Here is a 72089-nt window from a genome sequence, read left to right on the forward strand (position 1 = left end):
ATTCACATCGTAAATCGAATTATTTAGAGTCAAATCGTAAATCGATGTATTTCTGTCGTCAGTTATCAAAACGAAAGTACGGTTGATATTCAAATGCATTCTTTTTCGCTTTCCGTGATATTGTTTAAGTATGTTAATGCTGCATTAAGAAATTTAAGTGTATATGAAGCGAAAAGTTGATAACACCAACAATAAACAACTGTTGCGATAGACGCCTATCAACTGATAGATGCCCATAATATCACTTTAACGTCATGACGCGTGTGCGTTTAATCCATATAATATGAAAAGTGAAACTTCGGAAACATAATCAGGAGAGACATTTTTATTTAAGATAGTATTTGATATAATGGCAATTTATAGCAATTCATATAACAGGACATGAACATTAAAATTATTAAATCTTACATCACCGCTTTTAAACGGAATTTCGATGATATGGTATCATTTCGTTACGCTTCACTCATTATTTACACGATTAAACAATCGCTGTATGTCCTCATTGTGTTGCACTCGATTGGATGTATGCATTCCTCACTTTTGTAAAACTTTCGACTTACCTCTAAAACAAGAACAAAAATTGACAAATATGTGAATGCCCTTGAAAATAAAAATGAGTAACTTGTACATGTTCATATCCTCGCGATTATGGCTGGCTAGTTTGATTTATGATCCAACTTACTGATGAACATCTTTACTTCCGAGAGCTTGGCAGGAACATCTTTACTTCCGGCCGCTTGATTTAATTGACTGTTAGGTCGGTTAACGGCCGTGTCAGCGGGTGCCTGGTGTGGCCCTTACCCTTATGCCCATTAGGTAAATATAGCCTTTTCAAATTGTGTCTCATGATGGGAGCGATACTCCGATTTTCCACTCAGAACTCCCAACTATTAGGCCATGGGGAGAGAGCATTGTCTGCGTTCTATTGGGTAGTTTTTCAAAGATGCTTTTGCTTATTTCATAGAAAAATATCCGAGTTTGATGTAAGATAATTTTTTCTTGCAGATACGGTATCCATGTAGGGGCGTTTGCCACAATACCAGGATATAAAATTACATCCGAGGAGGACGGATACACGATGAGACTCGTGCGAGTTGACGACGAGGCCAAAACCTGCTGAATTTGAAAAACTGAAAAATGTAAATAAACATATTTATTCTCCACTAAATGATTGTTCAGAACGGAACTTTGGGTGTCATGTAAATGTGTACTTTAAATGGCAGGTAGGTTTATATGACACCATCGTGTACATTTTTACGAAGGATTTACTTTTTTCCAAGTAAGTCAATCTTTGGTGGAATTAAGACAAAACTAATTTAATTTGAATATATGCATGCATAGAAACATTTAAATAAATTTACAGAACAAGAATCAAAAGAGCGGGCCAATTAAGAGTTCCTTTAACACAATCTTACTGAATTCGAAAACAAATCGCCAAACTGCAAGTGCGCCTCAAGTTGATTGCATATTTACTCTCCAAGTCGCGAGTGGGTGGTGCGGTGGTCGAGTGGTAACACTCTGGTCTACCATTCCAGATGTCCCCGGTTCAAATCCCGGCCGGGGCACTGGAAATTTCAGAAATGCTTCAAGTGTTTCCCACCCAACTAGAGATGTACTGGTATGATACCCAGGTAATTCTCGCGTGTATCGGTGCTATACACTGAGCACGTAAAAGAACCAAGGTATCTATTCGCAAAGAGCTAGGGTATCGCACCCGGATTCCTTGTATCCCAATACTGTCTCTTCTGCTTGCTGTCTCTTCAGCAAAACCAAAGGACCCCATTGGAAATAAGTGCTTGCACTTTCATGGGTTATCCTTGACCGCAAGGTCAAAATAAATACATACATACAGTGCTTTGAAATGCAATCGTATAAAACTATGGAGTTTATGTGTACACACGCACACACACGCACGTGTCCCCCCCGCCCTGCCAGCACGACTTGCCTGCGCACATGTGTGCGCTTGCGTGCAAACAGTGTACAAATTAAGAATCTTACACTTTAACGCTTGAGAACAACAATACATATAGAGTCCACAAGCTTTTTCTTCAATTGGTTCTAATAACCTACCTTGTGATCCCACATAACATAGTTTCGAAATCAACCAATTTATCATTAGGAAATGTGTTATGTGCAAGTGTCATGAAGATTTGGCAATACATGTGGACTCTATTCTATTTACAATGTTTTCACTGTAGCCATATAAGGAAAACTGCCATCTTGCGGCCATGTTTTTAAACGGACCGTACTTACTTTTGAGGTTGGCATAGACATCATTATAAAAAAAAATGTTCTGAGCATGTAAAATGATACTGGGACAAAAACTGTTACTTCTACAAGAGTGTTCACAATGTTTAACTTTCACCATATTAAGAAAACTGGCCAGCTTTTGTCAACGGACCAAAATCAATTATGCAGAGTAAGTTGGTTCCTTTTTCCTAGTTTCTTATTCCTTATTCGAATAAGGAATAAGGAACAGTTCCTCATTCCTTATTCAAGCTAAGCATATTGGCTATAGGTTTTTAAAGAAAAATAATACATATAATTATTTAATAAATCAAAACAAAATAACTCGAATACATTTACTTTATGTATTACGTTACATATTCATGTTTCTTCTTCGCGCTTGCATAGAATTTCTTGTTTAAGGTTCATGGGGGGAATAAAATTCATTAAAACTTCGCTTAGGTTTTTCTTCACTGAATGTGGTACAATATGGTCAAACTATATATCATTTTAAAGCTAAAGACGGATAGAATAACATAAACACATTTTTGACATTCAATATGTGTGTGCTTTATGCATATTTTGGTTTAAAACCAATACTTTTTTACACTAATTTAAAAAATGTCAATCTAAAGTTAGGAAGGATATGCACTACCTTAAGTTGAATAAATACAAAGCTATATGCATATACAAGGTCAAGTTAGCAACATTTCACAGAAAATTATTGTCATAAAACAACAAATGAGTTTTTATTCAACTGCCTTTTTGGATAAATATCCTAAACATAGTTCTAAAAATAACTAAAACGTAACTACTTTTTAAAAATCCAGGTATGGTGGATAATAAGAGTCACAATTCTATTTCAAAGGCTTAACAATTTTGTTATTTACCTCTTAACCAAATTGCAAATTTTAAACCATCTTAAATTGAAATAGATTGCAGACGACATATAAAATTGTAAAGGAATATAAAGAAATTGGCAAAACGATTGATTTTATATTTCGATTACTTCTACCCATTTGAAAGCGTGGCCATCGCTGTGATCCGTAGAAAAACGTGCAAAACAAATCGGTCGAAACCACGTGCAGTGGTGAGAAAACCGGGTATGTGTATACACATACTTGAGATAACACATACTTATTTTGACAGTTGGGTGGCAACTAGTAAAACAACTATTAACATTAATCAGCAAGAGATCGCACTAAATAACAGAAATGACCACGTAGAGATATCATCACTTACCCTATTTCAAATATTTTCCAGCTGAAATTTGTCCCCCACACGTCTTTTTTAGTTAATTTGTATTGTTTTTCTGGAGCCGAAGTGCATCTCACAGAATATCCATCCAACTTCCGATGTTTTCACTTTCGTTATTAAACACTCCGTTTAAAAGAATTATTTCTACTTTTAGATTGTTAAAGCGATGTATAATTATATATTAGCAATAGAATAGTATACCGTGATGAATTGAATTGTAACGTATCGATCTTTCTGTCAGTCTGTAAGCGTACTATTTTATGCGCAATAATAAAGTACATGTGATTCGACAACGATTGTAAACATTGGTGAAATGCTTCTTACATAGTTATTCTTTTGAGTGTTTATGAGGTCTGATCGTGCAGTTTGCAAATATCAACGGAAAGATTACAATCCAATGCATTTGTCATCGTCAACCGTTTGGAATGTCAATTAGGCGATGAGTGAGTTTTTAGCATGTTACTTTCTATTTATTAATTTAAAAATGGCTGCCCCCATGGTGATGAAATGACATGTGTTCGAGTTTTGATATTTCTAGATATGCAAACTTTTTTTACTATTTAAGCGTAACTTGCCCTCGTCAATGTCGATATTATTCACTAGTTATATAATTTTTCGCCGAAATACGTGGAATAAACATGATTCAGGTTTTTGAAAATAATGTATATTTTAGTGTTAAAATCGCTGTGTATTTTGATTGATTTTGTGGATGTTATAATACGTTGATGTACAAAATTGGTAGCAGTTTGAAGTAAAAACATCCATTAAAGCATATATGTATACATTATCAATGTGGCACACTTCCTTTAGTCAAATTTGAGTTCAATGCTAGGGGTCCCACATTTTTCAAAATGAAGCCTCTACGTGAACCTTAAACCGAACCGGCAAGTACATGCTTTTGACGCTAATACTGGGTAAAAACTAGCGCGCCACGACTAAAAATAAATGTTTCTTGTGATGTTTGACAGACAATGCTAACGTACAGTACAAATCTTTTTTTTTTAAATAAATGGGTCTGAGAACATACATATTCAATTGAAATAATTAATCGCTTTGCCTCTATGTGTAATTTCGTACAATTATGAATCAATAATTACAATCACAGGATGCAGTATTCGCCGACTTATAGAAAACATCTGTTCATGACCAAAACAAGCGTGAAAACAAACATTATTTGAGATATCATATTAGTGATATTACAAATGTTTAATATCAAGTTCAGTGTATATGAAACGTAATTCCATATTGGAAATTCGCGCGACGCTGACATCGTTCATGACACACATTACACAGTACAAGACATGTTCTCGTTTTTATTTATTCAATTGGCGTTATGAGAACGGAATAATTGGCATTGTTCAATTCTGCGGATGCATAAAGTGTTGAATTGTTTTCACTAGACCTCATTCGGAACCCAACTACTTCCTAGGTACAAACAACTATTTAATTGTATATGCATGTGTTCTATATAAATATATGTATACATATATGGTAACACAATTTAAGGACGCTCAAGAATGTCAAAATAAAATCTTATTTTATGTCATTAATATTTTTGTCTCGTGTAAATTAATGTAAAAAGGGTTTACTAAGTTCCAAAGAACCGCTACTGATCTGCATTACAGATGATAAATTAAATACTCTATATGTTGACTTTGTTGATAACAATTTCGATCCTCCCCTGTAATCAGGTGGGCGCAGTTCACGCCACGTCCCTGGAAGTGGTCACCGTTGTAGGGACCTGTTTATCCATTGCAGCCCTCTCTACTACTGCGGTGCCATTCTATGACTGAGGTATAATATTGATGTGTTGTGTACAGGATATTATTTCCTTTGTACATGAACAAATGCTGTCAACGTATTCGCATATATTTCCATTGCGGTGGCATAGTAATGGTGTGTTTCGTATGACTTTTTGCGATAAAATATTGTATAACCAGAGATTTGTACTTCAACAAAGCTGTCAACGTATTCACATATATTTCCATTTAGGTGGCATAGTAATGGTGCGTTTCGTATGACTTTTTGCAATAAAATATGGTGTAATCAGAGATTTGTGATGAATCCTTTTCATTAAGAACAGTGTCGATGAACTGTTGTTTAAATACACGCTATGACTTTTTTGTAACTTTGGATCATTTATCTATATTAAACCCATTTATGCATAGAGCGTCTAGAAAAAGGCCTTGGCAAACAGCGTAGACCCAGATGAGACGCCGCATGACGCGGCGTCTCATCAGAGTCTGCGCTGTTTGCTTGAAGGAATTTCTGTAAGAAATATTATAAATATAGAAATAAATATACTAGACATCCCTAATTTTAGAAATAAATTGATCCAATTTAGAAGGATGGGAGAATCCACTAGGCATAAATGGGTTAAGCAGCCTGAACATATAAATCGCTGCTCCCTTTATCAGTTGCCTAGTGGTAAGCGCAGTTGATGTTTGTACCAGGAGTCGATGCAGTCTATGTGTTAGTTAATGGTCAATGTGATCTCCGAAATACTCAGTTGTCGGGGAAAATCTTGTTTCAGCAACCATCATATGGCTTGTTTATTGTTTATTAAGGACATAGCCTTTCTTGGCTGCTACTGCTATACATATTTACAAGTGTTCATTCCATCTTATTCAAAATTCAGCCAAAACTCATGTTTGCGAATGTGATGTGTTAGCCAAGTTTAATGATAAACCAAAGAAACCATGCTTTTAAAGGTTATGTCTGTAGATAAAGCGTCAAGTTTTAACCAAGACAATTACTTTGATATTAGTGTCCCCCTAAGGTTATTATCAATAGAATGTCATAGAAATATCGCTGACGATGTACAAGTATATCTAAAGGCAATATATTATATAGAAAACAAAATATACAAACAATAAAAACATATAATTTTCCTCAAACTACCTGACTTTATAATTAAAATTGTTAACATGCAAATTATAAATTTATTGTTTGGAACAGTAAATAAAGCAATAAATTAATAAATTAAATCTTATAAAAAATATTACCTTAGTCACTATTTATAACAGTATGCACTATACGCTGTGATCACGAATTTACATACATGACCTTCAAGCTTTAAAAACATTATATGTAATTCTATAAACAATGACGCTGTCGATTTACATGTATCAATCCTTGTGACCTTTTTTTCTAGTTTGTTATTTACAACTGTTTAAAGTGTTTGCAACGTTTATACTATACACCATATTGCGTTATTTTTACATTCCAGCAACTAAATGTTTCTTTACATTGGTTTTTTTAGGCATGCGCTTTTCAAAATGGTATTCACCAGGCAGTCTGCAGAACAAAAAAACGGTTTCTCAGAAATACAAAAACATGCAAACGTTGAAAGTTTATTCGTTTATAAATTTTATTAAATGAGTTCAGTGTTTCAAGCGTGCTTTTTTGCTTAGAGACGGTCATTATTCTTGCAAAAATCTGTAAAACAAACTATTTGTTAATTTCAATGCATGCTGCGAAACGTGAAATTTGATTTCTTATGCATATTTTATTTTTCTTGCTACGTTGTATCACGTGTTGATCCCCGTGAAATAACGTGCAGTAAGTGTAGGCCTCTAGGAATAAAATACATCGTATCGTTGGCTTACAAACCGGCAAACCGCGAACATAAACTGACATTAGTGTTTTTTTTACATGTTTTTTTGTATCGGAATTATAACTTTGTTAGAATGTAAATATGTTACTTCTTGTAATTATTATATATATATTGAAGAAAATTAATGCATAGAAAATAAATTGTATGTTCGTTGGTTCTGATAGGGGTGGTAAGCATTGCAAGTTTGCGGAGTATTGCTTGTCGGCAGTAAGTAATAGGGAATGTAACCATTGTGATAAGTTTGCTGTAATGTCTTGAGAGGAAACCTCTGTGATTCAAACTTGGGAGCACATTTTTACTGATAACAGCTGGCTTAACAAAACTGAATTATTAAATTAAATAATGCATTATCATCTAAAAGCTTATTAGTGTTGTTAACGAATCATTATCACAGAAAGTCATTGTTACATAGATGTCTTACCGAATCAGACACAGAAGTGACATGTCGTTTCTCTCGTGAACACAACTAAATAAGTCGTTACCCCGAGTCGGTATCTCGTAGTGACTTCTCCATACATCGTTATTACGAGTAAGTTAATTACAATAACGACATATTATAAACATTTAATTATCTGTTAATTAGTATCAACCATTAACCATAGACCTTGAGGACCAACAGGTTTTGACTTATGAGAGACCTTTACTGACGATCATCTTTACTCACGCCGCCTATCCTTAAAGCCGGCACTTGGTACTGATGCAGTCGGATACCCTTGATTTAAATAGCAGCTTGCTATGCCATCGGCCATCAGAACGTGCCACAGGTGCTACTCGAATTTTCGACATCAATATTATATCTCTTTATTTAGAGAACTGTTTTAACACGCCGGGCTAAACAAGTCGTACCCATGAGTTATAAAACAGTACCTCTTTTAGTACCGGCATAAGTCTTGCATACTCTTGTTTGCAAGAGCTAGTTGTCTCGTTCAAATGAATTAGCCATGGCGCTGTTTCATATGAATGCGTACATTACGCAATATACACGACGAGTTTAAAGGTCGAATCAAGGAAACTCTGCGCGGAAGCATGCGCGAGTGTTGTGCTAATAAAATGTTATTATTGTAAGTTCTAAAATCTTGAACATAAGCTATGTTTGGGTTACGCTATACTTTTGATTTGGCTTTAAATATTGAGAGGTATGTTATTTGCATTAATTTATATGCAAACATTGCAGCACTTCAACTTTCTGCCGGTCGATTATTTCCGTAAAGCTCTATTTAAATTTGTATACAGTGTACAGTTCGAATTAAGTTAAAATAAATAAAATACGTAGTTGTTAACAACGCTAACGCAATATGTTTACGACGTAAGAGATACGTTTAAAAATTATCTAGAAATTAAAGCGTGATGCGTGTATACAGGAATTAAAGCGTGATGCGTGTTAAGAGGAATTAAAGCAAAGCGTGTATAGAGGAATTAAAGCGTGATGCGTGTATAGGGGAATTAAAGCGTGATGCGTGTATATATATTTTAAGTTCAATTACAAATGGTTATACCTCCAAATCCTTCGAAAATACGTTTTCATGCAGCTCAAACGTAATCTTCAAAGACAGAAGCGCAACTCGCTTTTCGTTTACCGTTTAAGCAAAATTGTGGTAAACGTTCACACGCACTATTTAAATTTTCAAATATTAGTTATCTTAATATTGTCATTGAAACGGAAAATTAATAATGAAATACTTTTCTAGTTTATTTGTATACTAGTAATCAGTACAGCGAAAGACGCCATAAAGGCATCAGTTTGGATCCCAGTATTTTTGTCTTTGTTCAAAAATTCGAAAACATTCTATTAAATGTGGACTTTTGTGTTTCGTTTAGTCGAATGTAAAGCGACAAACGAAAAGACGGTATATACAAGGACCTCTGAAGCCTGTGGAGACGATGATTTTAACTTTCAAGGGAAGCTAGTTTTGCATTGTATGGCATGAAACATGCCAACAATTAGTTCCCTTGCCTGTACTTTGTCATACTGATAAAACCGTGTCTTCCACAAGCAATTTGGTTGAATAACTATCCACTGCCAAATACATTTTGGTAATTGATGGGTGCAAATTCCGTGATTTATGGTAGAATTCTAATAAAATAAGGCATATTTTGTATTAAAAAAATGAGACATTCGACATCATTTGGTGACCTAGGGACCTGAGTATTTCTTTTGACACACAGCCAGATAAATGGAAACACTTGTAGACAGTTATAGAATACGTCGATGCATAGTGAAATAGTGGATAAATTATGACTAATTCGTAAAATGTGTCATTTGTGACTACAGTGTGTGACCTTGAGCTCACCTCTAGGATTACGGGAATCGGTTGTGACTCTGTCCCAAATGATTGAGAACCTCCATGTATGATTGTATCCTAACAAATGACGGCATATTTAATAAGAATTTGAAACATTTGACCTGAATGTAATATCTTGACCTTGGCCCTAGAGACCTGTGTATTATATGTGACACACAACCAGATAAAAGAGATTATTTGTATTAATAGAGAATCTTTATATGCAAGGTGAAGAAATAGCAAAATAATTAATAATTCATCAAATTTGTTATATTTGACCTCAATATGTGACATTGACCTTGCCTCTATGGTAATGGGTCTTAAGATGGACTCAGCCTAATATGATTTAGAACAACTCTCGTAAGTTTCATGACTGTGGCTAATATGTTGGAGAAAAAGCTCAAGCCAGAAAATATCCTATAAAAAGGGTATTTCGAGGTCAAAAACGGCCATAACTCCGCTTTTGACAAATTTGACTCAATTTGACGTGCATCTTCTTCTTATCCATATACACACTCATACCACGTTTAATGAAATCTGCCGAAGCAGGTCCAATATTAGGGTGCGGACACAAAAGGGTCTTATCTTTCAAGTCGAAATTGAAAATGACTCCTTTATTTGTATCAAGATTGCGATGGAATTTTACATCCATCATCCTCTAATAAATGTATACACTCACACTAGGTTAAGATAAAATCGGTCCAATCAATGCCAAGATATGGCTTCAAGCACAAAAGTGTTCCGAGCGGACAGACGGACGTACAACTCAAAACCAATAACTAAGCGATTACAACATAACCTATTTCACTAATCATTTGACACCTGAAAGAGCATGTATTTGCCCCGAAGTAATAAATAAATACTTTTTAACTCCTGCTTTTCACGTATCTGAGTGAATGGGATTTTCACATAAGGAGTATCATATGGTTGAAGAATTACAGCAAATAAAGTATGTTTGGTCCTCGTTTCTCAAAATAAGGTTGTTTTTTTTTGGTGATTAACTCTTTAATTAATACAGATTGTATCTGATTGCTTCCAAGTTTTCTTTAAATGTTAACAAGCATAAAATGGACACAAAGAAAAATAGCAAATCGATTCCGAACAGCCACTCCGGAGGTATTGTCGTATGTGTCTACACAATATGGCTCCGAGAAAATTCCCGCTCTCCTGCTCAACCCCTTATCATTGGTATATTATCACACTTTCTTAAGATGTTTATTAGCATAAAACGAAGGCCAAGTTCAACAACCATTCAAATCCCACTTCGTAGTTATTGCCCTTGAATGTATCAAAATAGTGCCCCTTGATTATTTCCACTCCCTTACTCAACAAATTTTCATCGGATCGTCATCAAAATTTATGAAAATGGTAATTATCATACAATAAAAGTAAAGTTCGATAACCATCCAAATATCGCTGGGGTTATGACCATTCAATATCTAAACGTATGGCTCTTTGATTATTTATGTTCTTTTACTAAACCAGTTTTCATCCGATTATCATCCAATGTTCTAAAATTTAAAACGGGTGAAATTGAGACCAAGTTCATAAACAGCCTAATTCCAAAAGAAACTTTTAAGTTATTTCCCTTGAAATTCTCAAAATAGGGCTTCACAATGATTTCCGCAATATTAACAAACCAATTTTCACAGGATGATCACCTAACTGAAAAATATTTTCTTATCCAAAAGAGAGAGAGAGAGAGATCAAATTAAGCCATATAGCAGTTTTTCCGGACAGTAACTGTGTCATTAATCATGCAATCATTCTTCAAAGGTCACGGGCTCGATCCCCACTGTGGGAGCGTTTTTTAGATTTCCCCTAGAGACACAAAGTACTGGTTCTATGCCCATGAAACGGATTCGAGCGCGTTTCAAATAAGTCGTAAGTACTTTCAATGCAATCGAGCTTAACCCATTTATGCCTAGCGTCTAGAAAAAAGGCCTTGGCAAACAGCGTAGACCCAGATGAGACGCCGCATGATGCGGCGTCTCATCAGGGTCTGCGCTGTTTGCTTTAAGGAATTTCTGTAAGAAATATTCCTAATATAGAAATAAATATACTAGACATCTCTAATATTGGAAATAAATTGATCCAATTTAGGATGGGAGAGTCCACTAGGCATAAATGGGTTAAATAACTATAATGGTCAATATAGCAATAAAACAGCTTGTGTTTTTTTTTAATAAAAGTTGACGTATGAGACGAAGGTGAATGTGGGTGCCCTATTGACTCAAGTCTTGTTGCTAAATTCTGCAAGGTTGTTTTTGCAAATGTCATGCCCATATAGGATTGCAAAATAACTGCGGCAATAGCATACATTAATTAACCTTATTTCTAGTGGGGAATCCTATATTTGTATATATCCATCAAACAAATACACATTTGAGCTCAAAAAAGTTATTGTTGTGACGTTACTTCAAGTATTTCTCCGTTAAGTAAACAATGAATACGCCAAACGCTCTGCTTTCAAAATAACAACTTATTCATCGCAACCGATTTCAAGAGCCAAGTCGCTACTAAAACATCTACAATATTTGATGAATCCGGGCCTTAAAATTAAATAAGAATTTAAAAGTATATGAACTTATGAGTGATCATTTACTTACAATTGGCTTAACCCATGTATGCCTAGCGTCTATAAAAAGGCCTTGGCGAACAGCGTAGACTCAGATGAGACGCAGCATGATGCGGCGTCTCATCTGGGTCTGTGCTGTTTGCTTAAAGGAATTTCTGTAAGAAATATTCTAAATATAGAAATAAATATACTAGAAATCCCTAATTTTTGGGGGAAAATGATCCAATTTAGAAGGATGGGAGAGTCCACTAGGCATATATGGGTTAAAAACGAAACATTTTGGTTAATGAATGCATTCACTGCAAACAAGTATCACCCAGTTGAAATAGCAGCATAGTATACTTACTAGTTATTGAACATGCGAAGCTTATTTTGAAGTTTTTCTATATAATTATTACCACTATTTGTAACACGCTACCTCTTAGCAGGCGTTGATTAGTTTATTTAAAAATTCAATCAATGGTTGCTTCTTTAAAGTTAACTTATTAATCAATTAAATTAAGGATACACAGCAAATCATGGGCACGATGTTAATGACTAACAAAATAAGAAGAAGTGTTTTTGTATTTATTAGTGCATAGGCATATTAAACCACTTACAATACTTACAAGTGTAAACATCCTTAAACAATTGCATACACGAAACTATTTACTATCATGAAGAAGTAAATATATATATACAACAAATGAGAAAATGTATAAATCTATGTAGTAAAAACAAGATCAAAACAAGGAAATACGAATCCTACTCAAATGCTAGTAACACGCACAAACGACTAACGTTCAGCAGCTCAAGTTGTTAGTGATACATTTGCATTACTGAACAGAAATGCAAAGTGTAAAACAAACCAGGGCCTATTATGACGAACATACTTAAGTCAATATCCTGACTTGACTTTGGGTAAGTTTTCTCATTGAGAGATGAGGTTACTTTGGTGTTCACAGACGTGTTTTGTGTTATCGAGTCTGGCTCAACCATAACTCTGAGGGAAAATAAGTGAAAATTAGTAAAGCTGCGATTTGTTCTTAAGCTAAAAGACATTCTCAAGTCTCAGCTGATTTAAAACTCAATTATCCTCTGAGTTAAGCTGAAACGTTGAGAATGTTCTCGATTTTTGGCAAAGACGTGAAACAAGTTTATTGCTATACATAATTTCAGCTTATTAATGTGCCACTCGCCTCATTCAGACGCTCAATTTCTAAATCATTTAATACCACGATGCAGTGAATTATTGCTTTTAACTTACAGAATACGGCTCTGTATATTTCAAAGCGCGGCATTTCACAAAACAACAAAAAGCTGAAATAATATTAACAGGTTCATGTTCATGAGCACTGTACATTATATAGCATTTATATAAAACGAACGGTTCCAGTGTTTTCCATCAACAAGAATTGTATATAATTTATATTATGTAAATTATCTAAAAGCTTCACTTTTTACGTATCACCATCACATAAATCCACTTGAACCGCCGTGTCATCTACAATATCTTCAGTATGGGCTTCAACGTCGGCTTGAACGTTTGTGATCTCGCCGTTCGCAATTTCGGGTTCTTCCGGTTCATCCGTATGGGAAATATGTTTACCAACTTCCTGTTGAATAAACTGGTACAGGAGAGTGAAGCTCCCTTCCGTGGCTTCCGTAAACCGGTCTGAACCCAACACTATCCGCAGTGTTTCAATAAAAGGTTTCCGATATTCCTGCAATGAAAACACAGCATTGGCATCAATGTTTGCTTGTTTTAAAGTTCCATCGCGGCGAAATGTAAACGACTGATAGATAGATAGATTCTGATATTACTATGAAACTTTTCAACAAGGTTCTTGCCCGATATCACGCTGTAACAAACCCCTGAGACACTAAAACATTAGCCCATTATGTAGAAGTAGTTTACTTTTATGGGAGATTAAGACGATGCATGACTCTTTCCCTTTATTGCATAAACAGCTACTAGTCTATCAGCCAGATGGGTTGGGGTGTACCACTCAGGGGGGGGGGGGGGGGGGGCAAAACAACACCTATCTTACTTGATTGTATACTTAATATAAAGAAACAAAATGTGTGATAACAATCTCAGTTGGGCAGCTATAAGTTATTATTGAGCTGTTTCTATGGCAACCGTCAGGCTTTGACTAAATAGATAGTTTAGCTAGTATAATTCTCAAATATTTCTTCCAAATTTGTTCTAGAAAAAAAAGTTTGGTGTTAAAATGAAGTTTATGATGATTACCTAGTATGATCTTCAGTTAAATATGCAAATGAGTACATTTGCATATCTATGAATATTAATGAGATTGCAAGAAAAGTTCTTAAAATATATCGAGCCTCAAAAATAGTAGGATCAATATATGAAAAAAAACACCTTCAACTACCAAAAAATTGCTACAAAAGGTATTTTAACTGAACCTGGTCGGGCAGAAGCTTCTTTAAAACATATCAAAAGTTTACCACAATCGGACCTCCGGAAAGTTTTTTTCAAGATGGCCGCCAATACCTATTAATGGTCATAACTATGTAACTATACAATCAAATTTGATGAATTTGGTGTATATTCCTAAGTTTCAAGGGGCAAATAACACATAAAGATCATCAGTCATTGTTTAAGTGTACAATAGTACTCACAAATCAAACATGGCATCGAAAATGGCCGCCAAGATGGCCGCCAAAACCTATAAATGATCATAACTATGTAAATATCCACTCAAATTTGATTATTTTGATGGCTATATATGGGTTTCAAGGGGCAAAGAAAACATTTAGATCATCATACATTGTATAGGTTTATTATATTACGTCCAAATCCAAACTCAACTTTAATGGATTTGGTGTCTATACCTGCGTTTCAAGGAGCAAAGAACACATACAGATAATCAGACATTCTTTAAGTTAACAATAGTACACACAAAAATCCAAAATGTCTAAAATGGCCGCCAAGATGGCCGCCAAAACCTATTAATGATCATAACTATGTAAATATCCACACAAATTTGATTTTTTTGGTCGATATACATAGGTTTCAAGGGGCAAAGAACACATTAAGATTATCAGACATTGTTTAAGTTTACTATATTACACACAAATCCAACATTTTGACCACCAAAACCTACTAATGATCATAACTATGTAACTATCCACTCAGATTGGATGATTTTGTTGTCTATACCGAGGTTTCGATGGGTCAAGAACACATATCGATTGTCAGACATAGTTTAAGTTTATTATGTTACACAGAAATCTCACCAGGCGTCCAATGACACAAGACGAAGGACCGCAAGTCCATTACTTTTGATGTGATGCTTGTTATGTGAAACGCCATAGTTTGGACCTGCCGCAATTTCTGGATTTTGACAAGAGGGTCAATATTTTTACAGGCAACACTGAATTGGCAGGAAATGATGCGTATCTTGCAAAAGTATCAGCAAAGCCAGTTCCCTGGGCCATTGTAAGTCAAACTCTTGCCTATGATTAATATGTACAATGGGGACAAAGCGTGCATTCTGTAAACATAAGTCTTAGTTTGCAACCTTGCCACAGCTTTCACACCTTTGTAACGTTTGACTAACCCTTGTATTGGAAAGCTGTCAAAATCATCATTGATGCGCCACAAAGTAGTTGAAAATGTTGTTCAGAATTTGGGATGTTTCATAAACGTATGAACTTGCGGGGGGAGGGGGGAGGGGGGGGGGCAAAGGATCCCTCATGGAAGAAACCGCTCTCAAAAACATACTTGAGGCTGTCTATTGAGAAATGCAATTGTGCAAATTGTGACACGAAAAGCTGTCAAGAGGGCTTCACGGCGCCATCTTCTTGTTGAAAAGTGCATACACAGCCAACTTTCAGCCGAAATGACCAAGGAAGATCCAGACATTCAGATGCTGCTGGATCATGCCAGGGATTGGTACTCTTCCCTTTTCATGGGCAAAACGACGCTAACAGATGATATGTTATGCGATTTTGATCAAGCTCGAGATGGCTACAGAGAAGTAGAAACATGAAATTGCCCAGACCTTAAAGACAAGCATAGTATGGCTGAATAATTAGCTTATGATTAACAATTCAAGGGTGTTGATTAAAGCATATCGTACTGGGTGTTGGTCGATGCAATAGGCAGTGCCCAATATGCTATCCATCTTTGCTGCTGCTGGATACATTACCTGCAATCTGCGTATTGCTACATATATATGCAGCAAATAAGCAACCTAGAGGAAACGCACCCGGACGTTTATCGAAAGTTCGGTATTGGTTTTCACGTTGTTTGTAGGAGCCATCAGTGCTGGGCTGGGCTAGGACTTGATCATGTTATTGAGCAAACATTGATGATAGAGCACATGTGTCCAACTCGCGGCAGTGGAATGACTGAGGAAATGCAATCCCCTTGGACCCTATCCGCAACATCCGAGCACAACAGTGCGATGCAGGATTACACAGACCTGACCTATACTACAAGTCCACAACATAAAGACTCAACTGAAGCGTGCATCAAAGGGGATTTTTCTGATCTAGAGAAAATGCAGACACAGATTACAACCTGATCACCAAACACAGCTGACCCTACTCTCAGAAACATGGTCAATGGGATAGTGGCTGGATCACATGTGAATGTTCATGCAATTGAGGCGGTTGGGAAAACGATCATAAGAGATATCATAGGAAAGTCAGTCTTTGCTTATAAATTCACGAGTAAATACAGGGCCAAATCTCTTTGGAATAGCTTGGCTGTTAAGATCGCTTCTAACAGTGCTTTTTATCCTGCTCTTCTGTTCCAGCGTTTTCTGGTGGTGTCAAACTATGGAGATCCCTCCCTTGCATTCGTATTGTCTTATGAACTGAGCTCCCATCCTGCTGCCTTCTTTGAAGCCAAGAACATACTTTGCACAGCAGATAAGCCTTAGATCGCTCAGGCAATATGAGAGTATGCTGTAGACACATCATGTGAGGCTGTTATGAACTGTATTTATGAAACAGATGCAAGATGGTGGCACTTTGCTGCATCGTTAACCATGTAGAAGGGCGACTCATATAACGCAATAGCCGAGTCTTATGTAGATTCAGTGAAAGGCATTACGGACAAGCGACAGCGGGGTTCGATGGCTACGAAGACGGTGATTATAACAAAGACAAAGCGCACCGGAAACGTGAATCATATTGTGAGTTTCAGCAAAGAAACAGGATGCTCATGTAAAAAAGGAAGACTTTTTGTCTCGTGACAGAAACAAGGCCGGCATGATTGCTCTGATCAGCACAACTTTGACTAAAATGGGATGCTATGTTGTTCTGTCTTCAGGGGATGCAGACGTTCAAATTGTTTAATACAATATAACGATCCCGTCGTAGCACCACAACGTTGGTGGGCGAGGATACAGATTTGCTCACCTTGATCCTGCATTACTCCGAAAGGGACAATAAGACCATCTTCTTCCGCTTGTATGTAAATAAATAGTCAAAGGAGCGCAAAGTGTATAATATTAACCTTTTGAAAGAACTCGTGCTTATTCAGGCTGTAATTAATCTTCAATGATTTTCAGCAACGGTAAACAATCAAGTCTACAGAAGTTTGTAAAACCTGATCCTATCGCGAAGTCATGTTCTGGTTCATTCTCTCTTCCAAATGTCGTAAATTGGATTTTATGATTATTCAACTCCTTAGCGATAACCTCATTTCGATTAAAGTGTCTCTTGTCTCCTAAACTGTGGCATTTTACATAACAACCATAACGTTTGAGTAACAAGTTATGGACCTTCGTATTGTGTTGATGGCCATTTTGGACGCCGTGTTGGATTTCTGTGCAACATAATTAGCTTACATTTTGTCTGATGATATAAATGTGATATTAATCTGTTGTTTGCTCTCTGAAACCTGTGTATATACACCAAATCCATCAACATTTGAGTGGATGGTTACATAGTTATAGTTTATAATCATAACTTTGTTTTGGCGGCCATCTTGGCGGCCATTTTGGACGCTGTGTTGGATTTGTGTGTAATATAATAAACTTAAACAATTTCTGATGCTCTTAATGTGTTCTTTCCCCCTGAAACCTATGTATAGACACCAAAATCGTCAAGTTTGAGTGGATAGTAACTTTATGATCATTCTGATAGGTTTTGGCGACCATCTTTGCGGCCATCTTGGCGGCCATTTAGGACGCCATGTTAAATTTCTGTGTAACATAATTTACTTACACTTTGTCTGATGATATTAATGTGTTCTTTGCCCCCTGAAACCTGGGTATAGATACAAATTCATCAAATTTAAGTTGATAGTTACATAGTTATGATCATAAATAGGTTTTGGCGGCCATGTTCGATGCCATGTTGAATTTGTGTGTACTTAATTAAACTTAAACAATTTTTGATGATCATTAGGTGTTCTTTGCCCCTTGAAACCTGAGTATAGACACCAAATTCATCAAATTCGATTTGATAGTTACATAGTTATGATCCATTATAGGTCTTGGCGGCCATCTTTGCGGCCATCTTGAAAAAAAAAAACTTTCCGGAGGTCCGATTGTGGTAAACTTTTAATATGTTTTAAGGACCTTCTACCCTACCAGTTAAAATACGTTTTGTAGCAATTTTTTTTTTTTGGGGGGGGGGGGGGTCAACGTGTATATTGACCCTTCTTCGGTTCAATTTCTCCCAGACAATTTATGAAAATTAAGCTGATTGAGGCCCCATCTTCAAAGGAGAAAAAAATACTAAAAGCTGCCACTACCAGACTGTTTTCAACCATTTTCATATGCTACTAGCATGCATCTTCCAAGATATATAGGTGTAGTTTTCCCCCATTACTGGTACACCCCACCTCAATTTTGGGTACTTGGCTGAAGGACTATACAGCGATTTGTCTTTGTCCCATTGGGCAAATACCGGTACAAGCCCTATTTGGTAAAATTAGCGGGAAAAAAATGGGACAATGCGCGTCGTGAAATTTTCAGATTTGGATATTGGTGCATTTGATTTTTTTGCTAACAATTACTTTAAAACTGACAACTCAGTGTTGTCAATTTGTCAATATTATATAAATGAAGGTTCAAGCCATATCGATGCATTGGGAATTTTACTAAGTTGCATTTTATTTACAAAAAAGTGTCGTTTTCCGGTACTTTATAAAGAAGCAAAAAATCGCTGCATTTAAGACAGTTTAATTTGATATACATCGGTGACAGAAAAACCCATTGTTTGTCAGCATATACACATATCAAATATGTGTTAGTGTCACTGCTGTTCATGTTCTTTTCTCACGCTTCAGATATATGTTGTAACATTCAGTGTAATGATAACGATTTCAAAGCATAATATTTATGGTGTCAGTATTAACAGAAAACAATACGAACAATCCGTACAATACTATGTACCGATTGCAGATACGTTACCTTAGATGTATACATATAAACATAAATTACATTTTTTAGTTAAATCTTTTAAATAAACCGTCAGGTGTGTACATGATATTATTTATATAAAGTATATTGTTTTGTTCTCGAAGAGTAAGCGTTTAAACACGGAGGGATAAATTTCAATCGCATTAAGGAAATTCGCGGAGGTTAAGCATATTTGACATTACATGGTATAATCGTTGAAATGCTGTATACAGTATTCACTGCACAGTATAAGTTCAAAAACAAACTTAAATTCAGTGGTTCATAGTGATTAACGAGTGTTTGCTGTTCAAGTTTCTTAACCCATTTATGCCTATAGTGGACTCTCCCATCCTTCTGAATTGGATCAATTTATTTCCAAAATTAGGGATGTATAGTATATTTATTTCTATATTAAGAATTTTTCTTACAGAAATTCCATTTAGCAAACAGCGCAGACCCTGATGAGACGCCGCATCATTCGGCGTCTCATCTGGGTCTACGCTGTTTGCAAAGGCCTTTTCTTCTAGACGCTAGGCATAAATGGGTTAAACTGTTTTGATCATAATGCGCCATCGATTTATAACCACCATACCTCGAATGTTGTTCAATGAATTTGTTCAAAACTATTTAATTTAAATTGAAAAGAAAACGGTGCAAAGTATAACGTCTTGAAACCTTTTATATTATTAGCAAAAATGTTTTCAGTTAACGAAATGTGTGAGCATTAAGACTGATGTATTCAGCTCATAGAAAAGATTTACAGCGATACACCTTTCGCACTTTACGAAACACTTGATCGAGTCAATAACGTGGCTGGGTTCTTTGAATCATAGTGGCGTATATGAATACAAGTTCATTATTAGGGAATCAGACACGAGTTATCATTCATACCATATCTCATCCAGCACGTTCACGTTCGGGAACTTTGTTAACACATTTCCTGAACATTTGATAAATTATGGCGTGAACTGACAGCGAAAATGCTAACATTTTCATTATGTGATTTTAAATAAGCACAGAAAATTAAAAAAAAAATAAGCTGTAGCATGTGATTAATTTGTGCAAGACACATTTAGTATGGTATGTTCATTTTCTTTCAGACCATACAATGACTGGGTATAATAGTAATATTTTTATGAGCATGATTTAAAGATGGGACTGAATTCCATGCACTGTAAACCTATGTACTTTAATATCGTGTTTTCAATATCAACGTGACTTACACTTAAATTTCACAGTTGTCATGCGAAAATGGATCTTAAGCTACATGCGGCCAGCGCAGCTCCAGACCAGCCTGCGCAGTCGCATGACGCGGCTCATGTAACCAATCAGGATATATCGATTTTAATTGACTTGTTGCACAGTTTTGCTCCGCCCCTCAGTTAATCTGCGTCTTTTGGTCCAAGGGTTAAAGTAATTTGAGTAGGGTAAGACATAGTGTGAAATTATTTACCACTGAAAATAGGTCAATTACACGAAATTGGTCACCTAGATAGGTGCAGAGGATGTTTATGATAATTTGCTGCAAGCAATTACGCGACAATCATCCGGAGATTTCAATAATGACCAAAGTCCCAACAGAAGTCCTGGGTACCTTCTTAGAAGTTACGATCATTTTTCGCGCATTTCCCCGCCAATAATACCTAACGGCCGAGTTCGAGGTGGTCGAAATGGCGCGATGCGTTTTGAACCACCAGTTATGTTACTACATACATTTATAATAATTTAGAGACAATCTAATTTACGATCAGCAGCAAGCGGCCAATACAGGGTGTAGGGTCTAGTGACTGTGTGGAGTACACAATTTAACGTTAATGCATGTTAACACACCGGTACGTAGTGCTCTCCGTCAAATAACTTTTTAAAACAGTATTTCTTAAGAATAACTAGTGCGTAGAAGACAGTTGTTATGCTGCTTATGGCAATGTTCAATAAATCAGAATTACTTCATTTCATAAGCCTGTGTCATTGGCCAAACAAATCGATGTGCAACGCATTCCTGTTCACGGTTTTGCTGCATGCAACGTGAATTTTTGGCACCGATTTATGACATATTCAATGATTAATTCTTAAATGTAAACATTTCGGCACAAAATGAACTGAAGCTTTTTGCAAATGTATTTTAATAACCTGACATATTGCCATAATGTTCTTAACGGTGTGTTTACATTCTGTTCAGCCCATTTATAAACTCATGTGAACCCCGTTGATCCTGCACCCTGAATACTTGTGAACCCCGTTGATCCTGCACCCTAAATACTTGTGAACCCCGTTGATCCTGTACCCTGAATACTTGTGAACCCCGTTGATCCTGTACCCTGAATACTTGTGAACCCCGTTGATCCTGCACCCTGAATACTTGTGAACCCCGTTGATCCTGTACCCTGAATACTTGTGAACCCCGTTGATCCTGTACCCTGAATACTTGTGAACCCCGTTGATCCTGCACCCTGAATACTTGTGAACCCCGTTGATCCTGCACCCTGAATACTTGTGAACCCCGTTGATCCTGCACCCTGAATACTTGTGAACCCCGTTGATCCTGCACCCTGAATACTTGTGAACCCCGTTGATCCTGCACCCTGAATACTTGTGAACCCCGTTGATCCTGCACCCTGAATACTTGTGAACCCCGTTGATCCTGCACCCTGAATACTTGTGAACCCCGTTAATCCTGCACCCTGAATACTTGTGAACCCCGTTGATCCTGCACCCTGAATACTTACTTCGAGCATTCTGTGAGTGAATGGAAGGTTCGGGGCATCGTAGCTAATCTCGTCTAACGCCTTGTCTACCTCCTCGAGGTTGGTTATTACACTTTCAAAGATGTTGTACATGTCCATCGCGTGCTCTTTGAACGGTTCAGATGATCTAAGCTGCTCGTCGTCCGCGAGTTTTTCAAGGTCAGGGTACTTCTTCTTGAATTGTGGATGGTAGCGGAAGAATCTGAAACGAAAGCAACGTTCGTGATGTTAATGTAGTGCATTTTACATTTATTTGTGAACAATGTGAATAGCCTAAACGTTTATTTTATACGCGAAAGAAATTAATTTATTTGTGCATATACTGCCGAGTCTTCTATAAGAACTTTCCTAATGCCTTTAGAAAAGCGTTACTGAATTAATGTATTTTATAATGTGTACTGTTGCTTTTTGTAACAACTAACTCTTCACGAAGCATCAACGCATGTTAAGTTATATGACTGTATAAGTAAAAGTTATACATTATATATGTGTATCACATGTTCACGTAGACATACACTAACTGATACATTTTGATATCCAGAGTTTGTTTGGGTTATCATTAGTTCGTAATTAAATCGCATCTCAATAATCAGACAACCGCATTAAGTGCCACATAGCATAGGAACACTTTCAATGAAAATGCTCGGCTATGCATTAAGGTTAATATGGTATTAAAATAAACGAGGCAACGGTATCCAAATTATCGGTAATATATGTATACTATATACTTATTTGTAAAAAAACAACATTTCAATAGTTTAAAAATCGGGAACTTGACTCTTAAAACAAAAACAGAACCATAAGTGAACCCTGAAGTGAAATAGAAACAGTACTAAGAAGCTAGGATTTAAATCTTTTTTTTCTAATCTACCATATACCTGCATGTGCGCAACTGTATGATAACTGTTTGTACGCATATGTATGATAACTGTTTGTACGAATCTGTATGATAAATGTTTGTACGGATCTGTATGATAACTGTTTGTACGAATCTGTATGATAACTGTTTGTACGAATCTATATGATAACTGTTTATACCCATCTGTATGATAACTGTTTGTACGCATCTGTATGATAACTGTTTTTACGCATATGTATGATAACTGTTTGTACGCATCTGTATGATAACTGTTTATACGCATCTGTATGATAACTGTTTGTACGCATGTTTATGATAACTGTTTGTACGCATCTGTTTGATAACCGTTTATACGCATCTGTATGATAACTGTTTGTACGCATCTGTATGATAACTGTTAATGCGCATCTGTATGATAACTGTTTGTACGCATATTTATGATTACTGTTTGTACGAATATGTATGATAACTGTTTATACGCATCTGTATGATAACTGTTTATACGCAACTGTATGATAACTGTTTATACGCATCTGTATGATAACTGTTTGTACGCATCTGTATGATAACTGTTTGTACGCATCTGTATGATCACTATTTGTACGCATCTGTATGATAACTGTTTGTACGCATATTTATGATTACTGTTTGTACGAATATGTATGATAACTGTTTATACGCATCTGTATGATAACTGTTTATACGCAACTGTATGATAACTGTTTATACGCATCTTTATGATAACTGTTTGTATGCATCTGTATGATAACTATTTGTACGCATCTGTATGAATACTGTATGATGACTTTGTGTGCGCTTATGTAAGATAACTGTTTGTACGCATATGAATGATAACTGTTTGTACGTATATGTATAATAACAGTTTGTATGCATTTGTATGATAACTGTTTACACGCATCTCTATGATAACTATTTTTACGCATCTGTATGATAACTGTATGTACGCATCTGTATGATAACTGTGAGTGCGAATCTGAACAATACCGGTAACTGTTTGTATGCATCAGTATGATAAATATTTGTACGCATCTGTATGATAACTGTTTGTACGCATCTGTATGATAACTTTGTGTGCGCATATGTAAGATAACTGTTTGTACGCGTATGAAAGATAACTGTTTGTAAGAATCTGTATGATAACTGTTTGTACGCATCTGTATGATAACTGTTTATACGCATCTGTATGATAACTGTTAGTATGCATCTGTATGATAACTGTTTATACGCATATGTATGATAACTGTTTGTACGCACCTGTATAATAACTGTTTATACACATCTGTATGATAACTGTTTGTACGCATATGCAAGATAACAGTTTCTACGCATCTGTATGATAACTGTTTGTACGTATCTATGTGAAAACTGTTTCTATGCATCTGTATGATAACTGTGTGTTCGCATCTGTATGATAAGTGTTTGTACGCATCTGTATGATAACTGTTTAAACGCATCTGTATGAAAACTGTTTGTACGCATATGTATGATAACTGTCAGTACGCATCTGTATGATAACTATTTATACGCATCTGTATGAGATTTGTTTTTACGCATCTGTATTATAACTGTTTGTACGCATCTGCATGATAACTGTTTTCACGCATCTGTATGATAACTGTTTGTACGCATATTATGATAACTGTTATACCGCAACTGTATTATAACTGTTTGTACAAATATGTATGAGATTTGTTTTTACGCATCTGTATTTTAACTGTTTATACGCATTTGTGTGATCACTGTTTTAACGCATCTGTATGATAACTGTTTGAACGCATCTTATGATAACTGTTTAAACGCAACTGTATTATAACTGTTTGTACGCATATGTATGCTAACTGTTTGTAAGCATATGTATGCTAACTGTCTGTACGCATCTGTATGATAACTGTTTGTACGCATCTGTATGATAACTGTTTGACGCATCTGTATGATAACTGTTTGTACGCATCTGTATGGTATCTGTTTGTATGCATCTGTATGATAAATGTGTACACATTTGTATGATAACTGTTTGTACACATATGTATAATAACTGTTTGTACGCATCTGTATAAAAACTGTTTGTACGCATCTGTATGAAAACTGTTTGTACGCATATGATTAATAACTTTTTGTACGCATATGTATGCTAACTGTTTGGTACGCATATGTATCTGTATAATAACTGTTTCTACGCATCTGTATGATAACTGTATTTACGCGTCTGTATGATAACTGTTTGTACGCATATGTATGATAACTGTTTTCACGCATCTGTATGATAAGTGTTTGTACGCATCTTATGAAAACTGTTCAAACGCAACTATATAATAACTGTTTGTACGCATATGTTTGCTAACTGTTTGTAAGCATATGTATGCTTACTGTCTGTACGCATCTGTATGTTAACTGTTTGTACGCATCTGTATGATAACTGTTTGTACGCATCTGTATGAAAACTGTTTGTACGCATCTGTATGATAACTGTTTGTACGCATCTGTATGATATCTGTTTGTATGCATCTGTATGATAAATGTGTGTGCACATTTGTATGATAACTGTTTGTACGCATATGTATAATAATTGTTTGTACGCATCTGTATAAAAACTGTTTGTACGCATCTGTATGATAACTGTTTATACGCATCTGTATGCTCACTGTTTGTACGCATCTTTATGATAACTGTTTGTACGCGTCTGTATGATAACTGTTTGAACGCATATGTTTGATAACTGTTTGTACGCATCTATATGATAACTGTTTGTACGCATATGTATGGTTACTGTTTGTACGCATCTTTAGGGTAACTATAGTTGCGATTTTCTCTGGTAACTGTCATTTAACATAATGTCATTTATTGTCTGAACATGGAAGATTTAAATTAAAGACTTTTAATTCAAGAAAACGGTCATATCTTAATACGTGGGCAAAACAACTGTTCACGCAATATAACTAGGAATATATATTATTAATCTCATTTTTCAACTGGTGGGTACTCATTTTCATGAAAAAATTTAAAGGATGTTTCTCCGTCCAAAGTGTTTTTTTCTGAGTTCTATATTTTCTTATATTTTGGAATTAATTAGAAAAAAACTCGAAAAATTGTCAATGCAAAAAACAGTGTATATATAGTTTTGAAGAGACTGTTAATGAAGATACAAATTGTGAAAAGTCCCTTGTGAGAAAAAAAATGCATACAATTTCAATACATGTTCTTCACAAAACGCATTTCGAATAATATGTAAAGATCTTTTATTACCGCCAGAGACTTGATCCAAATGGATTATTAGAACGTATTTACGAAAGCGCAAAGTCGATCCCACGTATACTAAAGGTTTCGAAACCATACAGTCATGTATATCGATGAAAATTTAACATTATTTACATTTAACGGTTCAATAAATATTCACTGACAAGGCATCGTGAGCTTTAATTTCAATTTGCATATTCGATTTTCAACTTATGGTGCTTGGTACACTGTGAGTAGAAGAAGTGTATAAGGTTACACCGTGAGCACATGAAATCACTTAATGGCTTAGCGTAATACAATCATAGTATTTAACTTCAGGTACATTGATTCAAGTAGCATTTTCAGGTACAGTTACATACTTTAAATTTATTATTTGGGCTGCGATCAGTTAAACTCCGATAAATTTCCGTCCCAGTGTTCGTGACGCTTAAATTTAGCGTATTATTTCACAGGTGCTTGAACAAATGGGTCCTTATATATATAATTAAAAATACATTTTATTATGTATATAAGAACCAAAAAATGTGTATTATTTAATGCGGGTCATTATTGTCTTGATATATATTCGGTATACGTTCACATTTCATATATTCGAAGTGATCAACTTCAAAAGCAATCGAGAAGAAAATTATGAAATTAAAAAATCAAGAGCACATAAAGTAATTGCATTTTTATTCCAACTTTACTCGATTGCGGTTGGGTTAGTGCGATTAAGCTCGCAACTGTCAAAATGGCGCGCTTAAGGTAGCGCAACCATAATGGACACCTATCTAAATATAATCTAATGTATTATTTTCTCAATCAGTATCATTTCACTGAACTACATGCACATTTTTAGGTAGGCTTTCCGTGCTTTTTAAAACAAGAGGACCATGATGGCCCTGAATCGCTCACTTGACTAACCAAATACAATCCCAACTCAGTTTTCATCAAAATCAACATTCTGACCAAATTTCATAAAGATTGGATGAAAACTGTGACCTCTATTGTCTACACAAAGTTTTTCTATTATTTGACCTAGTGACCTAGTTTTTGACCCCATGTGACCCAAATACAATCCCAACCCAGATTTCATCAAGACAAACATTCTGACCAAATTTCATGAAGATTGGATGAAAACTGTGACCTCTATTGTCTACACAAAGTTTTTCTATTATTTGACCTAGTGACCTAGTTTTTGACCCAAGATTACCCAAATACAATCCCAACACAGATTTCATCATGATAAAAATTCTGGGCAAATTTCATAAAGATTGGATGAAAACTGCGACCTCTATTGTCTATACCAGGTTTTTCTATTATTTCACCTAGTGACCTAGTTTTTGACCTAGTGACCTAGTTTTTGACCCCAGATGACCCAAATACAATCCCAACCCAGATTTCATCAAGATGAACATTCTGACCAAATTTCATAAAGATTGGATGAAAACTGTGACCTCTACTGTCTACACAAACAAATTGTTGACGGTTTTTTTATTATTTGACCTGGTGACGTAGTTTTTGAACTCAGATGACCCAAATACAATCCCAACCCAGATTTCATCAAGATAAACATTCTGGCCAAATTTCATAAAGATTGGATGAAAACTGCGACCTCTATTGTCTACACAAGGTTTTTCTATTATTTGACCTAGTTTTTGACCTAGTGACATAGTTTTTGAACCCATATGACCCAAATACATTCCCAAGCCAGATTTTATCAAGATAAACATTCTGACCAAATTTCATAAAGATTGGATGAAAACTGTGACCTCTATTGTCTACACAAGGTCTTTCTATTATTTGACATAGTTTTTGACCTAGTGACCTAGTTTTTGACCCCAGATGACCCTAATACAATCCCAACTCAGATTTCATCAAAATAAACATTCTGACCAAATTTCATAAACATTGGATGAAAACTGTGTTCTCTACTGTCTACACAAACAAATTGTTGATGATTTTTCAATTATTTGACCTAGTGACCTAGTTTTTGACCCCAGATGACCCAAATACAATCCCAACCCAGATTTCATCAGGATAAACATTCTGACCAAATTTCATAAAGGTTGGATGAAAGCTGCGACCTATATTGTCTACACAAGGTTTTTCTACTATTTGACCTATTATGTGACCTAGTTTTTGACCTAGTGACCTAGTTTTTGACCCCAGATGATCCAAATACAATCTCAAACCAGATTTCATCAAGATAAACATTCTGACCAAATTTCATAAAGATTGGATGAAAACTGTGACCTCTACTGTCTACACAAACAAATTGTTGACGGACGCACGCACACACGCACGCACACACGCACGCACACACAACGGACGCCGGACATCACACGGTCACATAAGCTCACCATGTCACTTCGTGACAGGTAAGCTAAAAATATACTGATTTTTTCAAAACCACCCCCACGTTCGGCTTGTGTCGAGTTTATTTGCACCCCTTGGGTATATTAAAGTTCCATAATTCATCCAGATTTCCAAATATGGGCATGCAGTTGGTGTGTACAGATGCAGTAAAGGTGTTCAAAGTTTAAACAAGATGTAATAAGTATTCTTTTACAGACTTTTATTTTTTATAACTTGTCATCTATGGAAGAGCGCCCTGAAATGTAAGTGGTTTCAGCCAAGTAGAAATTGGGTTGGTTAAAAACAAAGTGTCATAAAGTATTATGAAATAGTATTTTTTAAGTAATATGTTGAACTTAGTTTTTATAGATACACTATAAGCTGCAAAAATACCAAGAAAAAGAGAGATTAACCGTTTACTTTTTTCAATAAAAATAAAAATGCAACATGCATGATTCGAATTTTCAGCAGTAAATCACCCAATTAAGCCATAACGCTGTTTCAATTTTAAAAATTGAAGAATGGGCATAAAAATTGCAACATATTTAACAATAAACTTAGCTTATATGCTATATTAAATCAAATTACGTTAGAAAAGAAATAAAACGCGTTTCAAAAAGTATGCGTTGTCGGCAGGATTCGAACCTGCGCGGGAAGATCCCAAAAGATTTCAAGTCTATCGCCTTAACCACTCAGCTACGGCCACTTTAAACAGGCTGAATGTTCGAAGAAATCGCGGGAAATCATTATGTGACCTATCTTAACTGAATTGACAGTTTGACCATTACGTCTATATTCGAATGAACGCAACCAGTACTGATTTCAAGCTTTACATAAAAGTTTATGTTTGAAGATTTCGTATAAAAATGATTGATCTTCATTAACATTTATACTAAACGTAAATAGGCATAACAATTAACGCCATTACTTTGGCAAAGCAGTTACGCCAAGTCACTTCATATATAATTAAAACGCATCTGACTTCTGCATAATATTGATTCCTTACACTTGGTTAAAATACGTAAAAACAATGGTCGAATCCATTAAAATTCGACCGACCCGCTGCTTATGCATTGCATAATTGTATTAACCTGCAAATGCATCTGATGTTAGAAGTCATGTGAGCAAGCTATCAGATACGTTATCAATTACGAACTTTTCTGTTCTTTTCTTGATCATGATTATCAGAGATTTACAGACCGCGTCGGAACAGATTATAGCCAAACAGCGCGTCAGAACAGAACATAGCCAAACAGCGAGCTATTGTGGAGATAAATGCCTCAGCCTCAGGCCCATAATACATACTCTAGTATACATAATAATACATCAGCTTGTACGCCAGCTATTTTCCACAAAAGTAGATATACATGTGTATTTATATACATGATGGTGTTTATTGTTATCATATTTATATTTATACGTAAGTATAATAATTGATGTAAGGGTAAAGTTTAAGTTTTTTTTCAAGAATTTGTTATTATGTGTATCGAATACCAAAGCGAATGTGATATATGGACCAATCTCCCACACGTAGGCATTTACCTAGTTCGTATCGTGTGTGTTTTTTCAACAAACAATATGAGTAGGCTATTAACAGTTGCACAACATTAATTTTGTCAAGCAGCTTAGTAATTTATCCGGAATAACGTCAGTTTTTACGGGGGATTTGGCAGCGTCTATCGTGCTATTCCCTGATACGCATCGGCTAGCAAATTGAACCTGACTCTCGACAGGCCTTCACAGGTTCGTAGGAAACATTCCGAGTGTCAGCCTGTCTTCTTGCGAGTATAAACAACGTTTATCTGAGGGTGGTGGTGACGTGTGAAGGGGCTTGAAGATGCGGGTTGACTTCAAGAATCGCATCAGGCATAACTTAGCAAAACTTGCAACATTCAAGGGTGTGTGTGTTTTTCAATTAAATGTTATATTATTTCAAATGCATGGCACATATAACACAATAGTGCGCAAATAAAGCCAGTTGAATGCATATATTTTTGTATCACTGCGTATGCTTGTTGCATCGAAAAACTGTTTTAAGTCAATGACGCCCTCATTTTCAATATGTTGTGTATGTGTTTCTATTATATAAAGATCCGATATTAGTCAGCTCGTTTAAGAAGCGGTTTGACACCCAAATAAAATATATTAAAACATGTACAGTAAGGTACAGATCGGATTACCGGACATTTTGATAATCGGAACTTAGTAGAAATAAAATAATTTCTTTCGTTCTATTAAACTAGATTTTAATATACATTACGATGAAAACCATGGCCAAATACCACATGAATCTGCGTAAAAGGCAAAAAGTGGCCTTAACCACAAGCATGTTGTAGATGCAGACTTATAATTCGACCATCTTTTTCATACCGACCTCTTGTTTTCGAGTACACACCGCTATAAAAGACGGCAAAATTGCATTCCAGAATTCGATACATCTAAATATTACTAATATTAAACAAACCCGAATGTTAGTCAAGTTTGACATAAGCAGTGGCATTGTTGGTAAAAGCAAGTGTTTGGATATTTCATGGTTCAATATTCAACTGTCATAAATTGTGATCAAAGTGTAAAAAATTGGCAGTTTATATTCTACACGAATTCTGATAAATGTATTTAATATTGTTAAATTTTATAATATACAGTTCAGCAGTTCATAACATGTATTTGCAAAACACTTAATGGTTGACCCTGTTTAAAAGCAACCAGTGTACAAATCTGTACTTTGTGTTCAGCCCTATATTCGAAAAATGTACATATTTTTATTGCATTATTGTATTTGTACCGTTCAATATTTCATGTACATACAATAACACATTCTTAATTTCGTAAAAAACACTATACACTAATAATACTTCGTTAGCAGCAACTTAACGGTTTGTCAAACAAATTAGAACAATAAAATACACTTGATTTACAAGCTTGAACACCCATCAATTGTTCATAATTATAAAAATGCATAATTAAAATAAAATAATCATGTTTTATCGACTTCATCGTATTTAAATGATTATTCAATTTTGTTATAAGGTGCTTTACTAATATTTCCTTGTAAGCCAGTTAGTATTTAGAAACATTTATAAACTCAACGCCGAGATTCCCGAGCTTATCCACGTTCTTATCAGCTTCCCGGGCAAACGAACCGAAATAACAAATATTTAACCCAAATGATAAAGCTCGAAGAACAGTTCTAGATGTAGATAGTGTCAAATAAACAAAAATACAAAAGATAGCAAATATTGGAGTTTGAGACACACGGTTATGAAAACAACAACGCAAACAATACGGTGTAATTATATAAGAAAATTGGCCGTTTCAATGTTACAAAAGTAAGCACATACATGTGTATTTGAGAGTTGAGATACATGGTCACGAAAACAATAGCACAAAAAATACGGCGTGCTTTGGTAAAGAATTTAACCGTTTCGGTAAGACGAACTCATTTGACGCTATGACCTGCCTCAGAGGCAAAAGTGCGCCTAGTTAGATTTCAGTTTGTTCTTTTGGATTGGTCGCCGTCTTTCAGTAATATCGCGGCGGTCATTCAAAAGACATTTTTTTAAATATCATTAAACAGGTTGAGTATAAGGCTCAAATATTGTATTTCATTCGATTGACAATCTGCTTTAGGGGCTTGTATACAGATGTATTTTTTTCAATGTTGTTAAATTGTTAAATCAATAATGTTTGAATAGTCTTAACTTATTACAATAGGAAGAAAATATTTGAACGAAACATAATGCATACCTCCGGGGCCTCTGAAAGCAAAATCTAACTTAGCACAATGAAGGTTTTATAATTTTGCAATTAATTATAAACGCCATCTTTTTACTACTGATATTAAAAAAATATTGCAGAAATGCGTTATAATTATTTTCAATAAATGATCCAATTTTTAAACATTTTTCTTAAACAAGAGAGTTATTTCGCGTTTAAAAAAATGATGTATACATGATATATTACAATTACTTTGAAAATCGTGATTTTACCAAACGATGAGTCCCTTTTAATATTTGTTCAAACGTATAGTATATAAAACTCGACGCATGGTATACATAGTACAGTTTGTTTGCTTAATGTCCAAGTGAAAAGAACATGTAGCAGGGAAAATATAAAATACGATGAATTGGTTACTTCAACAATGAAACAATGGTTTCATTTTTTATACGTTTCTCCAGTACTTATCGCTATTGATTCGTTTGATGTTCAAATATATTAAATGTATACATGACAAATGGAACATTTTTTTTGTATTGCAGTTTAATTTGAATTTTGATGCTAGCCTCTTAGATCTAAATGAAAATTAACTGTTTAGCGAACAAATATTTGCCGATTGAGAGGTGTTTGCACGGTCTAATGCTTAGAATGCTCCCAATGCTATTTTTGCATTGACAGTTACAAGGATGTGATTGCACTGTTTCTGTCTTATCTAGAGTGATATGAAATATCTCGTGCAGTTGAAACTTCAGTTTCGGCTTGTTTATATGAGTCACATGTATTCGGAATGCAAGAATAATTGATAGCGACGAAGCGATGTTTGCACATACTGAATAATACGCCATTTATAAATAATTACACGTAAAATGCTTGGCATGAATAGTGGCACGGTGTTTTGTTTCGTTCAAATTTGGGTCATGTATGGGTCTCATTCCGAATGGAAAAAAAGTATATATTTTAGCCAAATGGAACCTCAAAATGCCAAATTGAAGATTTAAAAAAATCATTTTTGTTTCAATAAGTCTCAACATTTAATTAATCTCAAATCCATCTCTATAAGTTAAACCTTAGTAAATATAATATTAATATCACTTAAATTCTCAATTTACAGTATTTGTCGGCAAAATATGAACAAGACTATTTCCCCAAATTTAGTCAAAATGACGCGAATTTTCCCAACGCAAAGGGACCTAGCCCCATTCCCCAAGTGGTCAAAAACACTACTGACAATTTTTGGCTCTTGTTGGGTAATTCTTGAATGTAAGCCTTATAAAGCTTATTGTAGCACTTACATTGTGTTGCTTCCATATGTATATGATATGCAATAATAACGTCATTCATTTTAGCGCAATAACAACAATGACACAAAACATTATAGATTATAAATATTAATCCTATTCATTTATCACTGTTTCAATGCATTGTCGTTCATTGGGTTTTGATATTAATAATGTAGATTTTTATTTCAATTTTCATTGAAATGTACGTTCTTGAATTCGCAAATTTCAAACTTTTGAAATATATAATGCATGCATAAACAATACTTGAGTACAGTACATATGATTGCATTTGAATGGACGATACAAAGTCGAAGTGGATGCTGTTACAATTATATACCTTATTAAAATTGACACTGTAAGTTATAACAATAGGCCAATGGACTGAAGTTTATTTAACGAATAGCATTTATAGCTTCGAGTATGAAATTTTATAAAATAATTAATTTTCTAAGATCTCATGTGTCGTTCATTTTTTTCTTAAAAAACAACAAACATAATTATCATTAGAGAAGGACTTTATTTACAACCATACTTGACCAGTCCATTTATGAGTTGATTTATTTGTATGCAAACGTTAATTCAGATAAAAGCTAGAAGGTGCTATAAGCCCTTTGGGCAGTTATCCTGATAGGACCTAGAGGCTCTAAAGGGGCCGTTTTATATTAGTGCGTGTGTGCGTTAACTAGCTTCATTTTCATCACCCAAGCGGACTGATTCAAAATCAATTATTGCATGCAGATAACGTTCAGTAATGTTCATTACCCATGTAGTAATAACATGATGACCAAATGCCCTCGGTTTTTCAATTGAAAACCGAAGGAACTAAACGGTTTTAAACAGCTGGTGCGATTTAAAGCAAAATAAATGTGGCGTCTACCCTTGATTTTTACCTGGAACCATTTTTGAACATGGCTGAGATATCATACAATGAACAATTGTTTTGAAACAGTTGTAAGGTGATCGAGCAAAACACGCGACACCTACAGTGTTCAGAGGTTTTTACTGTATGGATATGAAATACCACTACTACGCCCCATGTTTTTCAAAGGATCGGAAGCGTACACTGGAATAAAGATTGGACACAAGTGTGACTGGTGTGGTGTGTTCACTAGGTTTCGCTAGAGCAATTCAGGACACCTGCCATGCACATTTGCGGCCATGCTTTTCAACGGACCTCAGCCGTTTTTGAACTCGCCCAAGATATCATTTGGTTTATCTTTTGAGCAAGCCAAGAGATTTTTCAAATAAAGTGTCGTCTAGAGTGTTTTCATAGGGTAATCAAAGTCATATCACAAAAACTACCCCGCCCATTAGCGGCCATGTTTCCAACCCCCCCCCCCCACCCCAGCCCTTGTGGCAATATGATCTAAGGTCTGAACTTATCTGATATCATATCATTAGAACTGATTTTCCGACAAGTATTCATGAACTTGACAAAAATATGACCTCCAGAACGTTTACAAGGATTTACATATCGCCATATCGCAAGCACGTACTGGCCCGCCCCCTCCCACCCCCTGGTGGCCATGTTTTTATATTGACCTGGACCATTTTCAAATCTTATTCTTATCTTATTGGAACAAAGGTTCTTGGTAAGTTTCATTAAGCTTTTACAGAAAATGTGATTTCTAGAGTATCCACAATGATTCACTGCAGCCATACAGTGGAAAACCTCCCCGCTCTCCTGGCAGCCATGTATTTCAAACCTGGATACAATTTGGAAAAACATTCTTACCAAGTTTCATGTAGATTGAGTAATAAATGTGGCATCAAGAGTTATCACACGCTTAACGTTGACGATGCACGACCGACGACAAACGACGAACAAAAGGCTGTCCCACGACTTCTTTTGAGACCACCTTTTGAACGTCGTTTGTAGTCCGTGCAGCGTCAACATTTATAAAGACGTAACTTTAATAATGTTAAACTTTTGTATATTGTTATTCGCATTCACGAGACAGTAAATAACTTACATATTTGTGTATGAAGACGATGTTCTATTGCATAAGTCTGACAAAACTGTCTGACTGCTTTAGTTAAGGTATTTTGAAACAGAAGAAATACACCATTCCTAAATGAAACTTGTGAAAATGACCCTGAATAAGACCAACGCGAAACATAATCTCCTCTCGATTTTTTCTCAACCGTTATTTTGACATGCATCTGTTTCAGTTTAAATATTCCTGTCAAGCAAGACAGGTTTTCATTGTTACTTTATGTTTTTAGTTTATAAAGCGAAGGAAATCTATCTAGCTAAACGGACAAGAACGGGATGCATGTGTCTAAGGAAATTGTTGATGTTTAACTAGACGAAAATGGAATAGATTCTGACCAATATAAGCGGTGATTAAAAGCACTAAGTTAGATTTACAACAAAACTCGGAAGATCTACGTAAGAATACCACTGTTGTACTATTATTTTTTTTTTTAAATTATCATATTTCCGAACTGTGAAAACAATATATTCTTATTATTCACCCAAGTGGGAATAACGACCTCTTTTTACGCGAACAGTCTTATTCTTTATATTTCTGTAAATTAAGTGAACAATTCAGTTTACACAAAATCATATTAAAGCATACTTTTCTCTATTAGTCACTTTTCTTTTCTTGCAAACTGCATTAGTAACACTTAAAAACATTTAAGACGCTTTTAATCACATATTTGTAAAAATGTGTACATGAAGAAATGTTTTGGCAAAAAGCATCATTTGTGAAAACATAAAATGTGAAAAATAAACATTGTTTAAAAATGTGAAAAATAACATTGTGAAAAATAATTTTAGTGAAAAAAAGTATTTGTGAAAAATCGAATCCTACTCAGCTCTATAGATCCCTTCAGACGTACCTGATCATAGTCTCCATCGCACTGTCCTCCAAGGAACGCTGCACCGCCTTCCAAGCGTTCCGGATGCTGAAGATCTGTCGGTAATGGGTGAACGGAAGTCGCGGGTCTACGGTCTTGCGCGCCGACTGAGACTCTGGGAGATTTATTGTCCGCTTGGATTTTTTATTCCCGGTGTCGTTGCTTGTTTTTGAATCCTTTGATTTTCTTGATGACGATTTGGATCGTCGGAATTTCGACTTTAAAGCGCCCATGCCGGATGTGTGTTAGTTGTATGTGACCTCAACTTAGATTTATTTCTTAGTTGAATTCAACCCACATTATGTGAACGTATTATTTTCTATATAACCAAAGCAAATCACTAACGCGTTCAACAATACAATAAGCGAATTTTCTCACGCTTTAAATATCGAACACTTGAAACAGTACCCGCACTGTCCAAATCATTTATTTGCTTAACACTAAGAGTTAACGAAATTAAAAACACATAAATTCCTTCAGCAGTCTTAAAGAGTATACAAGTAGATGCAAAGTAAATAGTCCCGTCTGAAAGGTGCCTTTCACTCAATATTGATCTTCTGGCATTCAATACACATAAAATTATAAAAGTGCGATTTAATATATACATCAACTGTCAAGTCTGAACGTAAACCCCGGATTAACTGCCGATAGTTGATATACCGAGGTATTGAATACGTATTATTGCATTAGTCCTAATTCGTTTATTCCGATTTAATGGAAGAGAAACACAACACAAGCGACAAACCGTTTGGACGTAAATGTAAAGTAAATATTGCGATAGGTAAAAGCGCTGTATATTTCCTTCCCCCAAACGCACAGTGGCTACACACTATATTCATATCTATGATCACGGTTAAACTGGTGTATCTTGTCGAGATGTCAGTTGCAGATACAACGAATTCACGCTCTATGCTGGTTATGCATGTTTGACCCACAAAACAGCTGTTGCGGTTCTTTTGTTTAATAATAACATGTTGCTCACGTTACTAAATGTGCCTGAATACACGTTAATATCCACGAGTAATATAGCTGAATTGCGAATATTAACTTACCGTACTTGACCTCAATGTTTTGGTCAAATCGAGATCGATGTATGGTTAGTGTCAATCGTGATACATCGACTATCTCCGGCGTACTCCGTAAGATAGATTTATGCAAAAAATCGTCTGCTTATTCAGAGTTTGTTGGCGTAGGCATAAGTGATACATAATCTATAATTTAAAGGGGAATATTGGTGGTATTTCCCCCTGAATATAGACACACAGTAATATTCCTTCTCTTCACATATATGTTTATACAAAATGCAATATCCAATTGATAGAAACGTAAAGAAAAAAATGTATTCACTGCCCAAACTTTTTTTCGTTACGCGGCGCTTCTTGCCTGTAGACATAGATTGTGCGCTTCGAAGTTCGATGTAAATGTCAACCCCAACCTGAAGTACAGTTATCAAAAGCTCGCATTTGCACAGTGGTACTTTATTTATTTGAAATAATAAACGTTTTATAATAAAATATATACAAAGGTATAAGCCGTGGCGTTTTCATAGTGAAATCGAATGTATATCACGCCTGAACTGACTGTTAGGATGTCATGTACGACATAGGGTACCTTTTATAATGTTAAACAATACCAGGGCCGTACCCAGGAAATGTTGACTGGGGGGGCCCAAACGGGGAGGGTGCGGGAGGGGTTGCCCCTCCGGAATAGATTTTTTTTATTAGGCACTGTTCAAGGTGAATTTTAATGCATATAGAAACATATGTTGTGTTATAAATTTATGGATATATAACAAGTAAATCAGCACTTTTCTGAAGTCTAAAGCTTTAACCATTACGGGCCGTCCGTAAAGTATGTCACGCTCCAGGTGGGGGGAGGGTGAGTAAGAAAGTGACAGTTTGTGACATGGGGGAGGGGGGTCAGGTATTATACATTTATTGTATGCATAAATTTCATCAGATATAATAGTAAATCAGAAATACGATGGTTATATAGACCCTATTTAACACAGAATCAGCTCAAACGAGTCGTACTAACATACAACTGTGAATAATGTAAATTTGGCTTCAGACCCGGAACTTCTAAAAGACCATATTATTTTGAACTTATTAAATTGGTGCAATATGTGACTGTTTCAGGTATATAATTAACCTTTATTGGTTTTATTATTGTATGCATCTGAGGATTACAAACGCGTAATAACATGCAGGACAATTACGATTTAAAAGCTAAGGGTGATTACCATTACTTGCAAGATGTTTCTTGAAAACGAACCTGATTTCAAGGCTAGACCATTGAGAATACTCGCATTATATAAACATTTCGCCATTGTAAATGAATATTTGTAATCTTGTTGCTATGACCAAACGTGTACATAAATCTATTTGCAACTCGTTGTAAGGTCCGCCTATGTACATGGATATATATTTGAATAAATTCGATTCGATTTAAATCTAACTATTATGTCCACCAGTGTAAATGGATCTATAGGATCCTCGCTGCTATGACCGCCAGTTACATGGATCTATAGGATCCTCGAAGTTATGACCACCAGTGTACATGGATCTATAGGATCCTCGCTGCTATGACCACCAGTTACATGGATCTATAGGATCCTCGAAGTTATGACCGCCAGTGTACATGGATCTATATTCACCTTGCTGCTATTACCGCCAGTTACATGGATAAATAGGATCCTCACTGCTATGACCGCCAGTTACATGTATATATAGGATCCTCGCTGCTTTGATCGCCAGTTGCATGGATCTAGAGGATCCTCGCTGCTATGACCGCCAGTTACATTGATCTATAGGATCCTCACTACTATGACCGCCAGTTACATGGATCTATATGATCCCCACTGCTTTGACCGCCTGTTACATGGATCTATAGGATCCTCGCTGCCATGACTGACAGTTACATGGATTTATAGGATCCTCGCTGCTATGACCGCCAGTTACATGGATCTATAGAATCCTCGATGTTATGACGGCCAGTTACATGGATCTATAGGATCCTCGCTGCCATGACTGACAGTTACATGGATCTATAGGATACTCGATGATATGACCGCCAGATACATGGGTAGATCTGCATCTCGTTACCATGCATGTTGCCAGTGTGTATGGATGAATATTTATTCCCATGCCATATCCGCCAGCGAGGATGCATGTTCATCGGAAAACCATGTCCGCCTTTAAACGAGGATGCATGCGCATTTGCTTTCCGTTTCCGCTTGTAAACGTAGGTGTATTTGTATGCAATTGAAATAAATTTACGGATATAATATGTGTGCAACTGCCAAAGCCGGCAGTGAACATGGATCTATTTAAATCGCCTTGTCATGTTTGGCAGCGTACATGGAACTATGTGAAACTCGTTGCCATTGACGCCAATGCCGGTTTATATACACCGGTAAGCATTTTATGAGCATGCTCGATAATGGCCATTGATTTATTTGAATATCCTTATGATGTCCGCTATAGGTAAGGAATATCTGCATCTCGATGCCATGTCCGCCAGTGTAGAGGGATATGTTTGCATCTCGCTGTCGTGATATTGTTTGTGGATATGTTTTCATGTTTTTGTGATGTCTATCAGTGAACATGGATATTAAATTTGCAACTCGTTGCCATGTCCACTAGCATTCGTGGATATAATTGCAAAGTTTTACGATGTCCGCCAGTACACATGTAGATCTGTATATGACAACGCCCACGTGCTAAGTTGTGGGGTTGAATTAGTGGAGGTAAGTTTGTATGCGTAGTCAGCACTAGACTGGCGTATTCAGTTCGTGTTGTCTCCCATATTACACTCATTCGCAAATAATATAAGTAATTACAGAGACGTAGATCTAAGTCTCTGGTAATTACAGGGGCGTAGGTAATGGGGAGGCAGGGGAGGCGGCCGCCTCCCCAAGATTTCTGCTAGTCGTCATAAATACAACGTATAATCCCCAAAAATCGCCGCCCAAAAACCTGTTTTTTTGCAATCACGCGCCGTCAGTGCAGAAGCCATGTGTCCCCTCTCCGTCTGCTCCGAGGTTGCCAATAGTGATGTGTCAATATCCCTTGTTAGGTGTCATAAACCAGGGGCCCGGGTAAATGTCATTGCGTTAATTGTTTTATTTTTCCTTTCCGTGATTGCACTGTCGGTGTTTTGATTAAGGACAGGCTTTCCTTTTAATTTTAATTGATCGCTTTAATTCAAAGGTAACTGCCACTTAAAACAATTTTGAGTAAATATATGCGTGAAAAAAAATAATTTGATTGAAAATATTTGTGTATAACAGTTATTATTTGATTAGAAATCATTGAAACAATATCATATTATGTAATTGTTTAATGTTCAAAATGAGTATTCCTAAACAGCCTCGAAATTTTGCTTTTCCTAAGCGTACATTCGGAAAGAAAAAGCCAGAACAGCATTCATTCCAATCTAGTTGGTTTGATTCGTTCACATGGCTCCACTACGATATGTATATTAGTATTAAATTTTAATTTGCGACCGTTCTTACCTTTTATGAACCTAACGTCGATCTGAATACAAACGAAATTTAGAAGAAAAAACAACATACAAATAATGATCGTATTGATGCTTAATAATGTTTTTTAATTATTATCATTAATATTTAACACAATTTTTTTTTACATTAACAATGTTATTCTTTTTAGAGCCGGGACCTTGCGTCCGCCTCCCCAATGTTTGGAGGTTATCTACGCCCCTGAATTACAATGTACTAATTATTTATATCTTATTACAAATAGACACATTTACTCAAATGTATGTAAAGTGTGGTACTGGTTATAAAAAAACACACTTATTTAGCGACATTCTCAAACTAATTATAATTTCAATTTAACAATCTCTTGCACAACGGTTACATTACGTAACTGTGTGGAACGATAACTCTTAGCAACCTCCGCGCAGAGATTTGACTGGAACCAGCTTATGTGCTTATGGAACGACAACTCTGCGTGGAGTTTGGGAGATTAGCTGAACGTGCTCGATTGTGTCCATGGTGTAGGTCGATTTCCAGGTGCGAATAATACAAATTACAGGTATGTTACAAAATACAGGGTTATTTCGTATTTGTAACTGTTATAATTTTGATATCTATATTAAGATGCAGTTTGTTAAAGGTCGACGGGCATATCGCGTTTTTGTTGTTACTTGAAGTTTTCAATAAAATAGTTCAATCAAATAAAATTATATTTAAAAAGCACGATAATCGAAGTGGAAGAAAATATAGGTTATCTTATCTATCATTCCTTCATGATCGATCGTAAGTCCTTCACCGGTACTTAAATGTCAAAAAAAACTCCCCCCGCACAAAATAACCTTACAACCCATATATATTTTTAATCTAGCACTAGCAGTACTTTTGTTAATCAGTTATCACACTTTCAAGTTCTTCTTTCATTTCCTTTCATATAAGTTTTGGCTGGTAATAATTGTTAAGTACAAATCCTGACAGGCAAGCCAACAGGGTGCAGGATCAACAGGGTTTTCAGGGGTTTACACAAGGACAGAATGAAAACATGCTGTTAAGAACTTTGTTATTGCAAATATCTCAAGTTATTGAAATACTTTTGCAAAAATCTTTAGTGCATAAAATACAGTTTTTTTTCAGTTTGTGTCGATATCTTAAGGTATAAGAATAAACCCTTGGATACATCTGAAATCGGTGACAAAATTTCACATTGTGTGAAGCATAACTGTGCAGTACACAAGGAATTTTTTAACAGGAACACATGCTATTCAATAAAGTAATTCTGATGTATTTCACATTGTCATAAGCAGTATAAAAATTTGTCTTTTATGCACTTGTTGAAATTCTTAAGGAAAGTTGTTTGAAAAACTTATTTGAAAAAAGGTACCACTTACAAGACTTAGTGTGTTTACATACATTGATGTTTAATTGGGAACCCCACAAAATCATGTGATCCTGCACCCTTGTCAAGTATTACAACCTTGTGAACTATTACCAAATATTTTGAATGAAAATTAGTTATAAGAAAACTATTCAATTTGATTGATAGTATAAACAATAATCTGACAATTTCCACAAGCTATTAAATTGTAGATTGTTTATTTATTTTAGATCTTGTGATAAACTCTGGATCTAATTTGTTGGAATTTGAAATCCAAATATGATAAAATGAAATAACCATGAACCGTTATTATGAATATTTAACCTCTATCACATGCACTTAGTGAATCTTGTTCGATCAGGTAATAATTTAAGTACTCCAAGATACTCTATAAGTATACTACATGTACCCTCCTAGTGGGCATCAAATGTTTTGTGAACGTTGCTGATACGTAATATTTAGGTCGCAACGACGGCAACCATTACCGAACGTTGCCATAATGTTGCATACAAAACATTACCCGGACGTTTCATCATGACGTTGCAATGACGTTTCAGAAACGTTGCATTCTGGTGACCACTTCCGAACGTTTCTGCAACGTTGCACGCGAAGCTTCGGTCGAACTTTTGAGAAGTATGTTGCAACAACGTTGCTTCTAGGTAATTGTGCACTCTTTTAGCAGTTTTTTCTGCAGTTTTCTCCTTTGAATTCAGTATCGCCGCTAGTTTTTCCCTTGAATTCAGTATCGCCGCTAGGTGGAATGTATACTTTATTATTTTTTTCTAATAATTAGTTTGCTTGTAGGATAACATAAACATTTGTTTATTATCGAACTGTGAACTTTTAACGACAGAATATTAATTGAAAAGAAAAATTCAATTCTTCAATGTATAATTTTTCTTGCCTTTTTTGTGTTACATTGTATTGTAACATATTTTTATCAATATATTACATTTAACACATATAAAAATCGTATAATCTGGCTTCAAACTGAAAGATGCTTAAGATAACTTTTACTCAAAATCGCTGGATAAAATAAATTGTTTAAGTTTATGGTAACAAAATTTGCTGAAATTGCAATTGTCGCGATGGTGTAGTGGATGAGATGTCGGCCTAGTGATCTGGAGTTGGTGGGTTCGATTCCTCCTCGGGGAGCATTATCTTCATAGACACCAAGTACTCAGTTAATACTTGAAAGAGCAGTTGGCAGTAAACTGAGATAGATAAAAAAATGTGTTTTTGTAAAACATACATTATTTTTGATTAATTAAAAATACTGCATTTTAAATGTTACCTAAACACAACGTTGCAGCAACATTGGGAAAAAACGTCAAAAAAACTTTCATATACACCATTGTGACAACCAAACTTCAACGTATGAATGCAACCTAAATACAACGTTGCATCAACGTTGGGTGCCCACTGGGCTGGGTATAGAAATATGCCTAAAGACATCCTGCCATACTCCACAGTGTTTTAGTTTTGTTTAAAAATCGGGGCCGGTATCCGGCCCCATTCCCAATGGAAAAAAGTACATATTATTCCCAAATGGGACCTAAAAATTCCCAAATGAAGGTTTAAAAAAAAAATATATATATATATTAGAAACATGTTGTTAATCTCCCATGCAGCTCTACAAAATACACTTTATTAAAGTTAATATTTAAAACACTTAAGTTCTCATTTTTGAAGTATTTGTTAGCAACAAAAACACTACAGTACTGATTTGGGACCCGGCCCCATTCCCAAAATGATTGAAAAAAACGCTGTTCCAGGGTACTTTTTAATATATTTTCCGTACCTCTGGTACTTTCTAGTATAACTAAGAGAACCAAGTACTTGAGCTGACAATTACAAATTGTGGTTGTCTTCATTATTTTGTCATTGTCAGGTAAGGTAACATTTTCAAGTACCCCCTTTTCTCTTTAGTGATCACTCAGGTACTTAAACTATGCTTAAAGGAACCTGGGCATACCCCAATTTACTTTAAAGTATTTTTCTGTTCCAAAATAATTGTGTACAATGTAGGATACTTAAGAATAACTGGGTACTTTTAAGTAGTATCTAAGCCAACACTGACCAACAATAACTTTTATTGTAGAGAGCATAGCTGGAGCCCAATATAAATTTACTACCCTTTTATAACACTGTACGTGGTAAGTTAGAAGCAGTGCAACAAATTCGTCTTACAGGGTACTCTCTTTTCCCCAGCATCAACAGAATAACTGGACTCTCTGGACATCAAGCTGTGTAATAATGTTAGTAATTAGATAAATTCATAGTAGCCTTGTTGTTTGGCTGCAGACAGCAGTATAAGCTTGAGGGGGTATGAATTCAAAAGACATTGCTTTTAAAGCAAGCCATGTTGTTTACAACACAATTAATCTCTAATAAAATAACAAAGATATATTTACTATGTTTTCATGTACAAATAATACAATTATTCGCTAAAAATGAAAATAATTAGACCCAGTTAAAACTGTTCATCAAAGTATATTTTTATTACAGATTCCAGCCTTCAATTAGATTTGACACCGTTAACAATGTCGAAGTTGCATACGTATATACTGGCGGTGGCAGTGCTTCTGTGTGCAGCAAGAGTTGTCTCCTCTGATGACAAACTTACACCAAGTCCTGTCAGCCCTGCAAGTTCTACTTCCATTTCACCAACACACAATGCATCATCAACTGTAAACACATCAAACACTATTTTAGCAAGTAAAACAACAAACCTAACAACCACTTTACCAACACACAATGCATCATCAACTGAAAACACATCAAACCTAACAACCATCCCATACTCAGTAACCACTACTACAAAACCAACAAGCGACACAACCACTACTACAAAATCAACAACCATCACAATCACAACAACCACCAACAGAACAATCACCAACACATCAACCATCACCAATGCAACAACCCCAACTACAAAACCATCAGCCACCACCAACGCAACAACCCCAACTACAAAACCATCCGCCACCACCAATGCAACAATCCCAACTACAAAACCATCAGCCACCACCAACGCAACAACCCCAACTACAAAACCATCAACCACCACCAACGCAACAACCCCAACTACAAAACCATCAGCCACCACCAATGCAACAACCCCAACTACAAAACCAACAACCCCCATCATTCCAACAAATACCTCTAACACAACAACTGCAAATACAAAACCAACAAACAACACAAATACAACAACCACAACACATTCTCCATCTAATGGGTCATCGTCCACAGGAAATGCTTCTGAAAAACCAAGTCCCAAGGAGCTATCATCTTCTAATAGTAAGTTGTCAAATAACATTTTTAATGATTAGTTCATAATGAGTTTAATGCTGTCTTCTCAATATGGACTTAATGGTGTCTTCTTAAGCTAATGGTAGTGATGGCATGAATTTGGTAAGGATCTTATATTTCATTGAACCCTAAAACAAATTCCAATTACCCTTAAACGTGTCTGTACATCTGACTTCTTCATTGGGTATCATTATTAAAAAGTTGTTGTTTCAGTCATAAAGTTTAGTGATGTCATGCAACTGAATACAATGTTTCAGATGGGACAAAGGTGACCATAGCTGTTGTGGCTACATGTTTGGTGGTGTTTTTCGTCATTTTTGGTGGCGTGTGTTTGTTCATGCGAAGGAAAAGGAGATATTTTGGGTAGGTTTTATCTGTTAATTTTCATTAACTATTATTAATGGTGTTTCTATTAAGTAAACTTGTAAACTGAAATGTTACTTACTCATCTTTCTGTTGAGAAAAGACACAATTATCATTGTGAACTAATTATTTACAATTTAAAACTAATCAAGATTATAGCTTAAAAATAAAATTCAAATTGCAAAATCTTAAATGTTGTCAATTCATTTTAAAGTCAAAATACATTTGCATAATCTGCCAAGAATTAACAACTTGTTGGTAATCTGATATATGTCTTTTTACCATTGTTTTTTCCCAGTGAAAAAATATAAATAGTAAATTAATCATTTATGATTGTTTTAGACACTTTATTATGTTTAAAATCTTTGCAAGTGGATGTGTTGTGAAGATAGTTACATGGGATGTGTTTTTTTTTATTGCAAACAAAAGAAACACCATTGTTATCAGAAACACCATCCTGATAATGCAAGTTAAAAATCCTGAAAATCATAATTATGTCTCAATCATTAATACTTGAGTAAATTTTATCATTTGTGCTCCAGACAATTTCGGATGGCACGACTTCGAGAGGAAGATGAGGACGAGGGGAACACATTTTCCGCCGACATGGAATAGACCTGAGAGTGATAAGATTGTGAGGAGTGATTTTATGGTTTATTGAATGATTTGATTGTGTATTGAGTTATTGTGTATTGAGTTATTGAGTATTGAGTATTTGAATGTGTATTGAAGGCTCAAGAGAGATTGAATTTTGTAAGTATGGAATAAACCTAAGAAGCCTTTTTTATTAATTGAGGGATTTAATTGTGCTAGAGAGGGATTGAATTTTGTAATATGGAATAAACCTGAGAGTGATTTGATTGTGTATATCAACAGGACCTGAGAGACATTAAAAATTGTTAAGATGAAAAAAACATGAGACTGATTGGATTTTTAACATAGAAAAGTTCTCTATGGAGTTATTTGATAAGATACCAATAGGTCAATGGTCTTATCTTTGGGGCTGAACAAATACTGATTATTAGTGCTTATGTTTAATGTTTCAATGATGAATGTATTTAAGAAATTTGTGATCATAAACCATGAAAATTGTTGTATATTTTTAATGAATTTGATGAAAAGACCTGGTACTCAATAGTTAGTTTTCTACAACAAAGACTTCATTCATATGTATTATAAATTCTGACAAAAATTGTAACCCTGATTATTGATGACAATTATTTTTGTATGAACATTTCATATATTTTTTTTAATAGTGAGTTTATGTTATTTCAGAGGTCAAAAATATAAACCGGAAAAGCAGAACTTGACCTTAATCAGTAGGGTCACTAAACAAAGATGTGTTTAATTATGTGTATTTTTTAAGATCCTTCAAAATTTAGTAAGTTATTCTGTACTATTCTGAACAAAACTATAGCTGTCTTAAAAATGTTTTATTGGTTTGTGACCAACTAATGATGATAAGCAATCATACTTGTAATTTGTACAGTGTTATTTTAAACAAAGATTGTTTGGAAAAAAAAATTGTGCTTACACATGTATATAATTTGAGCCGCATAATGCAAAAGTGGGTCATGTGGCATATCAGCCATCTTAGCCATAAAGTTACTAAAGATTTCTTGGTCTCATTAGCGGACACGGAAGTTGCGCAAATGTGCGGGGCTGGTAAGAAGCTTTGCGAGTCGCATTTGGCTTAAGACTTATTTTTGCATTATTTGGCTCATTTGTTGCTTATGTTATTTGTTAGCTATTTAAGTGCTTTACAAACTTTTGAGATTGTTAAGACCTATTTGTTAGCTATTTAAGTGCTTTACAAACTTTTGAGATTGTTAAGACCTATTTGTTAGCTATTTAAGTGCTTTACAAACTTTTGAGATTGTTAAGACCTATTTGTTAGCTCTTTAAGTGCTTTACAAACTTTTGAGATTGTTAAGACGTTTGTATGAATGTTTATTATGATTAAGATCTTGCCATTTTAAAGAAATATTTAATTGTGTATCATTTGTATTATTGTTCTTTAAAGGGTAATGTATAAAACTCAGTCAAGATACTAGAATCCAGGGGGCCGTTTCATAAAAGATCGTACGACAATTTTAACTTACGAGAGAATTTTGTCATCTTAATAAGTAGACGAGCTAGCCCGCCATGCTTGTCAAATATATGCGGCGCTTGAGATGCCAATGTAATTAATTAAGTACTGAAAATTTATAATCATATGATATGGACTTAAGCAATTATGTATCTTCAAAAAATTTATCGTATCGTGTAATGTGTACTACGATGTTTATTGAAACGGTCCTCTGATTTGTTTCAAAAAACCATTTTGTCAGCAATATGAACCATAGCTTAGTAAAAATTTCATTTGTTATATTTTGCAAGTTTTTTGTGTGAAATAATTGTTAAGTGCTCGAGTTGTCTGAAGTCTTTCACTGACCCAAAGCACCATTTTATCTTAATTTTCACACACACTATGTTTTGTTTTTAATTGAAACCGAATCATTAATAAGAAGGTATTATTGACTTACTTCAACTTTGTAGCATGAAAGATTATTAGGTGGAGATCATTTAATTATATGCAAGTCTTAAATTGATGCAACAATTTTATTGAACATGCTTGAAGTATTATGTAAAAGAAATCAAAATCATAGCTAAAATACCTACCAGGTAGTTTCTATTTCTCTTTAAATTATTGCCTTTTTATTAATGAAGATCTTGAACACTCATTCTTATGATTTTTATAAAAACATTTTTTTCTTATAAAAAGGAGTGCTACATGTATAAATTTAGGGGAATTAAATTTTTCAATTTTAGAACAAGTGGAATATGTGACATCTGTGTCCTATTGAAATGTCTTTGATTTCTTATAATCTGTAAAACCAAATACTGTTTTGTATTTATTTGTCTATTTTCTGTTAGTTCATTCCAATCTATCTAATTATGCTTTCATTTCTGCTGTTTCTATCCTTTTTATTAGCAAATATTGTTTTTGTTATTATATAATTTAAGTAAGTTTCTGATCATTCCTTTTTGTTGTCTTTTTATATTTTAATTAAACTGTGCTTATGTAAACGAACAATTTATATCCCAGGGATCGGGATGGGTGGGGGTAAATGTCTAAGTCGATTGAAGATGAGTCTAGTATCATAATCAGACTATAAACACATGCATTTAACAGTTTATATTAAGTCATCGCAGGACACAAAACATCATCATGATAATAATATACAAACAAATTATATTCATACAAATTATTCACTGACAAACATGTGTGGCAATGCATTAAACATGCTTCTAAAACATCTATTAGTTTGTTTCAGTTATTATAAATACTGTTATTTAATGTTTACCCATGCATTAAAATGAAGCCCATTTGAATATTAAACAATTGCTGTTAGTTGTCCAACTAACTGTGTTCATTTCCAAAGCATTCCTCATTCCATATTATGTGAACACATGCTCTTTAGGTCATTATCAGTTATGTAAATTTGATACTGATTTTATATATATATATGCTTCAAGCATATAGACTCAGATTATTTTGTTTTGAAGCTTGTTGTTTTTTTTAATATACTAGTACGGATCTAACAGTGCTTTTCTGTGATGTGGTTGTTTGCTTTTAAATCTTTTGATTCCTTTAAACAAACGTGTAATTCATATATAAATGTGACTTTTTGGTCTTTAAGGATTTTAACACTTAATACTTTACATAACTGAATATTGTTAGCCTACATTGTAGAAAATCAAGTCGTGCTATTGTCAGCTCTTTGTTTTCTGCATAAAGTACTTAGTAATAAGTGATCACCTTAAAGTGTATACCTCGCAGGAGGTAAATAAATGACGTTTTTGCATAAGGCGTGTCCTTTTGTTAGCTTAGATTTTTTCTAGAAGTCAATTTGCCTATATATAGAGCAGGTATTGACTCTAAACTGAAAATAATTAATCAGAGTTATGAACTTTGTTTGTAAAGTGTATAATATGAGGTTACTCTTAAAATGATTTTGTCAGAGTGATTTCCCTGTCTCAACTTAGACATATATTGCTATGTCACTTTTTCAATACATAACAGGTATTGACTTTAAATTGCATTAATAAATGGAACTATGACAATGTTTTATGTAACCTTTTTACAAGACCCTAAAATACTAAGAAACAAAAGAGAAAATTGAGATTCAAGCAACCATAAATTATTCTGTTCTAGTAATTACATCATCTGTCCATCATGCTTCTTGTTTAAGTATCAATATCTTTCTAACCATACTTCATATATTTATAATATTGACACCGGCCTTTAAGAGGAACAGACAAGTTTCGAATTCCCAATGAAAGCGTTAGTCAAGGCTCGATTAATTTATAAACAAGTCCAAAACAAGGCACACAATGTGCAGTTCTATTATGGTTTATACTACTGTCTGTAATTATATTGTCATGTTACGTGTATTGTCTATAAATAATCACAAAAATTACTTCTGGAAAAATAAGATAATACTTATACATACATGTGTGATAAGTGTCATTGTACTTGTAAAGTTTTGGATTATTAAAACACTACCAATATATCATAAAACAACATTTTTTATTCATTTTGACAAATAAATCTGATATAATAAATACGTTCATATATATTTTTAATAAATTTGAAAAAAAGGATACAATCAGTATGATCATATATATTATATAATAAATTTGTGTTTTGTCAGAATGATTTAAAATGTTTTATGGCATGTTGATAGTGTTCATTAATTTCATTTGTGTCACATGGGTGGGGTAATGGGCCTTGTAAGTGACAAGGTCATATGCCCAAAACCTGTGCTTTCGCATGGTCCTCTGTTTACTCTGTTTTATTTATATTACACTATGTTACTAAAGTTCTCTTTATTAATCAAGGTTGTCCAATTATTTTGCACATTACTTGTCGAGAATTAGTTACATATCGTTAAAATGTTATTGATTTATGTTAATTGCTGATGTATTTTTGTATTCATCAATTTCAAGAGTGTTACATCACATGTTATATAATAAAGTGAAACACTTATTTGTAATTGTTTTTGTCTTTCTGATTTACGACAACCTATGCGTAAACCGAGTGACCCTCTTCAATTTCTGTAAAACATGAAACATAACTAATTTAACCTTTTGAACTATGGCAAAATTGAAAAAAAATCTCATCCATGTTATGGGGTATGTTATGCACTTCGTTTCTCGATCAAGTTCAGATGACAACTTAAACATAGGTCGTTTAAGCTACTACAGAATTTCTCGGGCAAGGCAATGTAGCCTCGCATTTCTGCTATGGAACCCTGTATTGTAGGTGGTTACGAAGCATGAAAACGGTACTGTTTCCTGTTCTTTGTCGCACCCACAGTATTATTAATATAGATTTTCAGGTCGAACAAAACTGGTGGACATCCTATCACATGTCCCCATTTTATTGCCCTGCCTAGGGATTGCATGTTTGTGTATAATCACCGGAAAGTTTTTTTTTCAACCATTTATATTCACGTACGAGTATGATAGTGCACGAAATAAAGAACTCTCTGTCGGTCATTTTGACTATTAGAAATGTATTTAACAAATCACCGCCGTTTAATTTACACGTGCAATGATCTTTGCATTGCAAATGCTGATAACATGAAGATTGTTCACATAGCAATACAAAATACAATGTGCTTTGTCAGCCCGCCGTTAAATTGTGATCTTGTAACATATGCATAGTCAACATTTGGTTGTGTTCGATTTGGACAAGCAGATAATAATACACGTACACAAGAAGGATGTCGCTTATTGTGTGGAACTACACTAGTATCCCGTCACTTTCAATGTACCTGTACATAATTGTTACCATAACTTTATCTCAACGTTTGGGACTCTGACGCTGGTTCTTGAAAATTAATTGCTCATTAAAATGTGTTATACCCCTGTTTCAAAGTAAAGGATGTATATTGAAATCAGTTTTAAAAAAACTAGGAAGGAAAGTCCGTCTTGTCATAAAGAGCGTATGATCGATCGTCTGCGGCAATGAATGTCCTGGATTCAAAATTAACTGAACATTTACAGTAATTAATTATGGACGGAAACCCGTATGTCCGCAACTTGAGAATCACGAAAAATAATCATTTCGTCTAAAAACGGGGTTGTCCGAAACTATAGTCTCATTACTTAGAGTAATTACGGTAGCCTAGCACTGGTTTAAACTTTATAATAAAGAGTCGAAAATAAGGTCGAGTTCAAATTGACGACGAGGTTTGACTTCTATAAAAACTTAAAGCACGTTTATAAACCGATTATTACTAGTATGTAAATAAATGACAGTTCTTTTAACTCTATCACCATACTGTTCAAATGTGCGAGAGTGGAATGTTCGTCAAAGAAAAGTACTCAGATGGGCGCTTTAAGCCAATTTGACCCTTTGGATTTATTAACGTTTTGATGATCATGATTTTGAGATTTTAAGTGCCTATTTTTACTTGCTGAAGTTTTTGTTTTACAAAAGCAACGTTTGATAAAAAAATGCATAGTGTGCATACTGTCTATAATCGGTTAAAAGGTATTTGGGCATGTCTATGCACATGTGCTACATACGTGTTCTATATACATGCATATTCTCAATATATTTATTCATAAAACACAGCGCACATCGAGTCATCATAGACATACCGTGTCACAGCTATCGTGGTGTGTAAACATTTACGTTGTTGATGCAGCTATCCAAGAGTTATTTTTCATCATTTGCTATATAGTTTAGAAAATAGTATATGCATATAAGCACACAATTGCTTATTTGCTCAAGTTTAAAATTAATTATTTGTCCTTTGTTTTCTTTGCGGTAAAGGGAACTCACTTCTAAAGTAAGTATGCACACAATCCTTTTCCGTTGGGTTTGTTAAAGACACAAAATACACGCATAACAAAATTCGCCTTTATTTTACAAACATGCGTATAACAGTGCTTTTTTTCAAGAGAAGCATTTTAAATGTGTATGTTTGCGTAAATACATAACATAAATTTAGCGAAAAACGAGTCAGTGCACTTCCCGCGCCATTAACAAACACTTTACTGTTGCCACACAGAGGCTCTATTATGTCTTAGTAAGGACACTGGCCTCCTGGTACACAAACTGTCCAAGTAATCGAAACAGATGCCAATTAGTGGAATTATTGAGTGGATTATATCTTACAGAATATCTGTAGACATTCCAAGTAGAGGATTTTTCATTCACAAGTTCCAGTACGTGACCAAACATGTTAAGTGCGGTCTCGAAATGTCCCTTACAGTCTTAAATACCTTCATCCTTTATCGTGTTGCAATACTTTCCAATTTTTATGAACGCTTCTAATTTCTTTTCTGTTCTTTTTGACACCAGGAATTGCAGAAAGTAGAAGAATGGTTTGGCATCTGACATGACATTATCAAACATTTGTGACAAATATTTAACACACGTTGGTTCTATCTCATCATCGGGTGTGATTGTCCTGTGTATTTCATACTGTAAGTGTTGGTTCTATCTCATCATCGGGTGTGATTGTCCTGTGTATTTCATACTGTTAGTGAAATGGAGCGCTGTCGATTTCATGCATTGTGAATTCTACGGGAAATATTGATTTCCAAACATATTTAAGATAATTTTCTCTTGGTGTTTACTGGTGAAGTGATACATCAGAATCTAATTCCCAAATTGTCTTTGACTCATCTTCCTCAATTGCTAATTGAAACATGTCTGGTTGTATCATCATTTCGATCTTCTCTAGTAAGGTCTCTGCCTCTTCAAACTGTTTTGTGCAAACACGAATTGATGCGTACTTCAACAAAAGGGGAATTTGACCAGAAACTAAAGAATCATTGTACAATTGGACAATAGATTCTGTAATGTCTTGCCTATTTGTTAAACATTTAAATGCTTGTATCGAAGCAAGAATGCTAGATGTGAAAAAGAAAAACAATACAGTGCTGTATTCGTTTCCATTTTTGGGCACTAAATTTGTTGCGCAATTTTTTTGAATAAAAAGTTCAATGTCTTCTTTGGTTCTGAGGCTGCATGATAATGCATATCAAACCTGAAATTATTTCGCGTTTCTAGTATCATATCAAAAATTATTTTTAAACGACGTTCTTTTCTGGATGATAACTTGGCATCCGGCCTTGCTGATAATCTGTTCACAATATTATCCGTTTGTAAATTACACACGCACTGCAAATAAGAATTAATTAGAGTTATGATTGTCTTCATCAGTGGCACAAAATCGTGCATGTTAAGTTTTAGTGAGAATAAATTGGCATGTTCAGCAGTATAGTGTGGACAAACGCGGCATTTCAGAAACCTTAATGTGTTCAGACAATATAATACACACTTGACAAGAATGTCATTTCTCCAAATGTCATCGGGATATAGCGCCAATGTAAAAAAAAGAGCTGTTTTTATGTGAAATGTGCTCAACTTGTCCCCAAAAAGCGGTTTAGAAACTCTTTTCTGGCCAATTTCAGTAAAATTAATGTCTTCATTTGAACGAGGTTCAAATCAAACACTAGCAGTTGCTCAGTTTTGTTAGTAGACATTTTCCACTGAGCAGATGCATAGTCGTCTGCGTACCGCTTGTCCATGTAGCCGACTCCTCGCACCGAATCATGACTGAAGTAATGTCCAATCATTCCAGGATGCACAAGAAACATCCCGCATTGTTTTGATTTTTCCAGCGTTTCTTGTTTAGGCCAGTGTCCGGGTCTTGGTCTTGCCATCCATGTCAAGCAGTCGTCATGTAGAGATGGACAGTAAATTGAATATATTATATCTGATCCATTTTCAGTTGTTACAGTAGGTCCGTATTGTTCGATTATTTCTCCGATACGCAATCTATATCTTAGTATGTCTCTTAGAAACCACTTGTTTGAAAGCATCTTTCTTCATTCCTGGTCGTAAAGGAATTGTTTCTCGACACGTAAATAATTGAACGGAAAACCCGAAATTTTACCAAGAATCTGCAAACTGCAGCATTGTGAGAGAGACCATGCATATTGTACAAGCAGCGTGTGCCATAAAGAGCGCCGTTCAGACCAATCAAGAACAGCTATCATTTTAGTATCACATACCAGTTCATCAACGTCTGAATTCATGTGAAGTATTGTAGTTCCTTCAATCTTGCTGCCAACAATATGGAACTTGATTAGAAGGGCGAGAACGCGATAATATAATAAAAAGGAGCAAAATAACGATCAAGAACACGACATCACGTTGCGAACACGCGAGATCATAATGCGAGATTGCGAGAGTAATATTCCAGTTTTGCATCGTGATTTAGTTTACTATCCATTGTTTTTCTAAGGTGAAGAATGCGAAAGAAAAACGCGAACCGTAAACATAATATAAATATTGCGAACTCGCATCGAAATTTCGCCAAAAACAGCATCGTGATCTCGCGATATTGCATCGTAGTCTCGCATTTTCACATTGTAAGCTTGCATCATCGAATCTAGCTCAGTCGGTATTACGTGCCAAGATGGGAGGGGTATTGCAATATTAATATAGCGATCTAGCATCTTTGTTGCGCTATTTCGCATTGTATTCTTGCAATCTCGTATTGTGGTTTTGCCTCATATCGTCGTTGTATCGTGCCTTCGCGTCGTGTTTTCGCAATGACGTCATTGAAATTAAAAGGTCGATAGTGCGAAATTACGATCCGATGTTGCGAAATAACGGTGCTACGCTTAGAGAATATGATGCAAGATTGCGAGATCAAATGCGAGGTTTGGAGAATAAGCTGCAATATATCCATACTAATATCGCGTTCTCGCATCACGTGTTTGCATTTTACACCTTTGAAAAAAAAAAGGCGAGAAAGGGAAAAAGCGAAGATAAATACGAGATTACAATTAGAGATCGCAATGTCATCAGCACGATCTTATATCTTGATTTCGGGTTTTACTGCGTGATCTCGCTCCTTCGCGTCGTGTTTTCGCGTTCTCGCACGTGTAATCCTGAGGTCGACAACATTTAAAACAAGTGTTCCTAACGGAACACCGTAGTCTGATTGAATATACGCGTCCCTACAATCTATTATTTAAAATATTGATTTTAAGCACACTTTGCTACCGAATTTACATTTGGCAAATGACATTTAAACCCATATTCGTTGACATTTTAACCCATATTCGTCATTGTGTATAAACCGGTAAAATTGAAATGTGTAAATTCACGCATTATTTAATCCTTATTAAATTATATTTAGTCACTCAAGACAGAATCCCTAATTTATTATACTAATTCATTGTGTAATTTCTTTGTCATACACAGGGTTGTCGTAAATATTTATATCCGTATGATTGTATATGTGTACGTTCGTTCGACGTTTAAGGTGCTCATTGCAACAGATACTACCACTGCCCACTTTTTCGTCGTTAACAAGAAATATCTTTTAAAAAAGATATACGGCGTTGATTGTGGTTGGAGTTTTTGAAAGGTATAGAGTTCAATGAATGAGATCAAGGACAGCGAATGTCTTTTCTGTGCAGTTCTTAGCTGCATCACACGCAGTACGGGATGTTACGCGAAGTTTTCGCGGCTTATTGTATATGTAATTATTACATATTGCTGGTTATAAACCTATAGATACAAAACAGAAAACTAAAAGAAGAATGGAAGTGAAATTAAAAATATGAGTCAACCGGCCACACGCGAAGTATCCGTACATATTTTAAATATTTATACGCGCGTTCTTCGAACAAAACTGTTTTAGTGGTTTGTCGGGCATTGCTATTTGATTCGATTATTAACAGTACCGAGAATCATCGCGCTCATGCTTAATACATTAGTCAATATGGTGGAATAATTCTTGTTTAATTAATTAAAAATAATATTTATCATGGTATTGTTGAAAACACATTAAGAATCTTTTATTGACATATCATAATTATACCGCTGAATATCTTCATTGAACATCTTTCTGGTCTAAAGAAAATTCCAATTCACCTAGTTAACGCAATAGTGTCTTTATTAGATAACGATTATTTTACTGGCCACGAACTCAGGTCAGCACATAAGGTAGTCGTGAAGAAGCAGCGATGACCTGTAAATAAACTCTGACATTCACACACACTGGTCGCGAACTGACCCTGATACCTTGCGGGTTAAATGCATACATTAAAGTGAGGCCACGCTTCCACTGCTCTTTATACTTTTACATGTTAACATGTTGACAGGAATATGGTAGAAACGCTATCGCGCTAGCAATCCTCAAAATAAAAGGTGCACGCACAAACTGTATTGATGTCGAGATTGAGTGTAAAACTGTTCTATCTGTTAAGTCTGTTCATTAGAGATAAAACTGTTTCATGCTGAACACGCAGTAAAACAGTGTTACAAAGATGCGGACATGTTCCCAATGTTCTGTCGGTATGCTCAAATCAGCCTATGGAATAAATGAAGTGTATTCATTCTGACCTAGCCGCGGGAAATTGTATTTGAATTTTATTGGGCAGTTACAAAGGTCAGGTAAGGTGAAAAGCTGGCGTATATAGCTACGCCGAAAAACAGAATAAGATATCGAAATTGGATTTGCTGCAGACAACGTACATTATGAAAGCGTAACGGACGCAATTATATAAACCGGTCTTGATTCACCGGTCTTATATTTTAGATAATGGTCTTCGATGGTTATTTACTCAATTTTTGCCTAAACAAACTCGCGTGATCTATCTCAGTTCTATGCGGTTGAAGATCGCAAGAGAATGTTATACTCCTGTAGACGTTGATGAAATGCACGTCGACATTCATACTAGTTATATTTGTCATTTAGATTTTTATAGTAGGCTACCGAAAAATCACGCCTTTTCATTTTTGAATCGCTTCATGTCCAATAATGTACGCGCAACGCACGGAATTAGATAAACCTCAATGGTCTATATCGGTTATTTTCGGGTGAAGACCGCAAGAGGATTTTCATCTCTTGCAGACGTTGAGGAAATGCTCATTCATGATAGTTGTCATGATGACATATATCCTTATCAACCGACAAACCGCGGCTTTTCATATATGTCTAGCCTTATTCGAAAATGGATGCAATGCAGTATGCGACCAGCGTAACTCCAACCCAGCTGCTCATCCGCGAGTCTGGCCAGGTGCTACCATGTTCGCGAATGAGACCACGAAACCTTGCGCAATTTTATAGCGGACAATGTAGCTTCTGGACAGTCTGCGCTTTTACGCAGGCTGGACTGGAGCTACTCCGGTTACATATGGCATTTTAACCTGTCTTGCTTAACGCGGCTCATATTTTTGATACGTACGGATATTGCTCTGCAAACAATGTTTATCTAAATTGTCTTATTTTAAAATAACATTTTTTTAGCTCATCTATTTTTTGAAAAAAAATAATTATGAGCTATTGTCATCAACTTGGCGTCGGCGCCGGCGTCGGCGTTGGCGTCGGCGTCCGGTTAAGTTTTGCGTTTAGGTCCACTTTTCTCAGAAAGTATCAATGCTATTGCATTCAAACTTGGTACACTTACTAACTATCATGAGGGGACTGGGCAGGCAAAGTAAGATAACTCTGGCGTGCATTTTGACAGAATTATGTGCCCTTTTTATACATCATGAGGGGACTGGACAGGCAAAGTTAGATAACTCTGGCGTGCATTTTGACAGAATTATGTGCCCTTTTTATGCTTAGAAAATTGAAAATTTTGGTTAAGTTTTGTGTTTAGGTCCATTTTGTTCCTTAAGTATCAAAGCTATTGCTTTCATACTTGCAACACTTACTAACTATCATAAGGGGACTGTGCAGGCAAAGTAATGTAACTCTGACTGGCATTTGGACAGAATTATGTGCCCTTTTTATACTTAGAAAATTGAAAATTTGGTTAAGTTTTGTGTTTAAGTCCACTTTATTCCTACAGTATCAAAGCTATTGCTTTCATACTTGCAACACTTATTAACTATCATAAGGGGACCGTGCAGGCAAAGTTATGTAACTCTGACTGGCATTTGGACGGAATTATGGGCCCTTTATACTTAGAAAATTGAAAATTTGGTTAAGATTTGTGTTTTGGTCCACTTTACCCCTAAAGTATCATAGATATTGCTTTCATACTTGGAACACTCACAAACTATCATAAGGGTACAGTAAAAGGACAAGTTGAATAACTCTGGTTGTCATTGTTACGGAATTATGGCCCTTTTTGACTTAGTAACTTTGAATAGATGGTTAAATTTTGTGTTTCGATCCACTTTACTTCTTAAGTATCAAGGCTATTGCTTTCAAACTTCAAATACTTTCATGCTATCATGAGGTTACTGTACCTGGCAAGTTGAATTTTACCTTGACCTTTGAATGACCTTGACTCTCAAGGTCAAATTATTAAATTTTGCTAAAATTGCCATAACTTCTTTATTTATGATTAGATTTGATTGATACTTTGACAAAACTACTCTTACCTGACATACCACAATAGACTCCACCCAAACCATCCCCCGTGCCCTCCCCCCCTTCCCCCCCCTCCCCCCCTCCCCCCCTATTTTTTTTAAATATTTTTTTAAGATCATCTCACAAATGACAACCACACCCTCACACTATACCCCCACCCCACCCCCCCCCCCCAATTTTTTTTTTTGATTTTTTTTTTAAGATCATCTCACAAATTACCACCACACACTCACACTATACCCCCCCCCCCCCCACATTTTTTTTTAAACGGTTATGTTTGAAATACCGTCCAACCATCGCACCCATAAAAATCCCGCCCCCATCCCCCCCCCATCCCCCCCCACCCCCACCCCCCCCCCCGAATTTTTTTTTTCGCTTTTTTGGAAGATAATGTAATAAATGTCCACAACCCCACACTATACATCCCTCTTCACTCCACCCCTCCCTCCTTTTTGATTGAAAATGAGAGTCCCTTCACCTTTAAAAAGAAAATAGATGAGCGGTCTGCACCCGCAAGGCGGTGCTCTTGTTTTACTTTACATATAACATGAACATATTCTTGAAACTAGAAATGGCGCGGCAGAGGCCGACGCGTATCCCCACGCCGCATTGACCGTAGTGTCATAAGAGATGTCCAGTATCAATTGGAAGTGAATCGGTTTATGAATGAAGAAGTTAATGTTAAATAACATAAAACAAGAGATTTGTTTGTTAGAAAGACATTGCCACTTCCTGCGCCGATTTGATTTATTTATTTTTTTATATCATTTGGCAAGTTTATTACTTACCTCCCTTTAAAGCTTATTACTTCCCTTGGATAAAATAACATAAAGCAAGAGATGTATTTGACAGAAACACAATGCCTCTTCCTGCGCCGCTTTGATTTGTTTAAATTTTTTTAATCATTTGGCAGGTTCATTACTTACCTCCCTTTAAAGCTTATTACTTCCCTTGGATTTGTTTTTTTAACCTTCGACCTTGAAGGTTGGCCTATACCTTAACCTTTCACCACTCAAAATGTGCAGCTCCATGAGATGCACATGCATGCCAAATATCAAGTTGCTATCTTCAATATTGCAAAACATGGCCAATGCACCATACCAGGGGCATAAAAATGAGAGAAAATCTCTGACCCGACCCCACCCCAACCCCCATAACTTTTGACCCAGGGATAAGATCAAAATTCCAATAGTGCAGGGTCGCACATATGGTCATAGCTACCATTTGTGTAAGTTTCAAGGTTTTAGTGCTTATAGTGTAGGGGGAGATAGTGGCCAGGACAGACGGACAGACGGACGGACGGCGGAGATAACCACATTATCCCGACGTTTTTCAAAAAGCGTGGGGTTAATAAAAGAAATTGGTTGAATTGTTTCTTTGATATTAAAAGTCAAATGTGTTAAATCGTGTACGATATTGGTAACGAAATTTCGAAATTTTATTATGCGTGTAAGATCCTATATAAGGTTAATATTATATTGATACATAACACTTATATTATGCTCTTTTTTCAGATACCATGTGCCAATGATTCAAAACTCAATATATACACGAATTGTCGGCCCAGACCTACAATAATCTACCCAACGTGAGCAATAAAAAACCTTATGACATGCAAAACAATTGAAGATTAGTGACATACACAATGTATTTATCAAACATTTGTTATTTATTGTTATTGAGCTTTCTATTAAAATCGATTTACAAAATAATTAATATATGCACACTTTGTTTATCTGTTAATAATGTACATATACATATAACGACATTATTAGTCGTAACATGTTTTGTGTTCAACTATATGTATGCCAATCATCATCTGGCCAAATTGACAAGGTCTCCATAAGCCAAAATAGTCTTTAGCTAATGTATTGCTCATTTAATAATTTAACGGTATTTCGCTGTACACATGCCTCTCTTCATGCGATAACAGGTATAATGCCATATGCGGCCAGCTTAGCTTTAGACTAGTCTGCCCATCCACACAGACTGGTCGGGAGCAACGTTGTCCGCTATTAAGACCGCTAAGCCTGTTGTGACTTTATAGTGGACAGCCTAGCTCCTGATCAGATTGCGCGACGGCAGAAAAGGTAAGCAGCATTCGATTGTGGAACGTGACGAACAGAATCGTTCTAGTTTGAACAAGTCTATGCATGTTAGCATTCAATACGGGTGACCGAACATGTTAATAGCGGTTTTACAAATTCAATTATTCTTTTTTATTTCCTAAATTATAATAATGCTAAAGTTTATCGAACGCTCCTTGTTTCTTTACCGGGCTCTTTTATGACATATACAGCATAGAACTGATTTTGCGTCTTGTTCGACTTATTGGTTTCATAAGACTAACCTTTTAAAATGTTGATGCTGTCGCTGGTCATCAACGGTTATTGTCCTGTGTATTTTATTTGTATATTAAAAACATTTTCTGATATGTCCTATGTTCGATTCCCAATGATGTCTCATATAATAACATGTGCAGACACGCTATTTTGGTCATTTTAGTTATGTTAATTTGATTTCCCTTTAACATGTCAACGATCCCTGCATATTGATCCTGGAGGATAATATGATAGTCCTTCTGATCGCCCACAATAGGTTAATTATGTATACCAGGTTTGTCCAACACCGATTCTTACTTTTGACCATCCCCAATCTAACTATATTCAACAATACATCACTTTTACCATTACCTTGACCTTATTTTGACACAATCATTTAAATTCTATACTTGTTACTATTTAGAAGAACATTTCACCATTTCGTCTAGCACCAACACCACTTTTTGCAACCTTTTAATTCTAACACAGTTGTTGCCCTCGTCTTAACCTTAGCGACCTATATCATATTTTCTTTGGCTTTGACTTATAAATGAGCTATCCAGCAAAAAATGGGGAATATGTGTATGACAAACAGATATGCTTGATAGGTTTTCTAATGTGTTTGTTTTAGTTGCATAAGTTCTAAACAATAACCATATCCAAGACACTCAAAGCACTAACGTAATATGCAAAAATTACATATATTTTATAGGCAAAAAGTGCTCTTTTGAACATTTTCACGGTAACCAATGTTTGGTACTCTTTGTTTACTTTGTATATGTACTTAGAGGCAGCCTATTTTGTTTTTTTGGTATGATTGCTGTCTGGTTTGTGTATTTTTATGATAGCAATGTGTTAAAATGTAACATGACTTAAACCCGTCTACTCTTTATGTTATGAGGTAATGCTCAATCACACAATTCTGAACTGTAATGTAGTTGTTTGTTTTCGAATGTTATAATTCCTATAAACGTATGTGTAGTATAAACTTGTCTAACAGGATGTTTACACTTAATACTTAGCACTTTAATTACATAATATTGTTACTGTGTAGAAAATCTAGTTGAGCTAGTGCCTTCCTTTTGTTGTGTGCCTCAAGCATTAAGTGTGAAACGACTACCTTAACATGTAGATAGTGTGAGGTAAATTAATCAAGGATTTTGCTCGAGTTTTGTCCTTTTGTAAGGTTAGATTTTTTTCTATATGTCAAGTTGCCTATATCTAGAACAGGTACTGACTCTAAACTTAAAATAAATCATCACAGTTATGAACTTTGTTTGTAGAAAGTATATTATGAGATTACTCTGAAAAGGTTTTTGTAGGAGTGATTGACTTTTCTCAACATAGATATCTTGCTGAATGTCATTCTTTTTCAATGTTTATTAGAGATTTTGATTTGAAATGGAATTACACAATGACACTACATGAATATTATTCATGTAACCTTTACACAAAACTTTACCAAACTAGCAAAAAAAAAGAAGGTTGAGTTTCAAGCAACCATTAAAGATGCTCTTGTTATTACAATGAAATCATTCGTCCATCCTGCCTCTTGTGCTGAGTATTGACATCTTACAAACGATACTTCATAAAGTCATACAATTGATAAGGCACTTTCAGGGGAATAGACGAGTTTTACGTTCCCAATTCAAGCGATCATCACGATGCGATTCATCCAAAACGAGGCAGGCGATGCGCAGTTCTATAGTGGGGACGTTTGTCTGCAAATATATAGTCGTGTTATATGTATTATCTATAAATATTAACTGAAATAACTTCTGAAAAAATATTATTAACCTAAACATAAAAAGTATTTTGGACGCTGTTATATTAGTAAGGATAAGTGACGCTAATGAGGAACAATGCAATTTAGATAAGCGCTCATTTGATGAGACTGGAATTCGACATATTCATGCCAAACCTTGTGTAAACGTTTATAAGATCATAATCTTATATGAACACATGGCCATTTAGTGACCAAAATGCGTTAAGTTGTGTAATTATATTAACATGGCTATTACGTAATCAACATGGTTGCTTACCAATGTGTGCATTCAGGCAGAGGTGTCTATTTCGATAATTATGTATCTTCATGAACGTTGGCTATCAGTAAACATTTAGTATATTTCAATGTTAATATAAACAAATTACACGACACTCATATTGTATTGCTCTTGATAAGAAAAGAAGGCTATGGATTGTACTTTAATTTATACCGGGCAGACTGTCAATTAAAACTTTTGTTTGAGGGTCGGTGTCATGGCATCAATTGTTAGCTGTGTTATTTTTCGTTTTTAATTGCGAGTCATATTTTGTATATGTCAATGGAAAATTAATCCCACAACTTTCAATATCCTTTGGTATCACAGATAATTGTTGACAATTGTAAATCGGTTAGCGCAGTGTTTGCTACACTCGCTTCTCACCTAGGCGACACAGGTTTAATCCCGTTCCAAGCGGCATGTGAGTTTGATTGGTGGTCACCTTACCGGATCAGAAAATACAGTCTTTTTGGCGACATACTTAACACTATACAAACACTATATAAAAAGGAAATAGCATTGAGTCCATACGTCGTCAATATTTTGCCTCTGATCCATGACATATCGGGAGGGTAGAGCCACCGTGGCTACTGTGTGGATGTCGATAGCTCTTCTTCTTCCAGCTTGTCTCTTCTCGCCTCAGCGACAACCAGCTGGACGAGTGCTCTGCAGCTTGGCTCAGTTTTCGGATAGTGCGCCGTCGGTACCATAGTTAGATGTTTAAGCACTATTCGTATCACTTATTATAAACAAGATAAGTCTCTAAATAATTTCTTTGTTGTTTTATTTTTATGCCCCCGGATCGAATGATCGGGGGTATATTTATTTGGCCTGTCTGTCATTCTGTCACTCTGCCATACTGTCCCAAAACTTTAACCTTGGTCATAACTTTTGCAATATTGATGATAGCAACTTGATCTTTGGCATACATGTGTATCTCATGGAGCTGCATATTTTTAGTGGTAAAAGGTCAAGGTCATCCTTCAAGGTCAAATATAAAATATATGGTTTCAAAGTGGCGCAATAGGGGGCATTGTGTTTCTGACAAACATATATATTGTTCTTCTTAAAGTAAACTTCAATTTAGAATAATAGGTACAAATCTAAAGTGTTTATTCGAACGTAGCCACAGAGTGATATTTCTAACGTAGCATGCAATATTATACATAAAATGGTACCCGACTATCAGCCACAAGTCTCTTTTCTTTTTTTTATATGTCACGTGCTCATTGTTGGTTGGCTGATATTTTTCTGAATAAGTGACAAGAAAGCATTGTCATAGATTACACAAGATTACACAAGAGTGTGCTCCGGTGTTGATAAGCAATTATTTTAGAAGTATGGAAATTGCATCTGATAATTAACAATTAAGGTTGTAAATTATGTTTCCTTAAGGAAAATGTTCGTTTGAAAAGTCCTCACGGTTGGTAAGAGGGTTTTTTGCACACCGGTAAGTCATTATTCTAGCATCTGTTACAAGTCACTTCGTTTTGTCTAGAATATGATAACATGTGTTCCATTATAATTGTATTTTCTAAGGTTGCCCATAGTCATTGTTACATGTTTTGTGGTCTCTAAGGTATAACCTTTTGCATTTCCCTTTTTGATGTTTACAAAATATTCTACTAACAATTCTTTTATTTTATTTATACTATCATATTCTTCTTAAAGATCGGTCAATAATTTCTAAAATTCAAGTATTTCATTTCTATAATCATGGCTGTTATGATATAACATATTATTTATTAATAATTTCTAAATTTCGATTTATACACAAAGATGTATTAAATATTTACAAAATTAGATTCTTTTTTATACATAATGATGTCCAAAAAATCTATTCATAAGTTCCACCATTCAATTATTATTTAACCTTAATAATCTCTAGTAAATTTATTTATAACTTCCAAAATGCTATTATTATACATGTATTTATAATTATATATAATAATGTCCAATAGTATCTATTGCGTTACACATCTTTCCCTGCCGGTAGACCCGAATGCTGACATCAGTCGGAACGCGGATTGTGCATAAAACCCTCTAGCGCCTCAACAACCAAGTACGCCAGCCTCTTTGGTTGCAAGTGTCTAGCATCTCTGTGCACTTGGCATTTTTTCTCTCGTATACCTTAACGCATCTGGTTACCCGAGGTACGGTTAGCTCGTTCACGATGAGTCGTTTCCTCGCTTCTGACCACAGCACGATGTAGGTCCTGAGGTTGGTGTGTACGATACTTGGAAACACCAGCTTCTACAATATGTCAATCTTCATGCTCCATCCGGTTGCGCTGTGGAGGCTTTACATTTTTATGTTGGCTGCCTCTGTGCAGTTTTACCCGGCTTCACGAGAATGATAATATGTTGTCGCGGCACTACTGCGTTCGTTCTCCCTTCAAGCCAGTCAGCGACCTCTCTGAGGACGTTGTCGTGACGCCATCTGTATATTCCTCGTGACAGAGCTGTAGAGCAGCAAGAAAGAACATGTTCTAGAGTGCTAGGACGATCTCGTTTGCATTGGTGATCTGGTATAAGTCCCCAACGGCATAGGTTTGCGGGGGATGGTAGGGGGTCATGACCAGACCTTAGAAGGAAGAAAAGTCCGGTGGAGTCATACTTTCAGATGTCGTCCCAGGTCAATTTTCCTGTCTAGTGTATTCCATGATGTACTCCCATTTCTATTGCTCCAGCTTGTCCCTGGTTTTCTTCTGCCATCCTTACGTGTACCTGGATCATGGCGCGCCTCTCTTTCTTGGCTCGGCAGAAGTTGTTTTAGCGCTCCAATTCCCTGACCTCCGACAGTGGTTAATTCTACAATGTCTCTGTACTTGAGCGAAATCACAGCTTGACTGACAGTCTCTGTGGTCGATCATTTCCTGTTGGTGTGGGTAACAATGCCTATTTCCGGATCTGCTTATCTGGGCAGTCTCTTAGGGTGAGTACCAGTCTCGTCTTGGTTGTCTTGAATTCGTCCACCAGTGAGGACAGTGGGAGTTGGACCTTGTTGCTCTGTCCGCATAGTCTTACGCTGGAGAAACTGGGGGTATTCCGAGTCACTTCCTTAGGTGACGGCTAAGGATCCTCTCTAAGTCTTCTATTACTGAGTTCTATACCTGATTAAGCACCATGGGCCAGATAAGCCTTGGTAGTAACGTATCCTGGTATAGCAAGGCTTGAACTTTCTAGGAAAGTGGCTGCGGCCTCTTTTCTGGAAAGAGCATTCTGACGTTGTCGCTGTCCTGTAGGCTTGTGTCAAACCATTTTCCTAGATAAGATAGGGCTCTTATTTATCGATGGTAACTCCTCGCTCAGTACTTGAATGGAGAATCTATATGTCGGTTTGCCCTTCTGGATGATCAGAGATCTGGACTTAACTGCCTCATCCTGGCCCATGAAGCTACGTCTGTCAAGGCAGTCAGCATCCATCTCGCCTGCGGGCTGGTAGTAGTTGTCAGAGTGAGTTCATACATAAAGCCTCGACTGGATGGCTGGTATATCCCTCATAACGTCATTGTTCCTCGTGTCTGTCTGAGCGCTGCATTGATAAGAAGTTTCATTCCCATCATGAAGAGTACCACAGAAACTGTGCATCCGGTGACAATTAATTTCTCAAACTTCCGCTAGTCCTTCAGCTGTTCACCTATGGGGAACCGGAGTTTTATGTCCTCAGGTACCTGGTGATAATATTTTGTGGTACTGGCTGGAACATGGTAGTGTTTGAGGGCTGTGTAAATCAACTGGTAAGGGATAAAACCATATTCATTGGCGAGGTCGAGCCAGACGACTGTGGGGTAATTCTCACCAGCCTCTGCTTCTCGTATCAGTTGGGTGATCGCACAGGTGTGGTCTACACAGCCAAAGAAACCAGAAACGCCTCCTTTCTGAATAGATGTGTTGATTTAGTTGTTGGCTAAGAGGTAGGTCCTAAGTCTTCTGGCGAGGATAGCGAAGATGGTCTTTCCTTCCACGTTTAACAGTGAATAGGTCCGGAACTGGTCGATGTTCTTGTAGTTCTTTTCATAGGGTGTAAAAATTCCTTCTGCTCCTTCCATGCTGCTTGTACATTTCTTTTAACTACCATCAAGAGTCTCCATAACCTGTAAAGTAGACGAAGAAACATCGTGTAAACTTTGTAAGGGATGGCCTACCGTTCAGGAGCAGAACCAAATCTGCCTGCTTGATGAAGTCCTTTAAATCCCCCAGTGTTGGCTCTGATGCTATAAGTTCATCCTTTGTAGGTGCTGCTGGTGCTGTGCGATAACAGCTTCCTAGTGCATCGTTCTACTAGCGTCGGAATGCGTATCGTGGAAATATCCTTCTACTTTCTACCTTTTCCACAGGAGATATCCTGACCGCTCCTTGTCTAGTAAATTACGAGCGAACTTGTTAGGGTTAGTCGTGAACGCCAACCTCTCTTTAGTACTCTCCCTTGCCTCCTTCCTCGTTATCCGCGAGATTTCAGCTGGGTGTGTGCTGTTTCCCTCGTTTGAGATATATCGAGACGTTCAATCGATGAACTCTCTCTCTGTATCTTTGCTTTAACTGTTGGAGTTTTTGTATCTGGTTATCAATGCGGCTGTGCGTTATGATGGGTCTCGGAGGCTCATTGCGTGCCCTTGCTTCCTTTGGTCCAAATTGTTTCTTTGCTATCGAGTAGACTATGGTGACGAGGGTTTGAAGCTAACGGTCTGCGGATCCTTGCGTGGATGCTTCTAGAATCAGTTTTAGGTACTCGTCCAGCAGTTTCCATAGTTTCTTGTTGGTGTCAACTTGATACTTGTTTTTTTGTGTCTAGAAGCCGGGTCTAGGATTAGGCGTGATCTATCCAGAACTGCTTCCTTTCGTGTTTCCTGACAACGGTCGAGCGAAAGTAGCTCCATAAGGGGTCCCTCTGCATCCTCCTCTGTTTCCCGGAGGACATCGTGCGATGTCTTCAAGACGGAAAGTTCCTAAGTACTGTGGTTTGACTTCTGACTGGGGTACTCCTGCGTCGCACTAGTCGAAGCGACTTAGCGCTGTATTCGTGGATTCACACATTTACATCTTTCCCTTAGTGTTTGTTCTTGCAGACCTTTCTGCATGAGCAGATCACCGTTCCTGATGGTGCATCGTTGTCGACTGGGCAGGCCGTGTCGATTCCATAAAGTCCGTCCAAGAGAGTTTTTCATCCTCCCTTTTCCCTTTCGTTAGACTATGTGGGTATCTTTTTGACAGAGTCTATAGCTGGGTAGTGGGTGTCCTCTAACGAAGACTGCACTTTGGGCTGCTGACCCTAGTGACATGTTCAAAAGTATAGTGTGGACAGACGTGTCCTTCCAGAAACCGTCTTAATGTGTTAGGACAATAAAGTACACACTTTACAAGATATTCATTTCTCCAAATGCCATCGGGATATTGCTCCACTGTAAACAGAAGGGCCGTTTTAATGTTAAAGGTGCTCAGCCAGTCCCTAAACAGAGGTTTTGAAAACTATTTTCTGACAGTTTTAAATACTATTAATTTCTTCATTTGCACGAGGTTTTGATCAAACACGAGCAGTTGCGCAATCTTGGTAGTAGACATTCTCCACTGAGCAGATGCAAATTCTCCACCCACTGAATCATTGCTGTAATAATGTCCAATCATTCCCGGATGAACGAGAAACATACCAGATCCATTTTCCTGTTCCGGCGTGTCTTGTTTAGGCCAGTGACCGGGCCTTAGTCTGGTCATCCAGGCTAGACAGTCGTGGTAGAGATGGACAGTACATTGATAACACATAATCTACCCCAGTGTCAATTGTAACGGCAGGACCGTTTTCGTTGCGTCTACATCCCTTAATCAAATCACCTTCCATCAGGTGTCTCAGAAAGCACTTGTTTGAAAGCATCTTTCTTCCTATCAGTTCGCAAAGACATGGTTCCTCGACCATTGAAAAAATAAACGAAAACAAGTCTGCAATTGTACCAAAAGGCTGTAAAATGCAGCATTGTGGGTTAGACGAGTGACTTGTTACATCAAGCAACGTGTGCTTAAAAGAGCGCCGTTCAGACAAATCTAGGATAGTTATCATGTCAACATTACAAATAAGTTGTGTGAAATTGTTTCGATTAGTATATACGTGTATCTTCTAAAGTTGATCAACTCTGCGGTAACACCAATGTCGTCCATAACCTCGGATACTTTCAAAGATATTTTCTATATGGTGGTTTCCGTCATCGCCAAAATATGTAATCTACACACTAAAATATATTTTTTTGCACTTTAAATAAGTTCCGATTGAATTTATTATCAGAGGTTCATGTTGCTTTGTGTATTTAAAACGCGGTAGTAATTAAGTCTTGCACAAGTTTGTTTTAAATCAAACACTATTACTTCAAACATAAGAAGTCGCCACTGATTTTGAAATATCAAACCATTGTTTTCATAATGTGTTTCGTTAGGGCCATTGGTTTAAATGCGTTGTCGACCGCTAGACCGCTTACACGGGCGAGAACGCGATAATATGATCATAAGAAGCAGCAAAATTGCGATCGAGAACACGAAATCAATATGTGAAAACTCGACATCATGATGCGAGATAGCCCTGATTTATAGCTTGTGATATATGACCCTTTTTGCATGACGAGGCTCGTTTTCTTTTCGTAATCCAAAGTGTCCTATTAAAAACGTGTAAATCATATGCATAACATGGACATATTCTTGCAAAAAAAACTTAATTGTTAAGTCAGTAAAACCGTGCTGGGCAGTGTCAACGAATTTGACGCTCTATATTTGTGCGACCGTATATCAGGTACGGTAATAATAATAAAATATGAAACCTATACCTAACTCAAACAAACCATGCATTTGAACAAAAGTCGAAATACAATGGAACACTGGGGCAGACCAGGAATATCGACTATTGCTAATCTCAAATACTTTATACGGTATAACAACCGATCGTTCCCATTTATTTATTTGACATTTTAAAAACGCTATTGAAAATCAATATACTAGTATACAGTACAGACATTGTCGACCCAGACGTACAATCTTTTCCCCAACGTGAACAATATAACCCGTATACATGCAATACAATAAAAGATTATTGCCATATTGTCTGGCTACTTGATTTTATTTTGTTTTTAAACTATTTTTATGACAAGCTTTAAAGTCCGGATCTCGTCCTGTTGATAAGGCTTACAATCCGAAAATAGTCTTCAGATAATGTATTACTTACTTGATTATGTGACTGTGCAGTCAGCTTAGTACCATTGTCATGGGAAAATGGGTATTATACCATATGCGGTCAGCGTTGATTTCTAGACCAGCCTGCGCTCCTCAAGATCTGGTCAGTAATTTAAACCTATGCATGTATGCGCGATTGCATCAAAAGCTGAAAGTTTATTGAAACGCCGTTTGCTGGGTAGAATCAGTACTATAATTTTATTGAGCGCTACTCGTTTATTTATCTTGCTTTTTGACGTCAGATATTGTAGTTAGTAGATGCCTTCTTTCCGTCTTTTTCGACTTGTTCCATACGTTAGGAGTGCCCTTAAAACGTTGATGATAACTCTGGTTATCGAGAGGTATTGTTCTGTGTATTTCGTACCGTCAGTGCCTCGATATGTAGTGTGTTATAAACTCAGGAAAAATAAAAGTTTTATTTGTTTCTGTGCAATTCGCTCTAAGTAAAAGGATAACATATTTTTTACTCGAAAAGAAAAAGATATAACGTGGGAATACAATGAAAACGATACATTTTGTCACGTCTAAAAGAGTACATACTCTACTGATATTTACTGTTTATAAATTGTGTTTAATTGATAATAATATAAGTAAACAAAAGATATTATGTATCATGATATATAAAATGAAATTGAAAATGAAAGTAATGATTGAAAATTCTCTAAAAGTTTGAATAAAACAATCCCCTGTAAAATAATGGGTTCTAGAAAGTCGATTATTTTTAAAATTCAGAAAGAGACGATATAAGAAAATGTATCCATAAAAACAGTTCCCGCTTAGTTAAAATGTATGTATCATTCGTGTGCTTAACTCATATTTAACTGTACTATTGTATAATTCTTCAACAAATATAGAAGATTTCGTCTAAAAAGTAATGCACAGTTCTCATGCAATGGAGCAAATATTAAAAATCTCCTATTACAATCCAACCTTAACTTTAATGTATTAAAGTTTTGCTCTTCCCTTTTTTCAATTTATGCGATTCAGTTTTAAATAAATGAAAAAAGTACTGAATTAAAAGTTTGAACATTGTTTCCATTCACAAAGTATAGTTTTAATGGACAATTTGCGTTGTGATTGTGAAGGCGGCTCATATTAAAAAATGCCGTGGGATTACATATATATTTTTTTATTAGAATACAGTTGTTGTTGTTAAAACGATGAACATTTAG

General features: G+C 35.8%; 2 protein-coding genes and 1 non-coding gene across 7 annotated transcripts; 1 reads left to right on the forward strand and 2 right to left on the reverse strand.

The window, feature by feature from the left end:
* Window positions 1-12512: 12512 nt before the first annotated feature.
* LOC127871800 (uncharacterized) lies at window positions 12513-37718 on the reverse strand. The gene is made up of 3 exons (XM_052415001.1): window positions 36366-37718; window positions 22053-22272; window positions 12513-13662 (listed from the first exon to the last, which is right to left on the reverse strand). Exons 1-3 carry the CDS (start codon window positions 36614-36616, stop codon window positions 13399-13401), a joined length of 735 nt encoding a protein of 244 aa, XP_052270961.1. The 5' UTR covers window positions 36617-37718; the 3' UTR covers window positions 12513-13398.
* Window positions 29146-29227, reverse strand: Trnas-uga (transfer RNA serine (anticodon UGA)). The gene has a single exon. It is a non-coding gene; the product is annotated as a tRNA-Ser (tRNA).
* Window positions 37719-41194: 3476 nt separating the features above from the next.
* On the forward strand, window positions 41195-50969 carry LOC127871801 (uncharacterized). 5 transcript variants are annotated; one of them, XM_052415003.1, is made up of 5 exons: window positions 41195-41443; window positions 42814-42915; window positions 44765-45562; window positions 45832-45937; window positions 46480-50969. In XM_052415003.1, exons 3-5 carry the CDS (start codon window positions 44800-44802, stop codon window positions 46550-46552), a joined length of 942 nt encoding a protein of 313 aa, XP_052270963.1. In that variant the 5' UTR covers window positions 41195-41443; window positions 42814-42915; window positions 44765-44799; the 3' UTR covers window positions 46553-50969. The 5 variants fall into 5 exon arrangements, 3 of the variants coding, with proteins under 3 accessions (XP_052270963.1, XP_052270964.1, XP_052270962.1); XM_052415004.1 differs by lacking the exon at window positions 42814-42915 and having other exon boundaries at window positions 46480-46571; window positions 47213-50969; XR_008045570.1 differs by lacking the exon at window positions 42814-42915 and having other exon boundaries at window positions 41200-41443; window positions 46480-47742; window positions 47794-50969.
* Window positions 50970-72089: the final 21120 nt, after the last annotated feature.

The sequence above is a fragment of the Dreissena polymorpha genome, chromosome 3 (genome assembly GCF_020536995.1).
Source record: "Dreissena polymorpha isolate Duluth1 chromosome 3, UMN_Dpol_1.0, whole genome shotgun sequence".
Taxonomy (NCBI): Eukaryota; Metazoa; Mollusca; class Bivalvia; order Myida; family Dreissenidae; genus Dreissena; species Dreissena polymorpha.

What these genes read in the sequence shown, in the direction of transcription:
- LOC127871800 (XM_052415001.1), bottom strand. Translation starts at nt 36,616, where the DNA reads ATGGGCGCTTTAAAGTCGAAATTCCGACGATCCAAATCGTCATCAAGA. An exon ending in GCGATGGAGACTATGATCAG is followed by an intron (nt 22,273 to 36,365) that starts GTACGTCTGAAG and finishes CTTTCGTTTCAG; the next exon opens with ATTCTTCCGCTACCATCCAC. An exon ending in TCACTCACAGAATGCTCGAA is followed by an intron (nt 13,663 to 22,052) that starts GTAAGTATTCAG and finishes TTTTCATTGCAG; the next exon opens with GAATATCGGAAACCTTTTAT.
- LOC127871801 (XM_052415003.1), top strand. Translation starts at nt 44,800, where the DNA reads ATGTCGAAGTTGCATACGTATATACTGGCGGTGGCAGTGCTTCTGTGT. An exon ending in GGAGCTATCATCTTCTAATA is followed by an intron (nt 45,563 to 45,831) that starts GTAAGTTGTCAA and finishes ACAATGTTTCAG; the next exon opens with ATGGGACAAAGGTGACCATA. An exon ending in AGGAAAAGGAGATATTTTGG is followed by an intron (nt 45,938 to 46,479) that starts GTAGGTTTTATC and finishes TTTGTGCTCCAG; the next exon opens with ACAATTTCGGATGGCACGAC.